General features: G+C 42.0%; 5 protein-coding genes across 7 annotated transcripts in view; 4 read left to right on the top strand and 1 right to left on the bottom strand.

Moving 5' to 3' along the window:
• Positions 1 to 12,869, top strand: part of LOC114687998 (zinc finger protein 260-like) — an 18,750-nt gene extending 5,881 nt beyond the window's left edge. The window contains 4 exon segments of the mRNA XM_028862620.2: positions 6,113 to 6,239; positions 6,448 to 6,508; positions 9,893 to 11,915; positions 11,917 to 12,869. Coding sequence (XP_028718453.1) covers positions 6,113 to 6,239; positions 6,448 to 6,508; positions 9,893 to 11,915; positions 11,917 to 12,072 — 2,367 coding nt within the window. The 3' untranslated portion in view covers positions 12,073 to 12,869.
• A 6,584-nt stretch (positions 12,870 to 19,453) lies between these two features.
• Positions 19,454 to 21,954, bottom strand: LOC114688001 (interleukin-27 subunit beta-like). Its single transcript, XM_037197985.1, has 4 exons — positions 21,950 to 21,954; positions 21,585 to 21,707; positions 19,830 to 19,977; positions 19,454 to 19,609 (listed from the first exon to the last, which is right to left on the bottom strand). The coding sequence occupies exons 1-4, from the start codon at positions 21,952 to 21,954 to the stop codon at positions 19,454 to 19,456; spliced, it is 432 nt and encodes a 143-aa protein (XP_037053880.1).
• Positions 21,955 to 30,787: 8,833 nt separating this feature from the next.
• Positions 30,788 to 47,812, top strand: LOC114687999 (zinc finger protein 345-like). 2 transcript variants are annotated; one of them, XM_037198197.1, is made up of 4 exons: positions 30,788 to 31,144; positions 41,870 to 41,996; positions 42,204 to 42,264; positions 45,562 to 47,812. In XM_037198197.1, the coding sequence occupies exons 1-4, from the start codon at positions 30,812 to 30,814 to the stop codon at positions 47,366 to 47,368; spliced, it is 2,328 nt and encodes a 775-aa protein (XP_037054092.1). In that variant the 5' UTR covers positions 30,788 to 30,811; the 3' UTR covers positions 47,369 to 47,812. The 2 variants fall into 2 exon arrangements, with proteins under 2 accessions (XP_037054092.1, XP_028718455.2); XM_028862622.2 differs by lacking the exon at positions 45,562 to 47,812 and having other exon boundaries at positions 30,798 to 31,144; positions 42,204 to 42,268.
• Positions 47,813 to 60,353: 12,541 nt separating this feature from the next.
• Positions 60,354 to 62,765, top strand: LOC114688000 (cullin-4A-like). The gene is given in 2 exon segments (XM_037198203.1): positions 60,354 to 61,297; positions 61,299 to 62,765. Coding segments are annotated over 2 exon segments (2,184 nt in total). The 5' UTR covers positions 60,354 to 60,386; the 3' UTR covers positions 62,572 to 62,765.
• A 7,390-nt stretch (positions 62,766 to 70,155) lies between these two features.
• Positions 70,156 to 71,081, top strand: part of LOC114687996 (zinc finger protein 260-like) — a 12,581-nt gene continuing 11,655 nt past the window's right edge. The window contains exon 1 of one of the 2 annotated variants that reach the window (XM_028862619.2): positions 70,156 to 70,408. In XM_028862619.2, the coding sequence (XP_028718452.2) occupies positions 70,406 to 70,408 (3 nt within the window). In that variant the 5' untranslated portion in view covers positions 70,156 to 70,405. The remainder of the gene's footprint in view (positions 70,409 to 71,081) is intronic. The other variant, XM_037198199.1, reaches the window with a different exon arrangement.

Here is a 71,081-nt window from a genome sequence, read left to right as displayed (position 1 = left end):
AACAGAAAGACTATATAAAGACAAACACGCAGGAAGTAGGTCCCTTTCAGAGAGGTCTCTTGGCTGTAGAGGCTAGCTGCAGCAGGCGGTAAGGCTCGTAGCTCTGATCTCTTGGCTTTCTTCTTTGCATTGTTTCTGTGTTTCTTATTTAATAAGACGGTTGGTTATATTTACAATTAAGGGCAGTGGGGACCCCCACACCCACTCACACCATGCCAGATTCCAGAGAACAAATGGCAGTGGCAAGCATACAAAGACACAGCAGTGGAAAGAAACATCCTGGGACTGAGGCTCTCAGGGCCTTGCATATCTGAGATTCACCCATCAGAGTTTTATATCCTGGTGGGCCGATCCCTCGAAATCAGTTGCCATCTGCTGCTCCTCTGACATGGCGACTGGCAATCCCCCAACAGAATAACAGTTTGTCTCACATCAGCTATTCCATCAACTATCTCACTGTTTTATTTTGTTGAGTCCAAAGTTCTGGAGATTGTTTGTGCCAGTCTCTAGTGAACTCAGCAGTTTGGCTTTCTTTATGAAGGGCCAATCCAGCTGCTGTAGCAGTAGCAGCCAATGCAACAATGCCCATAAGTATTGCAATTATCAGTCTAAGTATTCAATGTGTTTTTCTTTTTTTTTTTTTTTTTTTTTTTTTTTTTTTTTTTTTTTTTTTTTTTTCTTTAGCACTCCTCACAAGTCCCCCCTCCCCCTGCATAAGCGTCGCACATGTGTTCTTCTTAATATTCTTTCAGTGAGCTTCTGCACTACGGTCATCACAGGTGAGTCTTGCTATGACCTTGACGACTTCACTGGCATCCAGACTGCTGACTTTGTTCTAAGAATGTCAAAACTTTCAGAGGTTACATTAAAGACATACTAGAATTAACATAGGTATGAAGGGTACAGTGTTCACAAGTGATGCTGTAATTATTAGGGTGCCATTGTACAGGCCCCTTCAGTAGCTAATAAGTACTAGTATAGCTAATGGTATACATACTATAAAAGGATGGCTTTGATTTAGTCTAAATGACAAAGTTTCATCCTTAATGTTTAACTCTCCTTCCCACGCTTTAAGAGGATGGAAAGTACTTGCTAATTTCTTCAAGTTAGTCTGAACTGAATTGCCAAATTGTAGGAGAGGACTTGACATTCCAACTCCATGCCATTGAATAGGTTCACTAACAGTAGAGCTAATTTCTACAGTTGTATTTAAACTATATTTGTGTCATCTTAATAATGAGTGAGAATGTTTTCCTTGAGGGGAGCCATAAGGGCTCCAATCAATGACATCTGCCTGGGAGATACTAATTAGCACCCGAGGTTTCTCACCTTTCCATGGTTGCCCATGTATCCAGTCAGATTCCTTGTTGGAAACCTACATCTCTCAGAACAGTAGATTTGTGGAACTAGTAGCATTAATCTCCTGTCTTCTAAAACCAGATGCATGAAGAATATAAAACTTATTATGATAATCTTGGGTAGTATTAGGAACATAGGCCCAATATGTACATTTGGCCCTGTTACCTGTCTAGTTACCACAGATAGCAGAGCAAGGAACAGGTTTGTAGCATCCTGAGGTTTCTGAGCCAGTGGAACTACTGCCTTCTCTTTGTCACACAAAGTCTTAAGCTGTGCCCAGGTGGGAGGCTCAGCCATCCACTGCAAAGGTTTTTTGTATCCCCCCCAGAGGTATGTCATTTATCTCAGCAGCCAAAGTGTCTGAGAAATTCCTCTTGCTCATGCTGGACTTTCTCAATTTTGCCTGGATCCACAACCTTTGTTTCCTGTAAAAACATAGGTTTGACTGCATTGTAACCCTTTCCCTGGTTTTCATTTTGATGTTAAAACAGCTTTATAATACACAGGCTGACTCAGTTCAGCAGTTCCACCCCCCAGCCCCCGTCTTTCAGCAGCTGTTGTCTCTGTGTCATTAGTTTAAATAATTTAAAGTTAGTGAGGCATTGTGCAGTCTGTCTCTGGGGTTCCGTATATCCTCCTTCTGTTTAAAAAGCACCTCCTTTAGTGTGTGATTAGATTTTTTTTTTAAATTTTATTTATTTTATTCTACAATACCATTCAGTTCTACATATCATCCACGGGTTCCCCTATTCTCCCCCCTCCCACTCCCTCCTTTTACCCCAGCCACCCCCCATTTCCACGTCCTCCAGGGCAAAGCCTCCCCCGAGGACTGCGATCAACCTGGTAGACTCAGTCCAGGCAGGTCCAGTCCCCTCCTCCCAGCCTGAGCCAAGTGTCCCTGCATAAGCTCCAGGTTTCAAACAACCAACTCATGCAATGAGCACAGGACTTGGTCCCACTGCCTAGTTGCCTCCCAAACTGATCAAGCCAATCAACTGTCACACCTATTCAGAGGGCCTGATCCAGCTGGGGGCCCCCCAGCCTTTGGTTCATAGTTCATGTATTTCCATTCATTTGGCTAATTTTTTTTTTTCAATAATTGAGTAAAACCGAAATTTATTATAAGCCACAGTTGTCGTAGAGACCTCCATGCTATATATATAGCCTCCATAGTTCTATTGGGTTGTGGTCTGATTGTTCTTTATTTTATATCTAGAATCCACTTATGCGTGAGTACATACCATGACTGTCTTTCTGCATTTGGGTTACCTCACTCAGGATGATTTTTTCTAGTTCCATCCATTTGCCTGCAAATTTCATGCTTTCATTGTTTTTCTCTGCTGAGTAGTACTCCATTGTGCATATGTACCACATTTTTTCCATCCATTCTTTCGTTGACGGGCATCTAGGTTGTTTCCAGGTTCTGGCTATTACAAATAGTGCTGCTATGAACATAGCTGAGCATGTATCTTTATGGTAAGAATCAGCATTCCTTGGGTATATGCCCAAGAGTGGGATGGCTGGGTCTTGAGGTAGTTCGATTCCTAATTTTCTGAGAAACTGCCATACTGATTTCCACAGTGGTTGTACAAGTTTACATTCCCACCAACAGTGGAGGAGTGTTCCCTTTGCTCCACATCCTCTCCAACATTGACTGTCATTGGTGTTTTTGATTGTAGCCATTGTGACAGGTGTAAGGTGGTATCTCAGAGTCGTTTTGATTTGCATTTCTCTGATGATTAAGGATGTTGAGCATTTCTTTAAATATCTTTCAGCCATTTGTATTTCTTGTTTTGTGAATTCTCTGTTTAGCTCTATAGCCCATTTTTTAATTGGACTGTTCAGTATTTTGATGTCTAGTTTCTTGAGTTCTTTATATACTGTGGAGATCAATCCTCTGTCAGATGTGGGTTTGGTGAAGATCGTTTCCCATTTTGTTGGCTGTCTTTTTGTCTTATTGACTGTGTCTTTTGCCCTTGATTAGATCTTTTAACAATTGCTTGACCTGTAGCATTATATAGTAACCTTGTAATGTGTTTTATGTTGTGTCAGAAAAAAAACTTTTATTTTACTGGAAATATTATTAGGGTTTTATTTTTTTTTTTTTTTTTTTATTTTTTGAGACAGGGTTTCTCTGTGTAGTTTTTGCGCCTTTCCTGGAACTCACTTGGTAGCCCAGGCTGGCCTCGAACTCACAGAGGTCCGCCTGGCTCTGCCTTCCGAGTGCTGGGATTAAAGGCGTGTGCCGCCGCCGCCCAGCAACATATCAGTTTTAATGGGCATTATCAGTTTTAATTTGTTTTAATGTCCATTATGGCCATTGTTTCTAATAAATATGTAGTAATAGAATCAGCCTTTTTATTTTTTTTTTTTATTTTTATTTTTTATTTTTTTTTGGTTTTTCGAGACAGGGTTTCTCTGTGTACTTTGCGCCTTTCCTGGAACTCACTTGGTAGCCCAGGCTGGCTTGAACTCACAGAGATCCGCCTGCCTCTGCCTCCAAGTGCTGGGTTTAAAGGCGTGCGCCACCACCGCCGCCTAGAATCAGCCTTTTTAGAACTTAAGGTAATAGATGTTCATTGAAATCTAGAGTATGTATCAATGGTATGATGAATGAATTTGAAGTCTGTAAATTCTAATGGTATGATGAATAAATTTAAAGTCTTTACAGACTTTAAATTTACATTCTGTTAAGTGAAATACATCCATTTATCAATTTTATTATTATTATTATTATTATTTGTGTGTGTGTATACCTTTAGTATTAGTTCCTGCAGCTAATGGAATTTGACTATACAAAGAACATGTAGGACAGTTTTTTTTTTAATTTAATTTCCTTATCTTGTTGCTAGGTAATGGAAAACTGTTTTCTTTAAGCCTTGGCTATTAACTTTTTTTTAAATGAAGTTCAGAAGCTTCCAACACATTTCCTATCAGTAGTTGATCAATGTTTAAATTTCCTTTTCTAATTGTCTAGCATCCCAGTATGAGACCGAATATGAGTGATATAGGGTGGATAATTTCTGACCCAGATTGATTGTTGTAGTTGCAAGAATAGCAAAGTCAATTCTGAATTATCAGCAATAAGTTTAGCAGTTTCTATATACAATACAACCCTTTCAGCATATAGAGAATTAGTAAGTATATTAAGAGATTCATAAAGTCTAATAAAACCATCAGAATGCCATATAACTGTTTTTCTGAACTGAAGCATATGGACTTTGAATTTCTTTACTGATCTTTCCTGCTTTATACCTGGCCATTCCTAACTTATGTGTGTCAGTATAAAGTGAAGAGCCCCAGAAATAGTGCTCTTTTCACTACGCAAAGAAGATTCCATTCAGGTTTTTTTTTTTTTTGTATAAACCGAGGTCACTTACTTTTCAGACATTGTTTTTTGTTAATTTTGCCTAAGAAATTACTACAAACTCTTTGTCAATCATCATTGGTCATCCATAATTGTATACTTTCAGCATTAGAATAGGTTACTGCACTCTTAGCTGGATTCATTTCTCAGCATTTACTAAGTCTTATTACTTCTGTTATAATTAATTTAGAAACCTAATCTATACAGATTTTTAACATTTTACTCTGTTTGTGAGCTAGGAATATTCAATTTAAAAATAGTATCTTCCCTTTGCATAATGAGTCCACTAGGGGAGTGAGTGGAAGGTAAAATTACTAAAATACATCCAGTTGTGAGATCTACTGATCCACAAAGGCATTTTGTAATTTTTGTTTTACTTGGGCCATGTTTATTTTCAACTTTAGCTGTTAATTGTCTTGGAATGTTTAAATCTGAGTCACCTTGTAAAATTTGAAACACATTACATAGTACTTGAATAGGTAAAGTAATTTCAGACTGTAATTATCCTATAGGTTGAATTATCTTATAGCTCTCAGGATTTGTTCAGGAGGATACTACTCTGTATCCGTTTGAGTTATCATGGCATATTCCTGAGCCTGTAAAGTGAAGTCTAGGCCTTCACAACCACACTATCTAATTAGCTAACAACCTACCCTGTTTCAGGTTCCTGTAACAGAGTAACCTGTTCTGTTACATTTTTTTAAAATAGAATTTAACCAAGAATTTCCAGAGGGCAACTTGAAGAGCAGAGCCAAATTGCAGTAACAGACAAGAGCATGCCAAATAATATAGTTTAAAATCATAAATTTGTTCTTGAATCCACTTACTGTGAAAATTAAACATTCATTTAAACTTAGACAACCAAGAGAAGAGACATCTTATACACAATGAGTGACTGATATCTCTGGAAATTTAAACAGCATTGGCTTAGTACTTTATGCCTTATCTGCAATTTTTTTGTTTGTTTTTTCAAGACAGGGTTTCTCTCTGTAGTTTTGGTTCCTGTCCTGGATCTCACCCTGTAGATCAGGCTGGCCTCAAACTCACAGAGATGCGCCTGTCTCTGCCTCCCCAGTGCCGGGATTAAAGGCATGTGCCACCACTGCCCTGCTCAATTTTTTTTTTTTTTTTTTTTTTTTACTAGAGGTTGGGCCAGGCATTTCTCCTGCTGTGCCATACTCTGTTCTTTAGGCACTGGAATGGAAGGTGTCATTCTCTTTTGATGTTTCCTTTCAAAATGAGTTGGTGACTGCATTTAATATTTACTGACCAATGTCATTGAATGTTTTGAGCACACAGAATTATATAAATATATTCTCAATGAAGTGTATATTTGCAATTCAGTCTCATCATTTCAATTAAGAACATATATATGGGATATTTTAGGAAGCAGTGACCTATGAGGATGTGCATGTAAACTTCACTCATGAAGAGTGGGCTTTGCTGGATCCTTCCCAGAAGCATCTCTACAAAGATGTGATGATGGAAACCTACTGGAACCTCACTTGTATAGGTAAGAATGTGAGCTTTCTGTCACTTTTTAACTAAAGGGGGACAAGCTTTTTTCTTTGGATTGGTTCTCTTCTGTGATTTTGCATATGAAAGGGGGAGAATCTGGTGAATAAATCAGGCATGGTAGTAAGTTTCATGAAAGATAGTAATTTCAAGTATGCCTAATTTCCAGTAATATATCACATACATTTTCTGGTACTGTATTTTAGGTTACAAATGGGAAGACCATAATATTGAAGAACATTGTCAGAGCTGTAGAAGAAATGGAAGGTATTTTTCATGTCCAAGATTGCATATATGTATTTCTGTGATAAATATCAGATTCCCGGTTGCTGGCTTCCTCCATCACTGATGCAATAAGTCAAATAAACCAAATTAATAAATCCAGATTTAATAAACAGTGCATAGCAAAGCAAAGGACTCCAGGGGCTCTCAGGAAGGCATGAGACAGAAGAGGAGAGCACCCATGGCAGATCTGTGGGCCTGGTCTTAAATAGCCAGTAGGCATGGGCATGGTCCCAGACATCCCTGGGAGGAGGAGCCGCCAGTTGTGGGCTTTGTGGAACGGGGCTCCCTGAACTGGAGATTCCAAACTCCCAATCTTTTTGGGTCTATATGGGTGCAGGTTCAAGTCTTTCTATTTCCTGCTGGCATGGGATGATGTGGGGAGGGAGTGGGTGGGATTTGGGTGGGCCCATGCTCACCTGGAGTTCTGGGTGGAGTAACATTTGGATAGCTGCCATCCAGGTTACCTCAGGAATCTGTTCTTTTTATTCCCCCAAGACATGGTTTTTCTGCGTAGCTTTGTTATCTTACCGGGAACTCACTGTCTAGCCAGGTTGGCCTTGAATCACAGAGGTCTGCCTGCCTATGCCTCCTGAGTGCTGGGATTAAAGGTGTGTGCCACCACCTCCAGGCACAGGAATCTGTTCTTGAGGAGACAGAATGCAGGCTGCTAGGAGAAAAAAATTGATATAATCACTGGCCCTCTGAATGGGGCTACCCATTGGTAGTAGGAAGACTGCCAGAAAGAATGGAACTGAGAAGTGTCCTGGTTGTACAAAAGAGTCAAGGGTGAATGAGTGAGGCATGAGGGCAGATATGCCCTTAATTGGGACATCTTGGAAATCTAGGTTTCAATTACTGGTTAGTTGCCCACTTGTGCCTAGAGACGTGGTACCAGCAGTGAAGTCCCAGGAGTTTGAGGAGATGACATGCGAAATCTAGGGATGAAGTGTTCCAGGAGTACTGGAGCCATAGCATCTGCTGTTGCCCTGGAGGTTGGGAGAACATCCATCCTGTGAATGTGTCATAAGAGTTAAGAGATATGGATCTTTTATGACTGGGCATGTGGGTGAAATCAGCCTGTTATTATTCTCCCAGTTGGTGCCCTTGCTTGGTTTGCATCTTTGGAGCTGTTGCAGGGGCTGGTGTATGTGGAGGGCCCCTGCAGGTTTGGCCTTGGCCCAGGAAGGAAGAGTGAACCTACAGAATGTGCTCCAAAAATGAGTGGGGTCAAATTAGACTCTGGAAAGTAATAATAGTTTCCATCAGGCCAGACTTCTTTACAAAGTATCAGAACCCTTTTCCCAGGAACGTTCAGGTGTATGTAAAACTACTGGAACATTTTATATCTTGGTGTCATGGTAAAAAGCTATGGCCTTGGGTTAAGGCATGAACATTTTTAAGTCTAAATTCACTGAACAAAGGAGGTTGTGTGAGTGAAGGAGGAGGGAGTGAACATGTCTGCAGGGTTCTATGTCCTCTCTAGTGCTAACCTATGTCTAAATGCTGAAAAGATTAAAATCCACAAAATTTAAAGACCCTGAAGACTGTTTGTAATCAGTGCTCTGTCAGTTTATCAAAACTGCATTAATCAAAGCTAAAATTTTGAATGTCTTAAGTTATATTTGAAGCCAGTTTATCCTGTACCATGGAGTCTGTGAATGAGGCACACCTGTATGTATTTTTAATAGGAAACTTACTAATGAACTTCTAAGGTGCTTTTATCCTTGGAATTGGGGTTCTTTTAAATTGGCAAATCTATTAGAACCCTGGTCATCAAACACCATCAGATCTGAGAAAGATAAGTAAATGAGCAGGAGTGAGCTAGCTTTCCAGTTACCCAGGCAGTCCCAAGTCTCTCTATGGTCACTGTGGGACAAGTTTCAGAGGTAGCACTTGTTCAGATGCCAAATGCAGAGCATCTGACAGATTCTTTTTGGAGTAGAAATTTGGAGAAATTGGCCTACTTGTCTTGGCAGAGTGGGACAGTTGTTCCCCCAGTGCTCAACTTATGCATAGTCTGGATATGATCTCAGCAGTAGTTTAAGGTGTGAAGCAGCTTTTCGCTGTGTGGCTGGCTTTGTTACATTTGAGGCAAGCCTCCAGGTGGAAGTTCTTCTGTGGCGATCCATCTTCTTGGAGAAGATGCAGGATGCTTCCAGGAGTTGGCCTGTCTCTCATAAAAAGCTTTTATATTAAATGCCATATTCTCAAAACATCTCTAAGGGTGTTTGAGAATGTTAGGTGTATGTAAATTAGATAAATGTTGTTTAGTCTTAAATTTGAAGGCATACGTAAGTTAAGTCTAGAAATACAGGTTACCCAATATTAGTTAGAGCTTACCAGTGTTAGTAAGATCAAGATGATTCAGTCTGTAGTTTTTAGTGGACAGGTGGTGGTGGTGGTGGCTGTGGTGGTTGCGTAGGTGGAGACAGCTCTGGTGGGAGGGACGAAAGGAGGAGGGACCAAACAGAACAAACTGCCTGGAGACATTTATGTAGTAATTCAGTGTGTGAGAGCAGACAGGAACATAGAGAACAGACAGGAACAGGGCAGGAATTATCAAACAGATACGTATCCTAACCACAGGAATTATCAAATTGAAATATATCTTAACCCAAATTGTATTGGAGACCTAATATCTCCTTGGTGGGCCAATCCAAGTGGTTACCCTTACTAAAGATGATGGTGAAGTATCTTTAACCTCAATCAAAATGGCGGCTGGCTACATGGTTCCCCTTATTAAAGATGGCATGAAGTCTTTGACCTCTCTGTCTGACCTTAGCCAAAATTGCACCTTCCCAGATGGCTGGCTGCTTGTAATTAGAGTAGTGGCAGACCACGTGATATTCTCCAGCAGACTTTCAACTTGGAGTCACAAGCCTTATAGGTTTTAAAACATCCAATTAGCAAGACACATTCAGGACACGTAAACTTGGGCATTCAAAATCTATCAGAAACACATGTGTGGCCACACTATTCACACATTTCCACCAACACTTTTAAGGACAAGACAAGGAAACAATGCCAGAATAGATGTCACATGTTCAATCATAGCCATGTGAGAGGCATGTTGTAGGACTGTCCATCCACTTACTGCCATGCCTTCCATTTATCATATAAGGTATACACATTGATGAGGAGATTAGGTATGTCCAAGACCTTTTATAAGTAAAGCTTCCATATTAAAGCTAGTGTTCCTCATTTTCTTGTAGTGAGTGATTTAGCATAGTTTACTGAGAGGAGCACTTTATGAGTGACTTGGAGATACAGAAACATGGATCACTATTCTACATCTGTATGACACAAAAAAATTCAACTTTGGGAATGCAATGTGAAAACCCTTTATTTGTTATCTTTCTTTAGCAGGTGTGTCATCTGTCACTCTGGACACAATCCATGTGAGCATAAGGGACATGGAAAGAAACATTGTACTTCTGTCTCTCTCAGAACAACTGAAAGATATGTGGTAGTCCCCACTATGAGAAGACATGATGACTGTGATACAAGTTTACAATTAACTGCTTTTCCAGCTTCAGTGGAAATTCATCAACAAACTCTCATTGGAGAAAATGAGTACCAGGAATATGGAAATTCATCTCTCTCTTCTGGTTCACTGTGCACATGTAGTGTGGCTCACAGTATAAGAAAATGTTATGAATGCAGTCAGTGTGGTCCAACTCTGAGTTCTTCAAGTTCTCTTCAAAGATGTGAAAAACCTCATGTGTTAAGAGAAAATAATAAATGTGAGTCATCTACTAAAGGCTTTAGCCGTTACAGGCATCTTCAAACACACAAATCACCCAATAATGAAGAGAATCTCTATGAATATAATCAATGTGATAAAGCCTTTAGATGTGATTGCTCTTTAAAACACCAAAGAACTCATTTGGAAGGAAAGCCCTGTGAGTATAATCAAAGATGTAAAGGCTTTGCATGTCATAGTCCTCATCAAGTACATAGAATTCAAACTAGTGAGAAAAGGTATGAATCTCAGCAATGTGATAAAGCCTTTGAATGTCCCTTAATACATAATGGAAGTTACACTGGAGAGAAACCCTATGAATGTAATCAATGTGGTAAAGCCTTTGCAGAAGAGAGAAGCCTTCACAGTCATGAAAGATTTCATACTGAAGAGAAACCCTATAAATGTAATGAATGTGGTAAAGCCTTTAGAGTGAAGAATAGTCTTCTCAGTCATGAAAGAATTCATACTGGAGAGAAACCCTATGAATGTCATGAATGTGGTAAAGCATTTGTATATAACAGTCATCTTCTCAGTCACTTAAAAAGTCATACTGGAGAGAAACCTCATGAATGTCATGAATGTGGTAAAGCATTTGCACAGAAGCATGAACTTCACAGACATAAAATTATTCATACTGGAGAGAAACCCTATGAATGTCATCAATGTGGTAAAGCCTTTGTACAGAAGAGTGATCTTCACAGACATGAAAGAATTCATACTGGAGAGAAACCCTATGAATGTAGTCAATGTGGTCAAGCCTTTGTACAGAAGAATGTTCTTCACAGGCATGAAATAATTCATACTGGAGAGAAACCCTATGAATGTAATCAATGTGGAAAAGCCTTTGCAGAGAAGAGAAGTCTTCAGAGTCATGAAAGATTTCACACTGGAGAGAAACCCTATAAATGTAATCGATGTGGTAAAGCCTTTAGAGGGAAGAATAGTCTTCTCTGTCATGAAAGAATTCATACTGGAGAGAAACCCTATCAATGTCATGAATGTGGTAAAGCCTTTGCACGAAAGAGTTATCTTCTCAGTCATGAAAGAATTCATACTGGAGAGAAACCTTATGCATGTAATCAATGTGGTAAAGCTTTTCCATATAATAGTCGTCTTCTCACTCACTTAAAAACTCATACCGGAGAGAAACCCTATGAATGTAATGAATGTGGCAAACTCTTTGCACAGAAGAGTCATCTTCTCAGTCATGAAAGAATTCATACTGGAGAGAAACCCTATGAATGTAATCAATGTGGTAAAGCCTTTACAGAGAAGAGTCATCTTCTCAGTCATGAAAGAATTCATAATGGTGAGAAACCCTATGAATGTAATCAATGTGGTAAAGCCTTTGCACAGAAGAGTCATCTTCATAGACATGAAAGTCTTCATTCTGGAGAGAAACCCTATGAATGTAATCAGTGTGGTAAAGCCTTTGCACGGAAGAGTAGTCTTCAAAGTCATGAAAGAATTCATAATGGAGAGAAACCCTATAAATGTAATGAATGTGGTAAAGCCTTTGCAGAGAAGAGGAATTTTCACAGACATGAAATAATTCATTATGGAGAGAAACCCTATGAATGTAATCAGTGTGGTAAAGCCTTTACAGAGAAGAGAAGTCTTCATAGTCATGAAAGAATTCATACTTGGAAAGAAACTCTGTGAATGTATTGAATATGGTAAAACGTTTGCACAGAAGAATCATCTTCACAGCCATGAAAAAATTCATACTGGACAGTACCATATGGATGTAATCGATGTGGTAATTTCAGATGTGATCTGCTATGTGGGTGCTGGAAACTAAATGTCTACAAGACGCACTTGCTGTAGTCCAGCTCCATACGTGTTCAGGTTCCTAAGAGGAGATGGGGCATTAGCAAAGGCAGGAGACTGCCATGATCTTAGCGTAAATCAGCATGGCTGCTGCTTTATTGAAAAAGGACTATACCCTTTATACTGTATAACTGAATCTCAGTTTAGACTAAAGCAAGGTTAAAAACAGACTGGATGATTCCAAGATAAAAGCAGCTATCAACCTCATCACAGCATTTTTCTTGAGGCAAAATTGATTAATTCAGCAAGTATCTAAATGCCTTTGTGGATGTGAGCCCATTGTTTTCTTCCAGTGTGCTTTCATCCTTGGAACTAGGTATGCCCAGTAAATCATTAAGTTCTCTATTCTTGGTGTACTCAGGGGGATACAATGGGGATTCTTTTGTGAGAGTAGGCATAGTTATCATACTCTATGGTTCCAAGGTGGTGGGAATTTTTTCCAAGATTTTGTTTAAAGAGACTTCCTATGTATAATTCTCATCCTCCACTGTAGCTCACAAGAAAAAAAAAAAAAAACTTCCCACAGTAGAAGGGATAAGGAGACTTCATCACATATAGTGAGAATTGTTAAAATTGAAATAAAAAGATGCCGGAGAATTAAGATCTGCAATGTCAAAATGCTGGAACCTTGTCAAGTAGCAGTGGTCATTGTGCAGTCCACACTAGGTACTAAACTGCTAAACCATCTCTCATCCCTTTTTCTTTTAAGATTCAATGTATGATTTTTGTCTTTGTGAGTGTACATGAATAGTATACTTTGAAATCAGATATCAGCCTGTGTGCCTGTGTGACCCAGTTCTTACTTTCTATCTGTTGTGGTCTGAGACCACACCAGTTCCATCAGTCTTGGTTCCAAGCACCTCTACCTGCTGAACCAATCCATGATGTCCACTGAGCCCTGTAGCTAGAGTTTTCCTGCCTGCCCACAATCAGGACAAGTCTTTGTCACCCGCCAGTCCCACAGCTGCTCAGACCCAACCAAGTAAACACAGAGACTTATATTTTAAAAACTGTATGGCTGTGGCAGGCTTCTTGCTAACTATTCTTATATCTTAAAATAATCCATTGCTATAAATCTATATCTTGCCACGTGGATCGTGGCTTACCGGCATCTTCACATGCTGCTTGTCCTGGTGGCGACTGGCAGTGACTGCTTCTGCCTTACTGTTCTTTCTTTTCTCCTCTCTGTTAGTCCTGCCTATACTTCCTGCCTAGCCACTCGCCAGTGTTTTATTTATTTACCAATCATAGCAACACATTTGCCGTATAGAACATCCCAGAACAGAGCCCTGATATTTTTTGTTAATTTTCTCTAAAGAGACTGATGAAGTTCAGGCTGACCTTGAACTTAAGACCTTTCTGCTTCCACCTCTTTACTAGGATGACAAATTTCACTATCAAAACGTTTATGCAGAGGTCTCGTGTGTGCTAAGTAACCATTCTATCCAAGGAGAGCCATCTGATATGAAAGCATTGACATAACCAGTTCTTCATACACAGCCACACTGAGACCCTGCCCCAAAACCAAACCAAAACTGTTAACAAACAAAAAAATTGGTTTAAAACTGTATGTGTGTGTTTTGAGAGAAAGTGTCTCAGTTGCCTAGCTGGCCTAGAACTCACACTCTAGCACTTGAATCCTGCCCCTTGACCTTGGCTGCTTAAGTACCTTGAGAACAGGGCTGGAGTAGTGAGTGAGCAAGCCAGAGCACAGAACAGCCTAACTATGTGTCTGGAGACACACAGCTAGTAGCCAGAGGTCATGACAAGATCAGAATGTTCCTAGGATAGGGTTGGAATCCAGAATCTTCCTTGACATGGAATGCTACCAGTTCAGCATGGAAGGATGGAACAAGGCCCAGGATCTAATATCTTGGGGTTTGAAATGTCCTGAGAATCTTGTGGAGATACTTTATTTGTGCAACCCAATAAAGCTTATCTGAAAATCAGAGGAAAAAGTCAGTCACTATATTAAACCAAGAAGCCGAGCAATGGTAGCACAACCTCTAATCGTAGCATGCAAGAGGCGGAGATTAATCCGGATCTCTGTGAGTTCAAGGCCACACTGAGAACATAGCCAAGCATGGCTGCACATGTCTTTAAATTCCAACACTGGTTAACCATAGAGGTCTGGAGGTTTGTACAGACAGACAGGAAGTGATGTAGCTGGGTAGAGAGAGGAAGTGAGATGGCAGGCACAGAAAAGATATGTGTGTGTAAACAGGCTGAGGATTTCTAGTGGTAAGAACATGGCTAGCTTCTTTCTGCTTCCCTGATCTGTCAGTTTTTCACCTAATATCTGGCTCTGTTTTTTTTTTTTTTTTGAAGACTAATTAGACATTTGTCTTACAATTGGTGCCCAATGTTCATGGCATGAATTCACTAATAAGCTGCTTATGCCCTTGAAGGCCCCCCTGGCTCCATACTTAGCTACACAAAGCTGAGTCTCCTTGGTTTCTTCTTTCCTGGTTGGTGGTGGCCTCTCTCTGGATACCTGTCTCCAATTGCTAAAAGACTAAGCTGACTTGAAACTCCTTTTAATGTCTACTGTTCTATGCACTCAGCAAATTTGGTGAGTCAATTAAAATATCCTAAAGGGAGAAATTAATTAAAAGAGAAATTTTTTCCACATTAAAAAAAATGGGAAACATATTTACAATACGGAGAATTTGGTCTCTGACAACACATTAGGAATTCTGAAAATGGAACAATTTACAAGAGGATAATTAATGTTCATGGGATTTATATAATGTCAATTATGAATAGTATTTGTTTGGTCATTTTTATTTTAGCATTAAAAAGGTTGGTTAATTTGAGTGCCAAGATAATAGTTTTAGAAAAACTTGTTTAAACAAATCATAGAGATATTCAGATTAAGACAGAAGAATTTAAAGGTGAACCTATCTCAACATTGAATTATACAGTTACAGAGAAACAGCCTGTTTTCAAATAATTAATCTTAATCTATCCAGTACCCTTGCAGGAACTGCCAAATGCTCAAGGCTGTGTATGAGCTAACTGGACTCCAGTGGAAATGTTAGATTTGAGGAGATTTAAAGAAGCTATAGTCTCATTGTATGCATTCTCCACTTTTAAAGCAGATGTTAAACTCTTGGCCTACTTGTAATAGAATTATTTCCTCAGGACTACAAAGATTTGGTTACAGCTGTCCTAGAGGCTGGGCCCCATTTACAATGGAGCACCTGGTGGAAAGAGGAGGCTAAGACAGTAGAACAATGATGTAGGGCTAGTAGTTTTGAAATTTCCCAAGATCAACTTCTTAGAGAAGTTGATTAATGGAATTTTCCAAAGTTCCAGCTGTGAGAAAATTCCTCCCAGAGTCCTGGGGAAGATGCTGTGTTGGGTGTGGGGAATCTGAGGGAAAGGAATCTATGTACACTACACTCTTTTGTCTGTTTACTTTATGACAAAATTATCTATACAGCTTCAGTTCTGTCCTGAGTCTCAGTTCCTTTATGTAACTACCTTTTCTGTCCCCTCATAACCCTGGTAATAATAAGCACTTATGGTTTTGGTTTCATCTTTGTCCTCTATTCCTTCAACCTCCATCTATTTTTCCTGGGTCCTTACCCCAGGCCCTGATGAAGACTACAAGAGATATGCTTTACCCTCTACAGAATCTCTGTTCCTCTCTTCTGTGTGCCTGTGGAATTCTGCTCCAGTCCTTACTGTACCCAGTTATACAGAAAACCTTATTGTCTTCAATCTGGCTGCCATGCCCCTAAGCCTGAAGGAAGGGCATGGTCTGAGCTTCATTTGCACAAGAAACAAAGCTATACATCTAGGAGCCATGTCGCTACCGAATGGACATTTTACCTTAGTTCAGGAGCTTCAGGCACCTAGCAGGTAGTCTGGTAGCCATGCTGTTCCTTGCTTGTCTTTTAATGCTTTGTTTTGGGCTGGCCCTATCTTTGGATGTGGCTCAAAGGAAATATTTGCAAAAGGCAGATACCCAATTCAAATGCTCAAAAAGGGAGTCAGGTTGTGCCTATGTGACTTTATCCAAGTACTTTGAGTATATATGCCTGAAACAGAGGTTTACACACACAGGTTCGAGAATTATGAGCACTAGGAATTCATAGCAAGACACAGCTGAATATTGAAGCTGTATAACACTAAATATTCCTTGATAAATGACTTCCCATTTGACAGACCATGGGGTGGTCAAAGTATAGTTAATCATATACAGCTGGACTCCCTATATCATTTCCTTGTGGCTCACCACAGTGATTATACTGATAAGAAAAAGTCAATCTTGGGGTCTGGAGAGATGATGACTCAGAGGTTAAGAGCACTGGCTACTCTTCTAAAGGTTCTGAGTGTAATTCCCAGCAACCACATGGTGGCTCACAACCACCTGTAATGAGAGCTGGCGCCCTCTTCTGGCCTGCAGGCACACTTGCAGGCAGAGCACTGTATACATAATAAATATTAAAAAAAAGACAATCTTTATATGATGACCACACCCTAATTTTATGCTGAATGGCAGCCCTGAGTGCTTGGGACAGACTTGAAGAAGCAGGAAAGAATATTGAGTCATTTACGAGAGTTATACAGGGCCCAAAAGAACCCTTCACAGATTTCTTACAAAGGCTGTCTTCAGCCATAAATAGAATGATACCAAATTGAGAAGCTAGAGAGATAATAATTGAATCTCTGGCTTTTGAAAATGCCAGTGCAGCATGCAAAAGGATAATTAGACCATTAAAGGCAAGATCAGTACCCTTCGAATAAAGGATCAGAGATACAAATTTTATTGAATCTCGTGATGATAATACTTGATAGGAGAGGTGATTTCCTGAGGGCTGAAGAATAATGTCAGATGCTTTAATTATGGTAAGCAAGGTCACCTAAAAAGGGACTGGAAACAGGGCATTCCTAGAAATGTTTCTTCAAGAACAGTGTCAGCAGAACGCCCCTCCCTTCTGGATTATGCAGAAGGTGTTGTAAAGGCAAACAGTGGACTAATAAATGTAGTTCAACAAGGGACACACAAGGTCATCCTTTTCCTTTGCCACTGGGAAACTTCCTGATGGGCCTCTTGACGGGCCTCTTGCAGGCTCACATGGCAAATTCATTTCAGTCCTTTCCTGCCATTGTAGAAGAAAACCCCTCCCAGAGCAATGAAATAACCAAATGCTTATTGTAAAAAACCATAGTGCTTGGGGTGATAGAACAGCTACAGCAGAGAGAACAAAAAGAATCAGGAAAAACCATAAAGTGAATTTTTTTGGGAAACTTCTATAAATGAACAAAGACAAAAAAATAAAAATATGAATAAATGATGTTCTTATTGAGGGTCTTGTAGACACAGGTGTGGGTGTAACAATAATTGCACCAGAATTGCCGGGCGGTGGTGGCGCACGCCTTTAATCCCAGCACCCGGGAGGCAGAGGCAGGCGGATCTCTGTGAGTTCGAGGCCAGCCTGGGCTACCAAGTGAGTTCCAGAAAAGACTCAAAGCTACACAGAGAAACCCTGTCTCGAAAAACCAAAAAAAAAAAAAAAAAAAAAAAAAAAAAATTGCACCAGAATCTTGGTATCCAGATTGGCCTCTTCTGGAGGTAAATGTTCAGCTTTTAGGGATTGGAACATTATCTCAAGTGAAACAGAGCATAAGATGAGTCACATGTATAGGGCCAGAAGGACAGACAGAAAAATTAAAGGTATATGTGGCTAACATAGCTATGAATTTATATGGCTGTGATTTATTACAACAGTGGAATACCCAGATAAACATTCTTCCAGTCTCAGAAACAAACCACAAACTAACACGTTTCTGAGAAAAATATTAGAAGATATTATAAAGAACAGTACCAGCCATCTAGATTGTACAAGAACAGGGCACAACAGCTGCTGATCTTTCAAAGACACTATCAGCCCTGCCTTTAAATTGGTTAACAGACTAGTCTGTATGGGTTCAGCAATGGCCTTTAACAACAGCCCCTCACCTGGGGAACCTAGGCAGGGGCTCCTTGAGCCACGCCCCCAACTCTCCTCCTGTTCTTATTCATTTTCAGACAGGGTCTCCAGGCTGGTCTTTAGCTTCCCACCATTCTTTTCCCCTGTCCTCATTTGGACAAGGCTGTTCTATATCCAGTTTGGCTCTTAGTAGGGGAAACAGTTTTTGTGTGTTAGTGTGCGTGTGTGTCCATGTGTCCGTGTCCGTGTGTGTCCGTGTCCGTGTGTGTCCGTGTGTGTCCGTGTGTCCGTGTGTGTGTGTGTGTGTGTGTGTGTGTGTGTGTGTGTGACCCCGCATTCACCTACTGATAACTCTCCTCTTTTTTTTCTTTGGCATGGCGGGTGAGGGGAACCCGGGCCTTACACCTTGCTTTATCCCCTCTCTCCCACCGCGTGCTCCCTGATCTTTCCACCTTTAGATATTGTACCACATGTGATTCCTTCTGGGTCTTCCCAGGCTCCTGAACCTTGAGCCACATCAACTGCTTTTCATCATAAAGGTCTTGTTTGGGGGTCGTGGGCACTCCAACACAGACAACCCACCATGTCTCTCACTCAGCGGACTAGATGGACAAAGGGCTGGAGAGGTGGCTCAGTGCTCAAGAGCCCAGGGGCCGCCAACCCAGCCGCCACACCACACGCCTGTAACTCCGGTTCAGGGCTCTGTCGCCCTCTGCTGGCTGCCGTGGACACTGTAATACCATGACAGGCACATCTTTGAAAATAAAATGAAAATATTTAAATTTCAAAAAAGACAATAATAATTCTTGTCTGGTGGTGGTGGCGTTAAGTCTTTAATCCCAGCCCTCAGGAGGCAGAGACAGGAGAGAATGTCTGTTAGTTCAAAGCCAGCTTGGTTTAGGACAGCCAGTCACACACAAGTCCTATCTCGAACTCTTCCCTCCACCCATCCCCCACACCCTCCGTCCAATAATGATAATTTTGTTTTGTTTTTTTCCAGACAGGGTTTCTCTGTGTACCCTTGGCTGCCCTGGAACTTGCTCTGTAGGCCAGACTGGCCTCAGATTCATAGAGATCCACCTGCCTCTACATCCCGAGTGCTCTCCCAAGTAGTTGGATTAAAGGTGTGCACCCCCACTACCAGGCTAATGATTCTTATTTAATTAAAATTTCTATTCAAATTACATTTGCAGTTCTCTAAGTTCGGCATAGATGGAAGGAAAAATACCATCCCCGCAGGTTTGGAAATTGAGGTCCATAGAGGCCAACCATCCCAGCAAGTGCAGACTGGACTCGAACCCAGGCCAGCCAAACCCAGTCACTTTGAAGTAGACAACATCAGGGTCTGCGATCATGGATCCAGTCCCTCTTCAGTCATTCATTCACTTATTCATTAAATCATTTATGCATTTATGCATTCTGGGGAGTCCTCTCCGCTTGCCCGGGGAGGCTCCAGTCACTTGGTTTCCCATAGTCCATGAAGCCCTGGGATGACACCTGGACAAAGTACTTGGCATGGGGCTGCGCAGCCCTCAGGGTGAAGGTCGTGGCTTCAATGGTTCCCACCTGCAGGGAGAGAGGAGGTGGTGGTGGGTAGGACCAACATGCACTGGGAGCTAGGGAGCCCGTTTGCTGGGTAAAGTGCCTGCAGTGAGTTCAAAAACCCAGCACTCATGCAAGGCAGTTGCAGAGTCACGTGACATCAGCGCTCCCACAGAGAGGCTGGAGGTGGAGACCTGAGGATGCTCAAGGAATCCTGTCTCACCCTCTCCTAGCCCCCTCTCACCTGGCGGAAGTGAGAGGCTCCATGGCGCCGGTAGCGGATATGGTACTTGAGAGAGAAGATGCCAGGGAAAGGCCAGGAGGCAGCGGGGTGCCAGAACATCTGCAGCCGCTGTCCCGCAGGCACACGCCTTCCAGGGGATCGGACTTGACTGTGCAGAACAGAGAGCCTGGTGAGGAGCAGCTCATTTGGTTCATTCATCAGGCACTGATTCCCACCTTCATTTATTCATACATTCGCTTGCCTTCAGACACCATTCATGCATTTGCTCTGTTTTTTTTTTTTTTACTCATCCATTCATACCATCAGTTCATTCCTTTGCTTGTTCATTCAACCATTCACTAATTCCTTAACTTAGTCCCCAGCCCACTTACACATTTATGTATTGTTTGGTTCACATGCAGATCTATTCACTGATTCATTAACTCCTTAATTGTAATGGATTCATTTATTGAATCCATTAGTTTCTTCACTTATCCATTTGTACACTCATTCATTCATGCATTTACTGCACCATTAAGTCATTCAGGTATTCATTTTCTCACTCATTAGGTCTTTCACTCATTCATTGTATCATTCATGCAGTCATTCATTCACTCATTCATTAAGTCATTCATGCATTCATTATGCACTCATGTCAGTCATGCATTCATTCATTCACCCATCTGCTCAAGGAGCAAGCATTTGTTGAATTGCCATCATCACTGCTGACAGAAGTCATGACAGACAAAGAGAAAATTTCAGAGTGAAAGTCCCCGAATGGGCTGAAGGGCTTTTCTGAGACACCATTCTGATAGCACAAGACTGTGCTGGAGGACATTGGTGCATCCTCAGAGAGTTTTACATTTCTCTGTCTGCCTCTAGAACACTGCTTCATACCAACACAAGGTCTACACCATAAGCCATCTCCCTACCCCTCGCTGGCCCTCATCACCCACTATTCTCCTTCTGTCTTTGGATCCCCCTGTCCTGGAGACCATGCTTTTTGGTTCGTGTCTGGGTTGCTCACTGAGCACTGTGTCCTCAAGGTCCCTCCTCACTTCTTCAGGGCTGAGTGGTGTCCCCAGTGTAGACAGATGGACATTGTGTGTCCATCCATCCACAGGAAGACCCACGGCACAGGCTGCCCCCTTCTGGATGCTGTGAATAAGGTTGCCAAGGATTTGTAGGGCTGAACATTTTTATTTCTGTTGAGCAGACACCTGGGAGTGGAGATCATGTGGAGACTCCATGTTTAACCCTTTGAGGGTTGTGTATTCTTTCACTGAACTTCACTGCTCTCTCTCTTCCTCTCTCCTTATTGACAGGGTCTTGGTGTTCTTTACCCCCGAATTATCTCAAACTCGCTCTGTAGACCAGGATGGCTTTGAACTCTGAGAGATCTACCTACCTTTGGGATTAAAGCCCTGTGTGCCACCTCAACATTAGTCCTCTCTTAACCATGATTGTCACTCATGTTTAATAATATACTTTTTTTGGGGGGGAGGGGGACTTCATTGAGGAGCTGACTTGCCATCAGAGACCTAAGAAGGTCAAGGAAGGAAGCCATGTAACACCTCAGGCAGGCTGGAGCCTGGGGTGTGGAGAAGTAACAGGAGGCAAGTAAGGCTGGAAGAGAGCCTGAGGAGGGAGCCTGCAGGGAATGTCAAGACTGGGGGGCCCGCCGTGGTGGAGGGTGGGCACTGTAAGGGGTGGGAAGGACAGACAATCACTGATCTGCTCAGCCACAAATCCCAGGAGACTCCTGCTGGGGTGCACCGCTGCGACATTAACACGTAGGGCACCATGGAGAACAGGTGCACGTGGGGGATGGTGCACCGAGTGGCCTGGGAGTTCGGCTGTAGGCAGGACTGGATCTGCTCCTGGGCGGCCACACCTAGCCTGCGAGGGAAGCACCGTGGGGGTCACCAAGGGCACTGGGTGTCCACGCGGGCCCAGTCCACCCACAGCTGACCATGGGACCTGAACACAAACAGGGGACACCGCGTGTGTGGATTCTGAAGAACTCCCTCGATTACCGACACCCCACACTCGTTCTGTTATTTTGGAGACAGGCCCCTGTGGGTCTCAGGCTGCCTCCGACCCTGAGTGGAGCGTGACAATGGAATTTCTTGGTTCCCCACTTCATCCTGGCCCCTCTCCATTCTCTGACCTGCAAGTGGCCATGAATGATATGGTGCAGTTGGAAGCCCCCAGCAATCCAGGAGCAGTCCACAGCCACGGGGTACCGAGAAGCACGGCATCGGACCCTGGGCTGGCTCAGAGCAGCTATGGCGGGAGAGACAGGAGCATGAGCTTCCAGGAGCCTAGCAGGTCTCTGTCATGCATGGAAGCGTGAGCTCCCGCGTCTACTACAACCCCCCCACCCCAGGGCCTCAACTGATCCATTTCCTAGATAAGAAAAGTTTTTTTTCTTCCTCTTTCTTTTTTAAAATGTTTTTAAGGAGGATCTCATGTAGCTGGGCTGACCTTCAACTCACTGTGTAATTGCGGATGACCTTGAACTCCTAAGCTTCCTAACTCAAACTCCTGAGGGCTGCATGACAGATGTGCACCATCATACCCAGCATCGCCTCGCATTTCTGATCCACAGTTGAGTCACAAAGGTGAAACTTGGGGATTGCTGAGAGTCAACTGTCTATCTCCACAAACCTCTAAGCTCAAAGGTACCTCTGCCTGGATAAATGAGGCTTTGCCCCTCTGGGTCTCAGTTTCCCCATCCCTATCGCAGAATGGGAACAGGTCCCACCGGTATAGGTAGGTGTGAGATCCCACCCAACTCCAGATATGACCTGAGACTGAAAGGAAAGGGCTGGTCCCAAGGCCCAGGTGCCCCGTCCCGTCCCCAGAGTGCCCACCTACCTGTCCCTGCATTGCCCAGGGAGCAACTTGCCCAGAGGGTGAGTGACAGGAGGAGCCGCTGGGACATGCCTGTGCTCTGTTCTCTAGGGTTGAGGACAGGGGCAAAGCACTAGGAAGCTCAAAGGGAGCCTGGCCCTGGGTGAGGACCTGCCCAGCGGGGCTCCGTCGTCCAGAAGACAGCTGGGATGGTGAAGGGAGCCCCGGCTCTGTCAGCAGCTGCCTGGTGTGTGAGTGTGGAAGGCCTTGAGGTGGGGGCAGAGGGAGGGCCCCAAAAGGGAGAAGTCACTGGGTGGTCTTACTTCCGGCTGATGGGGAAGCCCCAGGGAGGTGGGTGAGGCAGAGGACAGATGTGGGAGAGGAGGGGAGCAAGAAAGAGAGAGACAGAGAAAGAGGGACAGAAAGAGACAGGGGACACTGGCCCAGAGACTGGTCCCAGTGCAGGGTGGTGGCCCTGTTACCACCCACATCTCCCCAAAACTGTGTCAGGGCCCAGATAACAGAGCAACTGCCACCCAGGTGTCCCCAGCCTCAGGGGCACTCTGAACTGTGCAGGACACCTGCTCAGAACACCCAAGGGAACCCCCGGGACAGACTGGAGTCCTGGGAAACTCCAGGCCACACCCCTCTCTTCAGCACCAGGAGAGCCCAGAGCCTCCTGGGGATTCGGGGGATTTGCCCAGAAATGGGGAGAGACAGGAGCAGGGGCCCTGCCAGGAAAGAAGACAAATGGAAAGTCAGGCATGATATGGCAATCTGTCCTCCCAGCACGTGGGAAGTGGAGACAGGGACATCTGTGACTCTAACTCCAGCCTGAGAGACACAAGAGACCTTCATCTCAAAAGAAAAAACAGAAAATGACATTAGGGCATAGGGTCCTGAATTTAATTTACACACACACACACACACACACACACACACACACACACACACAGCCAAACAACAACAACAACAACAACAACAAAATGAAACAAAACAAAACCCACCAAGATGAACTAAGTATTGAAATGATGAAGAACAAGAGAATCCAGCCTGGACTTACTTATTCACTTTTTTCTTTTAAACTCTGGTAGGAACAGAGCCAAGGACCTCAAGTTCACCACACTAGCTTCTACCCGCTAACTGGGGTTTTCTGTGAAGGGGCTTTAATCCTGAGCCACAACTCAATTCCCTGGTTTCTTTCTTTCTTATTTTTTTTTCTTTTTGGTTTTTTGAGACAGGGTTTCTCTGTGTAGCACTGGCTGTCTTGAAACTCACTCTGTAGACCAGGCTGGCCTCAAACTCACAGAGATCTGCCTGACTCTGACCCCTGAGTGCTGGGATTAAAGGCACACGCCAGCACCCCCAGCTCCCTGGTTTCTTTAAATATTGTACTGAACTCATGTTTATTGTCATAACTGAGTTTTGGGTACAGAAGCACAAGTTACCTTCTGAGCCTACCTGCCCCATCGCTGCCCTCACGCACTGGTCCACACTGGTTATGTGCTGCGGGCCGTAGAAATATATCATAAGAACTCAGCTGGTTATGGCAAAGTCACTAGCTGGAGGGATCAGGGAATTCCTCCAGAAGAAGCCAAATCCAAGGAGTTTTTGGTGTTACTTGGCTTGTTATATATCAGCTGTATTCTGTTATGAAAATCATGTGTGCCTTCATAGCTTTCCCAATTGACTTTTCCCTAAGAAGGGCTAACAGTGTAGACTGATCACTCTCTGGACATACACATTCCAGGTATTTGGAGAACAGCCTTGGGAAAAGCTTTCTCTGGAATCAGATTATCTCCCTTGGCCACTTTCAAGGACTACAGGAAACACCACCCAGGTGGGCGCCCATTGTTAGTCCCAGGTGGACTAACAATGATAACAGCCCACATGCAAGTCTTCTGACTTAAGGTAAATTCCACAAGGGGACACCGCCTAGGCCAGGTAGACATTAAGTAATAGCTTTACACAATTTAGCTCAGACCCCTCCTTTCTTACAGCCTTACTAACTTTATAGACCTCTAACTACTTACCTAACCACTTCTAGGAATATTTAGATAAACTTCTGTGCTAACAGCTATGCTCAGCCAGAACTCCCAGTTCAAGTCTCCTGTAATTATCATTATTGGTAGCATCTGGCCAGGTCCATCACCGGATGGAGGAAAGTACCTTATCAGAGATACCTCTGTACTCTCTAGAACAGACTTAAGCATCCAGGCTACCTGTTTGAGAAGGCCTGGCGGATGTGCCAATTAAGCCTTACTTCCTCTTTTCCCACACCTTACCTCCAGTTCCAGATCTCCCTTTAACTATCACCAGAGGCATCTAGCTGTACACAGGTTGCCTAGAGACTGAGCACACTTTCCCCCACCCTGCAGAAAAACGGCAGACAGCTTGGACAGATAGGAGCCACAGGAAAAAAGAAGACACTTTTATTTTCTCCCATTGACCTAGCAACTTATAGATTTTTAACATCCTTTACCAAACACATTTAAGGTTATAGTTGTGCACGTAAGACCCCTCTTCTTAGACATTACCCATATTTAGCCTTTAGTTGATTCATTAGTCACTTCCCCTTTGGATCAAAAATGGTAATTAACAACTAGTGCCCTTCTTTGTAATTCTTATCAACCCTCCATTTGATCCTGATAGTGGACAATCACTGTCTGAGGAAGTTCAGGCTGAGTGTCCTGGGTGGAGGGGAGGGTTGTGATTTTGGGGAGATATATAACTGTAAAGCAGAGGACAGACAAGAAAAGAAGAGAGAAGAGAATTGAAGAGAATGGAAGAACTAGATGGGTAAGAACTTGAGAGGAACGAACTGAGATGGGGAAGAACTAGATTGAAGGGCTAAAAGAGAGGACTAGAGGAACGAGATGGAAGATGAAGAAGAGCCAGATGGGAAGAACAAGATGAGGAAGAGCCAGATGAGAGAGAAGGAGACGGGAGAGAAGCTGATAGGGGAAAGAACTAGATAGATGAGAACCTAGAAGGGACAGAACTAGATGAAGGAATTAAGATAGAACCTAGAGGGGACAGTAGATAAATATAGAGAGAAATCAGGCAAGAAAGGAGCTAGACATGAGAACAGAACTGAAGCTGTGTATAAAGGATGTTATACCAGAGGAATTAAAGCAAGTGGACTATAGAACTTGGTGTGCTGAGATTATATTTCCTGATAATAGTCCTCGCCATTAGTAGTTCTCTCTCCTGAGCCCCTGGGATGTATAATATTAAGGCTGGTCCCTCTAATATTATACAAGAGTTATGGTTCCTCTTATACTCCTGGGTGGATTGTAGTGATGTCGGTGGCATATCAGAAGCTGTACCATGTCAGGTGTTGCAGAGTGATGGGAATCAGAGTCCCAGAGTGTGGAGGGCAATGTGTGCTGGGGTCAGCTGGGCACCATCGGTAAGTGTACCAGCTGGTTTCATGTCAACTTGACACAAGCTAGAGTCATCAGAGAGGAAGGAGCCTCAGCTGAGGAAAATGCTTCCATGAGATCTGGCTGTAAGGCATTCTCTCAATTAGTGATCAGTTAGGGAGGGTCCAGTCCACTGTGGGTGGTGCCTTCCTTGGGTAATGTGTTTGGGGTCTATAAGAAAGCAGGCTGAGCAAGCCATGGGGAGCAAGCCAGTAAGCAGCACCCTCCATGACCTCTGCATCAGCACTTGCTTCCTGGGTCCTGCCCTGTGGGAGTTCCTGTTCTGACTTCCTGCAGTGGTCGAGTATGATCTGGAAGTGTAAGCCAATTTATCCCTATTCTCCCCAAATTGCTTTTTGGTCATGGTGTTTTGTTGCAGCAATAGAAAGCCTAACTAGGATGAGTTAGGACCGGGATTGTGGGGTATTGCCATGACAAACCTGCCAGTGTTTTTGGGAGAATTGTGGCAAGACTTTGGAACTAAGAGCTCGGTAGGATGTTCTGTGGGAGCTTGGGAGACAAGAATATTGAGAGCAGTAGAGAGGTTGGAGGCCTGGCAGTGATGTTTCAGAGAGGAGGACAAAGACTCTATAGGGTCATTTGTTATTTTGAATTAAGATCCTGTGGTTCTGTTGTGGCCAGATCGTGACCCCCAGAGAGACCACCAAAGACGAGCATGCTGGAATGCAAAAGCAAGGTTTAATTCTGGATATCCAAAAGCAATACAAGCCTAGGCAGGGACTTCGTCCAATACATCCAACGCAGTGGAGGCTGGAGGAAGCGCCCACCTGTCTGCAAGCTCAGTTTTTAAAGGGAAAAGTCACAAGGTTACAACATTTAGGGGTGCTAGTACGGGTACAATTCTGATTGGCTCGCTTCTAGGGACTTCTAGAAATTACTTCTAAGGGAGTGGTTGCCCACCACCATTTCTCATTGCCTGCCCTCAGTTGGGGGCATTTCTGTGGCCAGTTACCCTGGAAACCAGGGAGAGGACATTCCATAGTCTGGCAGGCATTACCTCGTGACTATCTTGTGACTCTGAACTTCTACACTTCCTGGTTTCTGGGATCTGAACTGACTGGTTTCAGTAACTAATGGCCTATTCCCAAAAGGAGAAATCTTAGGCCTTAATTTTAGGGTGAAAGCATTTTGGTCTTATTTCTAAGATGGCTCCTTTTGGTCTCACATTTCCCCCTTCTCATGTGCCTAATGGAACCCAATCATGGGTTTTGGACAGTTAGCTCCTAAGTATCCCTCTCTAATAATGGCCATGTATAGTTAGCCATCTTGTCTCTATGCCAGGGAGTTTTCTTTTGACCCAGCATTTCAGCCTTTTCTGAACAGGGAACATGGGTGACGTATTCTCTTCTGGAACTGCTTCGAGCTGGCATTGGGGTGCTGCTGTCAGGGGCCCCAAAAGTCTGAAAAGCTAGTCAAAGACTGGGCAAGGGGGAATTGGTCAGAAGCATGTAGCTGCCTGACCCCATAGGGACAGGGAAGAACCATGTTAGCTGGGCTGGTCCACATAAGCTTTTAGCAAGTCTGGAGCTCACAGTCGTCTAGAGCGCACAGTCGTCTGGAGCAGTGGAGTCAGCGACTGAAACCTGGAGGTGACTGCCAGCTGAGTAGAAATCTGTTGAGACAAATTTAAACTAGGAACAGAAGTTAAAATTTATGAACTTATTTGGAACCCTTAGGTCCATACCCTTAGTAATGGGAAAATCAGTAGTCCCAAGATCTGGAGAGAGGAAAAATACCATCTTTAGGAATATTTATCTGGGGTCCTTTTGACCTCTGTGAAGCGGGTCTAGGTTTTTATGACTCTTTTGATCCTTTGAGGCCTACTTACAAAATGACATAAAAGTTTTAGATACATTAGTATTACCAATCTGCACTGAAATCCATAATGTGACATCTTGGGGATGAATAAGAAAGGAGGTATTGTGGCTTTAAAAGTGATGTATTTATGTGTCAGATTGACAAGGGGTCAATTGTACTGGCTGGCTTTGTATGTCAACTTGACACAAGCTAGAGTCATCAGAGAGGAAGGAGCCTTAGTGAGGAAATGGTGAGGAATCGCCTCCATGAGATCCAGCTATAAGGCATTTTCTCAATTAGTGATCAATGGGGGAGGGTCCAGTCAACTGTGAATGATGCCATCCCTGAACTGCTGGCCCTCATTCTATAAGAAAGCAGGCTGAACAAGCCAGTAAGCAGCATCCTCCATGGCCTCTCCATCAGCTCCTGCATCCAGGATTCTGCACTGTGTGAGTTCCTCTTCTGACTTCCTCTAACGTGGGAGTATGATCTGGAAGTATAAACCAAATAAACCCTTTTCTCCCTAAATTGCTTTTTGGTCATAGTGTTTTGTTGCAGCAATAGAACCCCAACTAAGACAGCAAGGTCCCTGGCTGGGCCCCCAGTACATGATATGTGCTGTACATAACCTGGGGCCTGGGAAGGTTGTCCCTGAGGCTTTCGCCTGCAGAAGAGAAGAATGGAGACTGAACGGCTGAGCTGTGTCCTCAGTGGCCCTGAGCCTGCATCTGTTGCATCTGCAGGATATGCCTAAGAATGCACTGCATTTCCTCATCCCTGAGGTAAGATGGTATGGGACACAGCCAGAGCTGAGAGAATGAGAGAAAAGAGAGAAGCAAGGAGGGAGGAAGAGAAGGAGACACCTAGAGCTGGTCAGCCAGCCACCAGCCTGCCAGCCACCAGCCAGCCAGCCACCAGCCTGCCAGCCACCGAGGAAGAGTGAAAAGAGGGCATACAGAATGAAAGGTAAAAAGCTCTGACAGCTTAAGTTATAAGAGCGAGTAGGAGAAGCATAAAATAAGGCAGAGCATTCATAACTAATAAGTCTCTTAATGTCATTATGTGGGTGCTAGTTGGTTGCTCAAAAGAAAGCCTGCTACACCTCTTGTGTTCCCAACATGCAGCCATTCTATAATCAGCATTAGCATGTGATTCTACCTGTTATTTTCCAAGTTGAGGTACAAATGAGTAGTCTTGGGAAACTAGATTATGTGATGCAGAAATCCTATCATATCCAGATTGAACATTATTGAGGACTAAGGGGGTCCAGTCCCTCAATAGTTCCCTCCCAGATTCCTGAAATAATCTACAACCAGCTGATAATTAATCACTGAAGAAAAGAAATGAATCTATGTACATGAAACTCCTTAGTCCACACACTTGATTATTCTGTGTCAGTTCTCTCTCTACAAGCTTCTGTTTGCCTTTAGCTCCTTTCTTGCCTGATTTCTCTCTATATTCATCTATTGCTCCCTCGAAGTTCTATCTTAATTCTCTGCTCTCAATTCTGCCTCATCTAGGTCCTTTTCCTCTCGTTCTTACCCAGCTAGTACTTCCCCATCTGACTCTTCCTCATCTTCCATCTCATCCATATGTTCTCTCTTTCAAAATCCCCCTTATCCCTCTCTGTTCTGTCTCTCAGTTCTCCACATCCCCCTAATTCTCCCAGGAATCCAGTTATAAATCCAAGCCATAGCAATCCCCTGGTCGAACAAGGTCACCAGGCTTGAATTCTATGGGGACATCAAGGCAGGTAAGAATTTCTCCTCAGGCAGGGACCACCGCAAGGCTTTTCTTTTTACAACCCAAAAATGGGAGTTGTGTAGAAAGAGTAGGAGGTCAAAACTGAGTGCTTAATGACCTGGTTTAGTAGTATTGCAACAAAGGGGATCTAGTGCTTGCTCTATGTTCTCACATTCCTAAAAGTGGTTAGATAAGAAGTTAGGGGGTCTATTAGTAGGGTTGTATAAGAAAGGAGGGTCTCACCTTAAATTATACAAGAAATAAAGCTATCTGCCTGACCTAAGAGACAGGTGTACTTTCATTCAGTCTTGGATGCTTGATAGGTGTTTTATTTAAATACACTGTTAGGAGTCCTTTGGAAGCACACAAGAAAATTTTTTTAGGAACTGGCTAGTGTACTGCTCCATAACTTTCTATCTTCTCATTCCAGGTCGTCACCCTGAACACCTCCTCATCGGTGCTCCTAATTGCTGGTGTTTCAAGTCACAAGCTGGTTTAACCTTTTGATGTCCAGTCCTGTCTCCACCTCCCAAGTGCTGGCATGGTATGTCAGTGCCACCATAGAAAGCTGGGCAAGTGTTAGTGTTTGGATAGCAAGGTGCAGCTGAGAGAGGTGTGAGCAGTCCTAGGTGTGATTCATTGCAATTGCTGGTGCCTGGTGAATATCAGTCAGGTGGTTTGTATTTGAACTGGGTGGACTGGGTACCATTTCAGCGGTGAGGGAGGGGATCACTCCACTGCACATTGTTTAATGACCTTCATATGCTAGAGAGACCCTGTGGGCAGATGGAGAATTGTCTACTGAGTGAGGGACAAGTTCATGGACGACTCTGCAGTCCAGGTGCAAGTTTTTGCTTCAATGCCAATCTCTGCAGGTCTGGGACAGTTGGGAACTACAGAGCTGCATCTTTTTTTTTTTTTTCTTTTTTAAAGCTCGTCAAGCAGCAGTTCCTCCCCAACAGCTGCTCAGGATCTCGACTACAGGGTATTATTATTTTTTAAAAAAATAGATTTATTTATTTAATACGTATTCAACATTCTGCCTTCATGTATGCCTGCACGCCAGGTGAGGGCACCAGATCTCATTATAGATGGCTGTGAGCCATTACGTGGTTGCTGGTAATTGAACTCAGAACCTCTGGAAGAGCCGTCAGTGCTAAAATGTGTAGCCCACAATGGCCTCGAACTCGTGATCCTACTGCCTCCGCCTCCTTCAGCAAATCCTACTGGCAAGCGCCACTACCATGGGCGAACTGCATCTTTTCACTGCACTCTGTCTCTAAGGGAGCTGCCCCTGTCACTCAGGCATCACTAGCCAATCACAGCCTCCAGATGGACTTCCAGTCAGAATGTGGGCGGGTATTTCCGACCCCCTTGGTGAAGGCTCCCGGGGCTCCGCGACTGAGGAAGGGAGACCCTCGTGTTCCGTGTGCTGCGCTGTTACCGGCTGCCGGGAGCTGGGAGGGGAGCGGGGCGAGCTGGGAATCCGCCATGGTGAGCGAGGGGCCGCCGTCCCATGCGGGGAGGAGCCGCGGGAGCCGGTGTGGGGTCCTCCTAGGCTGTGGGAAACAGCCGCCCAACACAGTGAGGTCACACAAGGGCCATGCCACTTCCGGGAGCTGGGCGGGAACCAGCGGATCAAGTAATTATGTGGCGCCCCCCGGGTGCGCAGGCGCAGATCGTGGGAGGCGGGAAACCTGGGGTGGAAACATCCTTGTTGCCAAAGTTATGGTGCAGGACGCTTGTATGCGCTGTTTTTACTGTCTCCAGGGAAGGCAGATTTGCTAACTCTCAGAGCCCTGGTGTCTCTAGTGTCTTCTAGAAGTTCTGCACTTGGCACTGAACATTCAGGTGTAGATAGATCTGTCCGCAGTAATTCTGTGCAGGGTGTGAATTTTGTGCCATTAACACTTTTGCGTGTAGATGACAGGGTGGTCCAGTCACGTGTGTCAGTAAGGCCATTCTTACTGGGTTTCCTGGCCTCCTGTGTCACAATTAACTCCATATTAATTGTGTTTTCATTTCTAAGTTTGTCCCCCTGTTCTGATGATCTCTTAATTCTTTCCCAGACAGTCTAGTCTTCATTGCAGCTGAATGATAAGTTTTAAATTCAGATGGTGTCAGAGTGTGTGCTGTTTATTTACCTAATCTTATGTTGATCATTTTTTCATTCATGATGACCTTTTCATTCATGATTGTCAATTTTCTGTTGTTGGTATGAAAAATTGTTGGACTTTTTACTTCACTGTTGCTGAAATAACATTGAGGCTTCCTGTCTGCAATCCTGGAATTTCTTTACTTTTATTTAGTTCCTTGATTCTTTTTATTACAAATTTATAGCTTTGCCTACAGATATTAGTCACATTTCAAAGTATTTCTGGCTGTTTTATCCATGGTGACATAAAAGTGATATGTGGATATGGTTTTATTTGTTTATTTAATTTTTCAAGATAGGGTTTCTCTGTGTAGCCTTGGTTGTCTTAGAACTTTGTGTAGACTGGGCTGGTCTCGAACCTAGAGATCCACCTGCCTCTGCCTCTGGGATTAATGGTGTGTGCCACTGCTCCTAGCAAGGGTATGTGTTTTTAATTAGTGCTGTTTATTTATTTTATTCTATGTGTGTGACTGTTTTGCTTGCATAAATGTATGTTCATTGTGTGTGTGTTTGGTGCCCACAGAAGGCAGTAGGGGGCATCAGATCCTCTGCAAGGGGATTTAGTGATGATTGTGTGCCACCAGATTAGTGCTGGGACCAAACCCAGGAGTTCTACAAGACAGTAAGTGGTGGTAACTGCTGAACCATCTCTCCAGTCCTAAACTTGACAGATTTTCAAAACTTTGTGTGTGTGCATGCACAAGTATATGCTGAAAAGCAAGCGTTAAGAAAGTTGAGGTTTGCTTAATAATCTGTCTTGGGGGCTGTATGATGACTCAGTAGGTATGCTGGTTAACTTTGGTCAGCTTGACACAAGGTAGAGTCACACTGTTCTGTAGGGACACCTATGGGATATTTGCTTGATTAGTGGTTAATGTAATAGGGTCCAACCCACTGTGGTTGGTGCTACCCTGGGCAGGTGGTCCTGAGTTCTGTAAGGAATCAAACTGAGCAAACCATGTTAGCAGGAGGGCAGTAATCAGCACATCTCCAGGTTGTGATCATATTTGGAGTGCATAAGCCTATTGTATATACAAGTTGGGAAATCTGTTCCTGGTTAGCTCCTCTTTGTTAGGTAGAGCTGGAAGCTTTCTATTTCTATGGAGATTTTTTTTCAATTAATCTCTTAAGTGTGTGGTATGATTTCTCATTGGGAAGGCACGTTAATTCCAAAACAGTTACACCTTCCAGCTTTCAGAACAATATTTTTTTTTAAACATTTATTTACTTATTTATTATGTATACAGTGTTCTGCCTGCATATGTCCCTGCAGGCCAGAAGAGGGCACCAGATCTCATTACAGATGGTTGTGAGCCACCATGTGGTTGCTGGGAATTGAACTCAGGACCTCTGGAAGAGCAGCCAGTGCTCTTAACCCCTGAGCCATCTCTCCAGCCCCCAGAACAATATTTTAAGATAAGGTTTGTTCTGTTGACTCTCTTTGGCTTGGTCCCGGTGTTTAGGCCCACAGGGCAATGACGCTGCTGTCCTCGGGACTCAGCCTCCTCAATTCTTGATTAAAGGTTTGCAGTAGCAAACACTTTTTTTTTCTTTTTCTTTTTTTTTCCTCAGACAGAGTTTCTGTATGTAGCCTGGGCTGTTCTGGAACTCACACTGTAGACCAGGCTGGCCTCAAACTCACAGAGATTCAGTTGCCTGTGTCTCCTGAGTGCTGAGATTAAAGGCGTGTGCCACCACCACCCTGTAAGTAGCACACACTTCTCAAACTACCCACTGGAGTCATGGAATGGGCTGTCCATTGCACTAACAGGGATAGGATTTGTGTGTGGAGCATGGCTTCTCCATTAAGACCAGAATAGAAGGAAGAGTTTATTGTGTATACCACAGGGGAAAATAGACTAGGCCATAGCTAGATTGGAGATTGTTTAAGTCAGTGAGCTGCAGGTGTCTCTGTTATCAAAAAGGACATGATTGGGCAGGTGAGTGCCTTTCTGTGTACTTTCCCAGTATGTATTAATTCATACCACATGAATGAAGGAAAACCAAATTGGTGGGTGTACATTTTGGGGAGGTTAGCCTGAGCCACTGAAATTTCTGATTGGACAACTCTCTCATGGTGGTAACTGCAAATCTGTTTGTCTCACTTCAGTCAGGTGAGAGCATTGAGACACTGGGCATTTGGCTGTGGCTTGTGTGTAGCATACAGTACTCAGCAGCTAACATTTCACACAGGGCAGGGTCATACAGTCTCCTATAATGTGGACTTGAGTTCTGTTCAAGATGATGAGTAAAGATCTATTTGCATTCTTCTTCTTCTTTAAAGATTTATTTATTTATTATGTATATAGTGTTCTGTTTGCATGTATCCCTGTAGTCCAGAAGAGGGAGCCAGATCTTATTACAGATGGTTGTGAATCACCATATGGGTGCTGGGAATTGAACTCAGGACCTCTGGAAGAATAGCCAGTGTTCTTAATCACTGAGCCATCTCTCCAGCCCTTTTTGTATTCTTCTACATGCAGACATCCAGTTTGACCAGTACCATTTGTTGAACATGCTGTTTTCCAGTGTGTATTTCTGGCTTCTTTATCAAAACCCAGGTGTCCATAGGAGTGTGGGTTCATGCCTGGGTCTTCAATTTTATTTCATTGAGGGATGTGGCTGTTTTTATGCCAGTATCATGTGGTTTTTATCACTATACCTCTGTAGTGCAGCATACAGTGTAGAATGGTGAAACCTCCAGCAGTTCTTTTATTGTTCAGAATTGCTTTAGCTATGTTGGGTGTTTTATTTTTCTATCTGAAGTTGAGGATTATCCTTTTGAGTTTGTAAACATTGTGTTGGGATATTGATGGGGATTGCTTTGAGTGTGCAGATTGCTTTTGGTAGGATTGCCATTTTTAGTATGTTAATGCTATCAATCTATGAGTGTGGGTGATCTTTGCATCTTCTCATATCTTCTTCAGTTTCTTTCTTCAAAGGCTTGAAGTTTTATCATAAAAGCCTTTCACTTGCTTGGTTTGAGTTACCCCAAGACATTTTATATAATTTGAAGCAGTTTTGAAAGGTGTCCTTTCCCCGTTTTCTTTCTTAGTTCCTTTGTCATTTGTATATATGAGAGCTGTTTATTTTTGTGAGAAAATTCTATATCCAACTACTTTTCTGAAAGTGTTTATCAGCCATAGTATTTCCTCTGTGGAATTTTTTTTGGCCCACTTACATACACTATGACATCATCTATAAATAAATATACTTTGACTTCTTCCTTCCCAATTTGTATCCCCTAGATCTCCTTCAGTTGTATTACTGCTTTAACTAAGACTTCCAGATCTATATTGAATAGATATGGTGAGAGTCGACAGCCTTGTCTTGTTCCTGATTTTAGGTGATTCACTTTGAGTTTCTCTCCATTTAATTTGATGATGGCTATAGGCTTGCTGGAAATTGCCTTTATTCTGTTTAGGTATGTTCCTTGTATCCCTTATCACTGCAGGACTTTTATTATGAAGTTGGATTTTTTATTTTTTTTTTTTTCGAGACAGGGTTTCTCTGTGTAGCTTTGCGCCTTTTCCTGGAACTCACAGAGATTCGCCTGCCTCTGCCTCCCGAGTGCTGGGATTAAAGGTGTGCGCCACCACCGCCCGGCTAAAGTTGGATTTTTGTCAAAGGCCTTTTCTAATGAGATGATCCTGACTCAATTGTTTTCTCTTAATCATTAACCTAAGCCATAGTCTGTATGCTCCTCAATAGAAACTCGTGTTCTATCAGTGTGACACTTCCTTGTTTCATTTTTTTTATCCTCTACAGCCTCTGCTGTATCAGAGGCAGAGGCAGCATTTTATCCTATCTTTACCTGTGTTAATTTTTCCACTAAACTGACCTCCATCACAATCCCTTACAATATTTATTAAAGACCCTCAATCATCAAAATCCCATTTAAACTAACACTATTGTTGTATAAAATCATTGCTTCAGTTAAACAGTACAGCTTAGGAGGAAGTCATCTTCATAATACTCCACAGGTAAAAATGCCCAGTACAACAGGATCTTTCCAAGAGATGATCATACTACATTAAGGCAGTGGGGACCCCCACACCCACTCACACCATGCCAGATTCCAGAGAACAATGGCAGTGGCAGCATACAAAGACACAGCAGCGGAAAGAAACATCCTCGGGCTGAGGCTCTCAGGGCCTTGCATATCTGAGATTCACCCATCAGAGTTTTATATCCTGGGGGGCCGATCCCTCGAAATCAGTTGCCATCTGTTGCTCCTCTGACATGGCGACTGGCAATCCCCCAACAGAATAACAGTTTGTCTCACATCAGCTATTCCATCAACTATCTCACTGTTTTATTTTGTTGAGTCCAAAGTTCTGGAGATTGCTTGTGCCAGTCTCTAATGAACTCAGCAGTTTGGCTTTCTTTATGAAGGGCCAGTCCAGCTGCTGTAGCAGTGGCAGCCAGTGCAGCAATGCCCATAACTACTGCAATAATCAGTCTAAGCATTCAATGTGTTCTTCTTAATATTCTTTCAGTGAGCTTCTGCACTATGGTCATCACAGGTGAGTCTTGCCATGTCCTTGACGACTTCACTGGCATCCAGACTGCTGGCCTTGCTCTAAGAATGTAGAAACTTTCTGAGGTTACATTAGAGATATACTAGAATTAACACAGGTATGAAGGGTACAGTGTTCACAAGTGATGTTGTAATTATTAGGGTGCCATTGTACAAGCCCCTTCAGTAGCTAATAAGGTAATGGTACACATACTATAAAAGGATGGCTTTGATTTAGTCTAAATGACAAAGTTTCATCCTTAATGTTTAACTCTCCTTCCCACCCTTTAAGAGGGTGGAAGGTACTTGCTAATTCCTTCAAGTTAGTGAACTGAATTGCCAAATTGTAGGAGAGGACTTGACATTCCAACTCCATGCGATTGAACAGGTTCATTAACAGCAGAGCTAATTTCTACAGTTGTATTTGAACTATATTTGTGTCATCTTAATAATGAGTGAGAATGTTTTCCTTGAGGGGAGCCATAAGGGCTCCAATCAATGACATCTGCATGGGAGATACTAATTAGCACCTGAGATTTTTTACCTTTACATGGTTGCCCATGTATCCAGTCAGATTCCTTGTTGGAAACCTACATCTCTCAAACAATAGATTTGTGGAACAAGAGTAGCATTAATCTCCTGTCTTCTAAAACCAGATGCATGAAGAATATAAAACTTATTATGATAATCTTGGGTAGTATTAGGAACATAGGCCCAATATGTATAGTTGGCCCTGTTACCTGTCTAGTTACCACAGATAGCAGAGCAAGGAACAGGTTTGTAGCACCCTGAGGCTTCTGAGCCAGTGGAACTACTGCCTTCTCTTTGTCACACAAATTCTTAAGCTGTGCCCAGGTGGGAGGCTCAGCCATCCACTGCAAAGGTTTTTTGTACCCGGCCCCCCCAGAGGTATGTCATTCATCTCAGCAGCCAAAGTGTCTGAGAAATTCCTCTTGCTCATGCTGGACTTTCTCAATTTTGCCTGGATCCACAACCTTTTGTCTCCTGAAAAAACATAGGTTTGACCCCATTGTAACCCTTTCCCTGGCTTTCATTTTGATGTTAAAACATCTTTATAATACACAGGCTGACTCAGTTCAGCAGTCCCTCCCTTAGTCCTCCCCCAGCCCCAGTCTTTCAGCAGCTGTCGTCTCTGTGTCATTAGTTTAAATAATTTAAAGTTAATGAGGCATTGTGCAGTCTATCTTGGGGGGTCCGTATATCCTCCTTCTGTTTAAAAAGCATCTCCTTTAGTGTGTGATTAGATCTTTTAACAATTGATGGACCTGCCGGATTATATAGTAACCTTGTAATGTGTTTTATGTTGTGTCAGGAGAAAAATTGTTTTATTTTACTGGAAACATAAATTGGGCATTATCAGTTTTAATTTGTTTAATATGTCCATTACTGCCATTTTTTCTAATAAATGTGTAATTATAGAATCAGCCTTTTTAGGACTTAAGGTAATAGAAGCCCATTGAAATCTAGAGTATCAATTGTATGATGAATAAATTTGAAGTTTGTAAATTTTGTTAAGTGAAATACATCCATTTGTCAATTTTATTATTTTTATTATTATTTGTGTGTGTGTATACCTCAAGGATTAGTTCCTGCAGGTAATGGAATTTGATTATACAAAGAACATGTAGGATAGTTTTTTTTCTTTTAAATTAATTTCCTTATCTTGTTGCTAGGTAATTGAAATTGTTTTTTTTTAAGCCTTGGCTATTAACGTTTTTTTTAAATGAAGTTCAGAAGCTTCCAACACATTTCCTATCAGTAGTTGATCAATGTTTAAATTTCCTTTTCTAATTGTCTAGCAACCCAGTGTGAGACCTAATATGAGTGATATATGGTGGATAATTTCTCACCAGGATTGATTGTTGTAGTTTCAAGAATAGCAAAGTCAATTCTGAATTATCAGCAGTAAGTTTAGCAGTTTCTATATACAATACAACCCTTTCAGCATATAGAGAATTAGTAAGTATATTAAGAGATTTATAAAGTCTAATAAAACTATCAGAATGGCATAGTTTTTCATGATTTCTGAACTGAACTTTGAATTTCTTTACTGATCTTTCCTGCTTTATACCTGGCCATTCCTAACTTATGTGTGTCAGTATAAAGTGAAGAGCCCCAGAAATAGTGCTCTTTTCACTACGCAAAGATTCCATTCATTTTTTTTAAAAAGATTTATTTATTATGTATACAGCATATATGACTGCAGGCCAGAAGAGGGCACCAGATCCCATTACAGATGGTTGTGAGCCACCATGTGGTTGCTGGGAATTGAATTTAGGTCCTCTGGAAGAGCAGTCCGTGCTCTTAACCTCTGAGCCATCTCTCCAGCCCCTCAATTTTTTTTATAAACTGAGGTCACTTACTTTTTGGACATTTATTGTTAATTTTGCCCAAGAAATTACTACAAACTCATTGTCAATCATCATTAGTCACCCATAATTGTATAATTTCAGCACTAGAATAGGGTACTGCATACTCAGCTGGATTCATTTCTCAGAATTTATGAAGTCTTATTATTTCCCTTATAATTAATTTACAAACCTTTTCTATACAGGTTTTTAACATTTTACTCTGATTGTGAGCTAGGAAGATTCATTTAAAAATAGTATCTTCCCTTGTATAATAAGTCCACTAGGGGAGTGAGTGGAAGGTAAAATTACTAAAATACATTCAGTTGTGAGATCTACTCGATCCACAAAGGCATTTTGTAATTTTTGTTTTACTTGGGCCATTTTTATTTTCAGCTTTAGCTGTTAATTGTGTTATCTAAGTCACCTTGTAAAATTTGAAACAAATTACATAATTCTTGAATAGATAAAGTAATTTCAGGCTGTAAAGATCCCATAGGTTGATTTATCTTATAGTTCTCAGGATGTCTGCAGGAGGATACTGCTATGTATTTGTTTGAGTTATCACGGCATATTCCTGAGCCTGTACAGTTAAGTCTAGGCCTTCACAACCACACTATCTAATAAGCTAACAACCTGCTCTGTTTCAGGATGTAACGTGTTCTGTACTTTTTTTTTTTTTTTTTTTTTTTTTTTTTTTTTTTTTTATAGAATTTAACCAAGAATTTTCAGAGAGCAATTTAAAGAGCAGAGCCAAATCTGCATAACAGACAAGAGCATACCCAATAATATAGTTTAAAATCATGAATTTGTTCTTTGAGTTCACTTACTGTGAAAATTAAACATTCATTTAAACATTAGACAATCAAGAGAAGAGAACTTCTTACACACAATGAGTGACTGATATCTCTGCAAATTTAAACAGCATTGGCTTAGGACTTAGTACTTAGTGCTGGGTTTTTAAGGTGTGTTCCACCACCTCCCTGCTCAATATTTTTTAAAGATTATTTATTTATTATGTATACAGTGTTCTGTTTGCATGTATTCCTGCAGGCCAGAAGAGGGAGCCAGATCTCATTACAGATGGTTGTGAGCTACCATGTGGGTGCTGGGAATTGAACTCAGGACCTCTGAAAGAACAGCCAGTGTTCTTAACCTCTGAGCCATGTCTCCAGCACCTCAATTGTTGTTGTTTTTTTTTTTCCCTAGAAGTTGGGTTTGTTTTAATTTTTTCTTTCTCCCATGAAGGGGCCATTGATAATGAGTTATTCTCACTATTATAGAAAAATAAAAAACATTTTCGATCAAGGGACCCTTAGTATTGAGTAATTTCCCATCTGAGGCAAAAACAAAACATATTTAAAGCAAAACTAAGCAAACAAACAACAAGAAACTTGTCAGCTCTGGTGGTGCTCTGGCTGCAGCAGGGAAGCCTCCTCCTTTGTCCTTTGTGATTCGGATCTGCAGCTGTGCTCTTCACTGGCTCTTTATCAGAAGGAGCCTTTTCACCTCCTCTGTTTTTACTGGGAAGCGGCTTTTTTAAAAAAATTTTTTGTTTATGGGACCTTTTAATTTTTAGGCCTTGATTCAATATTCCCCTCCCCCTTTTAAATTTTCTTCCCTCTTCTCTTGGGAAGGTTTCCTTTTTATTTTCTTTCTTTACCCTTTCTTTACTGTGAAGTGTGGTGATATTGTGTTCCCCAAAATATTGTGTACCCTAATAAACTTATCTGGGGTCAGAGAACAGAACAGCCACCAAATAGACATAGAGGCCAGAAAATGGTGGCACACACGCCTTTAATCCTATCACTTGGGAGGTAGAGATCCATCCGGATCTATCTGAGTTCAAAGCCCTTAGGAGGAAGCTTTTGGAGGAATTTAGTCTCACCACATTCCTTTGTTTTTTTGAAAGTGAGCAGCCCCCTTCCTTCTCATTTATGCACACCATACCTGCATTAGAGACTCCCTCTTTTTTTTTTTTTTTTTTTTTTGGTTTTGGTTTTGGTTTTTTGAGACAGGGTTTCTCTGTGACAGTCCTGGCTGTCCTGGAATTCACTTTGCAGACCAGACTGACCTCAACTCAGAGATCTGCCTGCCTCTGCCTCCTGAGTGCTGGGACTACAGGCGTGTGCTACCAAGCCCGACTCTGTTCTTAACTAATGTAAAGTAAAGGAGAAGCAATTGCTTTTTCTTGCCAATCCATATTTCTTGCCTGATTATTTTTATGTTTATATTTTTGGCAAATTGAATCAGGTTTTGGTACATGTCAGGCATTTGCAACTGTGCTGAACTTTACCCATGTCATGACTTTTGAACTTTGGCATTAGTGTCATTTTTCAGAGCAAAAATGCATTCATTCATGAAATTAATAGTGATCTCCTAAATCACTGGATTGTCTATGTGTAATATCGTCCCTACCTTTGTGTATATTTTTACACTTTTGTATTGTTTTCAAATGTGTGGTCTTATCTGTTGACCCATCTGTATATACTACCACCCTTTTTGTGTTTGTTTTACTGGTTTAGGATCAGTATTTACTTTACTAATGTTCTTGAGAACTCATTGATCTGTCAGACAGCAACTTAATAAAAATGCATTGCTTCCTGGGAATTATTAGCCTTACAGTTCAATAGACAAATATAGAACTGGTGTGAATGTTTAACTCTAGGGAGAAATTTGAGTGAGGCCGGAGTGCTTTCTGTTTTTTAGTTTGAGACAGGGTCTCACTATGTACCTTTGGCTGTCCTGACACTCTCTAGATAACCAGGCAGGCTTGGAAATCTCAGGGTTTCACCTGTCTCTGCCTCCCATGGTTTGGGATTTGAGATGTGCACCACCATACCCTTATTGTCTATCCTTTCTTGACATAATAACTTTGATAAAATTCTGCTGATGTATACTAAATAGTGTTACTTAGGTTGCATGTCTCTCTGTATACATTACTAGACACTTCTCCTGATGTGCCGTATTCTATTGTTTAGGCACTGGAATGAAAGGTGTCATTCTCTTTTTATGTTTCTTTTCAAAATGAGTTGGTGACTGCATTTGATATTTACTGACCAATGTCATTGACTGTTTTGAGCACACAAAATTATATAAATATATTCTCAATGAAGTGTATATTTGCAATTCAGTCTTATCATTTCAATTAAGAACATATATATGGGATATTTTAGGATGCTGTGACCTATGAGGATGTGCATGTGAACTTCACTCATGAAGAGTGGGCTTTGCTGGATCCTTCCCAGAAGAGTCTCTACAAAGATGTGATGCTGGAAACCTACTGGAACCTCACTTGTATAGGTAAGAATGTGAGCTTTCTGTCACTTTTTAACTTAAGGGGACAAGCTTTTTTCTTTGGATTGGTGATCTTCTATGATTTTGCATATGAAAGGAGGAGAATCTGGTGAATAAATCAGGCATGGTAGTAAGTTTCATGAAAGATAGTAATTTCAAGTGTGCCTAATTTCCAGTAATATATCACATACATTTTCTGGTACTGTATTTTAGGTTACAAGTGGGAAGACCATAATATTGAAGAACATTGTCAGTGCTGTAGAAGAAATGGAAGGTAATTTTCATGTGCAAGCTTGTATATATGTATTTCTGTGATAAATATCAGATCCCTGGTTGCTGGCTTCCTCCATCACTGATGCAGTATGTCAAATCAAACCAAATTACTAAATCCAGATTTAATAAACAGAGCATAGCAAATCAGTGCACTTTTTGGGGCTCTCAGGAAGTCAGGAGACAGAACAGGAGAGCACCCATGGCAGATCTATGGGCCAGGTCTTAAATAGCCAGTAGGCATGGGCATGGTCCCAGACATCTCTGGGGGGAGGAGCTGCCAGTAGTGGGCTTTCCAGAATGGGACCCCCTGAGCTGGAGATTGGAAACTCACAACGTTTTTGGGTGTATATGGGTGCAGGTTAAAGTCTATCTATTTCCTGTTTGCATGGAATGATGTGGGGAGGTTGGAGTTGGGATTATGGGTGGAGCAGCATTTGAATAGCTGCCATCCAGGAGACCTCAGGAATCTGTTTTTTTTCCCCATTTTTCCAGACATGGTTTCTCTTTGTAGCTTTGCTTTGAATTCACAGAGATCCGCCTGCCTCTGCCTTCTGTGTGCTGGGATTAAAGGTGTGTGCCACCACCTCCAGGCACAGGAATCTGTTCTTGAGGAGACAGAATCCAGGGTACTAGGAGAAAAAAAATAGATTATTATCACTGGTCCTCTGAATGGGGCTACCCATTGGTAGTAGGAAGACTGCCAGAAAGAATGGAACTGAGAAGTGTCCTGGTTGTACAAAAGGGTGAATGAGTGAGACATGAGCGCAGATATGCCCTTAATTGGGACATCTTGGAAATCTAGGTTTTAGTTGCTGGTTAGGTGCCCACTTGTGCCTAGAGAGGTGGTACCAGCAGTGAAGTGCCAGGAGCTTGGGGAAATGGCATGCCAAATCTAGGGATGATGTGTTCCAGGAGTGCTGGATCCATAGCATCTGCTGTTTCCCTGGAATTTGCGAGAACATTCATCCTGTGAATGTGTCATAAGACTTAAGAGATATGGAGCTTTTTATAAGTGGGCATGTGGGTGAAATCAACCTGTTATTATTCTCTCAGTTGGTGCCCTTGCTTGGTTTGCATCTTCAGAGCTGTTGCAGTGGCTGGTGTATGTGGAGGGCCCCTGCTGGTTTGGCCTTGGCCCAGGAAGGAAGAGTGAACCTACAGAATATGCTCAAAATGGGTGGGGTCAAATTAGACTCTGGAAAGTAATAATAGTTTCCATCAGGCCAGACTTCTTTACAAAGTATCAGAACCCTTTTCCCAGGAACGTTCAGGTGTATGTAAAACTACTGGAACATTTTATATCTTGGTGTCATGGTAAAAAGCTATGGCCTTGGGTTAAAAGGCATGAATATTTTCAAGTCTAAATTCACTGAACAAAGGAGGTTGTGTGAGTGAAGGAGGAGGGAGTGAACATGTCTGCAGGGTTCTAGATCCTCTCTAATGCTAACCTAGCTCTAAAAGCTGGAGCAGTAAAATCCACAGAAATTTAAGGACCCCTGAAAACTGTTTGTAATCAATGCTTTATGAGTTTGTCAAAACTGCATTCATCAAAGCTAAAACTTTGAACCTCCGAAGTTATATCTGAAACCATTTCCTGTACCATGGAGTTTGTGAATGAAGCACAGCTGTCTGTATTTTAATAGGAAACTTACTAATGAACTACCAATGTGCTTGTAGCCTTGGGATTGGGGGTGCTGTTAAAGTGGCAAATCTATTAGAACCCTAGTCATCAACACCATCAGATCTGAGAAGGATACACAAATGAGCAGGAGTGAGCCAGCTTTCCAGTTACCCAGGCAGTCCCAAGTTTCTCCATAGTCACTGGAGAATAAGTCCCAGAGTAGCATTTCTTTAGATTCCAAGCGCAGAGGCACTGAGAGATTTTTTGTGGAGTAGAAATTTGGGTAGATCAGCCTACCTGTCTTGGCAGAGTGGGACAGTTGTTCCCCCATTGCTCCACTTATTCATAGTCTGGATATGATCTCAGGAGCAGTTTAAGGTGTAAAGCAGCTTTTCACTGTGTGGCTGGCTTTGTTACATTTGAGGCAAGCTTCCAGGTGGAATATCTTCTGTGGCCATCCATCTTCTTGGAGAAGATGCAGGATGCTTCCAGGAGTTGGCATGTCTCTCATAAAAAGCTTTTATATTAAGTGCCATATTCTCAGATCTCTAAGGATGTTTGAGAATGTTAGGTGTATCTAAATTAGACAAATGTTGTTTAGGCTTAAATTTGAAGGCATATGTAAGTTAAGTCTGGACATACAGTTTACCCAATTAGTTACAGCTTACCAGTGTTAGTAAGAGCAAGAAGATTCAGGCTGTAGTTTTTAGTGGACAGGTGGTGATGAGGTTGGTGGACATGGTGGTGTTGGTGATGGCAGTGGTGGTGGTGTTGGTGGAGGCAGCTCTGGTGGGAGGGATGAAAGGAGGAAGGACCAAACAGAACAAACTGCCTGAAAACATTTATAGTTCAGGGTGTGAGAGCAGACAGGAACAGAGAGAACAGACAGGAACAGGACAGGAATTATCAAACAGAAATATATCTTAACCCAAATTCTATTGGAGACCTAATGTCTCCTTGGTGGGCCCAGTCCAAGAGGTTACCTTTACTAAAGATGGTGGTGAAGTATCTTTAACCTTAATCAAAATGGTGGCTGGCTGCATGGTCACTCTTCGTAAAGATGGCTGTGAAGTCATTGACCACTCTCTCTGACCTTAGCCAAAATGGCGCCTGTCCAGGTGGCTGGCTGCCTGTAATTAGAGTAGTGGCAGACCACGTGATGTTCTCCAGCACAGTTTCAATCTGGAGTCACAAGCCTTATAGGTTTCAAAACATCCAATTAGCAAGACACATTCAGGACACATAAACTTGGGCATTCAAAATCTATCAGAAACACATGTGTGGCCACACCATTCATACATTTCCACCAACACCTTTAAGGACAAGACAAGCAAACCATGACACAATAGATGTCACAGTTTAATCACAGCCATGTGAGAGGCATGTTGTAGGACTGTCCATGCACTTCCTGCCATGCCTTCCATTTATCGTATAAGGTATACACATTGATGAGAAGACTGGGTGTGTCCAAGACCTTTTATAAGCAAAGCTTCCATATTAAAGGTAGTGTTCCTCATTTTCTTGTAGTGAGTGATTTAGCATAGTTTACTGAGAGGAGCACTGTTTGATTGACTTGGAGATTTTGAAGCATGAATCTCTATTCTACATCTGTATGACACATAAAACATTCCTTTATGGAAATGCAATATGAAAACCTCTGTTATCTTCCTTTAGCAGGTGTGTCATCTGTCACTCTGGACACAATCCATGTGCACATAAATGTTGTGGAAAGAAGCATTGTACTTCTGTCTCTCTCAGAACAACTGGAAGATATGTGGTAGTCCCCACTATGAGAAGACATGATGACTGTGATACAAGTTTACAATTAACTGGTTTTCCAACTTCAGTGGGAATTCATCAACAAGCTCTCATTGGAGAAAATGAGTACCAGGAATATGGAAATTCATCTCTCTCTTCTGGTTCACTGTGCACATGTAGTGTGACCCACAGTATAAGAAAATGTTATAAATGCAATCAGTGTGGTCTAACTCTGAGTTCTTCACGTTCTCTTCAAAGACGTGAAAAACCTCATGTGTTAAGAAAAAATAATAAATGTGAGTCATCTACTAAAGGCTTTAGCCGTTACAGACATCTTCAAACACACCAAACACCCAATAATGAAAAGAATCTCTATGAATATAATCAATGTGATTTAGTCTTTAGATGTGATTGCTCTTTAAAACACCAAAGAACTCATTTGGAAGGAAAGCCCTGTGAGTATAATCAAAGATATAAAGGCTTTGCTTGTCACAGTCTTCATCAAATACACAGAATTCAAACTAGGGAGAAAAGGTATGAATCTCAGCAATGTGATAAATCCTTTGCATATCCCATAATACATAATAGAAGTTACACTGGAGAGAAACCCTATGAATGTAATCAATGTGGTAAAGCCTTTCCAGAGAAGAGAAGCCTTCACAGTCATGAAAGATTTCATACTGAAGAGAAAGCCTATAAATGTAATGAATGTGGTAAAGCCTTTAGAGGGAAGAATAGTCTTCTCAGTCATGAAAGAATTCATAAAGAAAAGAAACCCTATGAATGTCATGAATGTGGTAAAGCATTTGCATATAATAGTCAGCTTCTCAGTCACTTAAAACGTCATACTGGAGAGAAATCTCATGAATGTAATCAATGTGGGAAAGCATTTGCACAGATGCGTGATCTTCACAGACATGAAAGAATTCATACTGGAGAGAAACCCTATCAATGTCATGAATGTGGTAAAGCCTTTGCACGAAAGAGGTATCTTCTCAGTCATGAAAGAATTCATACTGGACAAAAACCTTATGCATGTAATCAATGTGGTAAAGCCTTTCCATATAATAGTCGTCTTCTCACTCACTTAAAAACTCATACCGGAGAGAAACCCTATGAATGTAATGAATGTGGCAAACCCTTTGCACAGAAGAGTCATCTTCTTGGTCATGAAAGAATTCATTCTATAGAGAAACCTTATGCATGTAATCACTGTGGTAAAGCCTTTCCATATAATAGTCGCCTTCTCACTCACTTAAAAACTCATACCGGAGAGAAACCCTATGAATGTAATGAATGTGGCAAATCCTTTGCACAGAAGAGTCATCTTCTCAGTCATGAAAGAATTCATACTGGAGAGAAACCCTATGAATGTAATCAATGTGGTAAAGCCTTTGCAGAGAAGAGTCATCTTCTCAGTCATGAAAGAATTCATAATGGTGAGAAACCCTATGAATGTAATCAATGTGGTAAAGCCTTTGCACAGAAGAGTCATCTTCATAGACATGAAAGTCTTCATACTGGAGAGAAACCCTATGAATGTAATCAATGTGGTAAAGCCTTTGCACGGAAGAGTAGTCTTCAAAGACATGAAAGAATTCATAAAGGAGAGAAACCCTATGAATGTATTCAATGTGGTAAAGCCTTTGCAGAGAAGAGAAATCTTCAAAGACATGAAATAATTCATAGTGGAGAGAAACCCCATGAATGTAATCAATCTGTTTAAGCCTTTGCAGAGAAGAGTCATCTTCACAGTCACGAAAGAATTCATAATGGTGAGAAGTCCTATAAATGTAATCAATGTGGTAAAGCCTTTTCACAGATGAGTCATCTTTACAGTCATGAAAGAATTCATAATGGTAAGGAACATTATGAATGTAATCAATGTGGTAAAGTCTTTGCACAGAAGAATCATCTTCATAGACATGAAAGTCTTCATACTGGAGAGAAACCCTATGAATGTAATCAATGTGGTAAAGCCTTGCAGAGAAGAAAAATCTTTGCAGACATGAAATAATTGATAGTGGGGAGAAACCCTATGAATGTAATCATTGTGGTAAAACCTTTGCACAAAAGAGTCATTGTTGATGTAAACAACCGTCTTATTAAATAAGAAACACAGAACAAATGCAAAGAAGAAAGCCAAGAGGTCAGAGCTAAGACCTAAAACCTTACCCTTCCTCCTATGGTGGTCCTACCTCTCTGAACCAGAGCTACTTCCAGTGTGAAAGTCTTTATATAGACTTTCAGTTCTGCCTTCTCATTGGTTGTAAACCCAACCACATGACTGCCTCGTCAATGCCTGTGTGTATAGACCTCCAGGTCTTCTATGGTTGGTATTGAGATTAAAGGCGTGTGTATCCAATGCTGGCTGTGTCCCTGAACACACAGAGTCTTACCTAGCTCTGCCTACCAAGTGCTGGGATTCCGAGTGTACGCCACCTATGACTTGCTAATAGCTCTGACCCCCGGGCAACTTCATTTATTAACATACAAATAACATTTTAATGCAAATAAAATATCACCATATTTCCCCTTTTCTATTTTAATAAAAAGAAAAAAGGAAAAAAGCTTATAACTAATGTAAGAAAAAAAACTATATACAAAAGTACAATAACTATATACAATATATACAAGTAATAAATACCTAAACAATGTCTAGTTCATTTGTATTTGACAAATTCAGAAAAAATAATTCCATTATCTATCCTATTGTATCTAATTCACTTTCTATCCTAATTAATCTTCAACTATACCTAACTAATCTTCAACTCCCTCAGAGACCCAAGAAGGAAATAATATTAGCTAACAAAAATAAAAACAGAAAGTACATGCAAGCAACTTCCAAAAAATTGTGATTTGACAGAAACAGCCAGCTGCTTGGACATTCATCTGTTTCTCCGCAGTGTTGGGGCATCATCTTCAGCCTATAGGCTTAGCATATCTGACAGACTTATTTGTGAAGTAGGATGTACACATGGTCCACAGTTCAACCTCACATTGGGTGAGAGCAGTCTATATACCAGAAACACCTGGATTTCACTAGTGTCATGTCATGATTCAGGATTTTGAATTCTGGAAATTATTGATTTTTTTTGAATTAATCTGTCCATTCTTCTTGGCTATGTGTGTGTGTGGCTTCATCTCAGCATCCTGTTCTCCACATCCCTCTATTAAATGCCATTCTACTATTGAGAAGAGTGAACTTAATTACTCTTCAAGAATAGCTGTTTCAGCTGCTGTTCCATTGCACATCAGAAGCCATCGGCCCACTGCCTGTTCATCTGCCTTCGAAGAAAAGGGCACTGTACCTTTTCCAGATTGCGAAGTCCACTTTAGGGATGGTGCCATATTGTCCTGGCCTCAGAAGATGCCTTTTGATAAAGCCATAACCACACTTGTTTTCGCAAGAATTAGTAGTCCTTTTTTTCATGTCCTGTCTGTGCTGTTTGTCAGCAGTTAATTCGAGGATCCTTTGTTGTCCAGTGGCTAACTTTTGCCACAGTGAAAGTTAACTCCAATTGCAGTTTTTTTTTTAATGAAGTAGATTGGTACTGCCAGGAGTCGACATGTCTCATAGTCATAACAAAAAGAAAATTTTTCTAAGTTATTAAAACATTTTAAATGTCATATTCTGTAGATCTCTGAAAGGTTTGAAGATGACCTGTCTATCTCAAATATATCTGCTCAATCTTGAAAACATACCTAATATGACTACAAGTTCTATTATAATGTCTAACTACTAACTTTCATTTTTTTATATCCTAGTAGTTGATACTAACAACATTCAAGAATCAGAAAATTGTATTACATTGTTAAATGAATGGTATAAGTACAATTAGAAATATACATATAGCATTTTCTAACAATATCAATTTCAATATATATAATTTGTATACAATATAAAACAATCCAATCCAATGTAAAGTATTTACATTTTTCTTTTCTTTCTTTTTTTTAAAGCAACCTTAAATCTAATCTCCTTTCCTTAGCCCTTTTCCTAACCCTTGACAACTTGTAACCAACCCCCCTAATCAATGAAAATTATCCCAGACCCAAAACCCATGAAAAGGCCAAGAAATCCACCCGCCCCACACCACCTTTTTGGGATGTGGGCGTCATATTCTTGAAATTGTTTCCTGCTTGGTATGGGCTAAGGTATCTTTATCCTGAAAAGAAAAATTTTAGGTTAATTTTCAAATTCTAAGAAAGGTAAATATATCCTTCGTTATCCAGTGTGTGTGTAATGCCAAAGTTCAGGGTTTATCTCAAATCCTTATTCAAGTAGTCTTTGAGACTCGATCATCTCAGGTAGCCCTCTCAAAATTGCTGTGAGCACTTTGTAGTTCAAAGCTGATCTGTAGATGATGTTTGCTAGCTTAGTGATATTATTATTGTCCACGTGGAATTGTTGTTGTGGGGCCCAATCTTCTTCCTGGAGTCTTCAGTTGATATTAGGCCTGGCCGTGAATTCCTGCACAAAACTGATAAGAGACTCGAACACAAAGACATATATATGGAGCTAACTGAAGCCTTTTTTCTTATTAGAATTAGTTAGTACTCTATATGACCATTCATATCTTAACAGTTTAAAATGTGTGTGTGTGTGTGTGTGTGTGTGTGTATTTATATATATGAAATATATATTTCATACTTTGAGAAAAGTTTAAGGAATCAGAATAGAATCAAAGAGTTGAGATTAGTAATAGAATAGTCTCTTAATTAATTTGGCTTTTCTCCTGTTCCATAGCAGAAGATGGCTCTTTTCTTCTGGCATGATACGGGGAGTTTGCATTTTCCTTTTAACAACATGCTTGAGTTTAAAGGAGAGAGCCATTCTCCAACTCCAAATCAGCTTTAAATTTTAATTGAACTGGGACTATTAGAAGACCAGTAGTGTTAAATCTTTAGAGAAAAGCAGAAACAAACATTTAGGAAGACATAAAATTTTTTAGATGACATACCCATACGCCATTTCACTCTGTTTCCTGGGATAGATGATTTGTCCCTCTTCTTCAGTTGTCTCATTTGTCCAGTGTTCTTCAAATTCCTTAACCTTCATTCTCCTAAAAGACAGAAACAAAAACCTTTCCCCAAGGTTTTTTGGGGCCATTCCTTTTGACAAGTTATTATCTGATTAAATGAAAAGGCATGTGTTACTGGTATAAGTTAGTTAAATTCGATGTTCATGCTAGCTGATGAACTATCACCTCCTCTAATTAAGAGGTCTCTCTTGTTCAAATCGAACCTTTATCAATTTTGATGGTACCCACAGCTTATCTTCTCCTGTAGAAACAAAAGCAAAACCTCGTCCCCTATGTAACACATATCCTGGTTTCCATTCTGAGGTCAGCACATCCTTAAAGTATATAGGCTGATTTAATTCTGTAGTCTTTTCTATTATCCAATGTCTCTCTGTAGCTGTTGTTCCTTTCTCATTGGCATTGAGAAAATTCAAAGTTAATAGAGCATTATGCAGTCATTTCTGGGGTTTTTTGTTACCCCTTTCTGTTTATTTAGCATATCTTTTAGAGTTCTGTTTGATCTTTCTATAACTGCTTGACCTGTAGGATTATGTGGTATACCTGTAATATGGTTTATATTGTAATAAGCAAAAAACTGTTTCATTTTAACAGAGATATATGATGGAGCATTGTCAGTTTTAGTTTGTGCAGGTATAACCATGATGGCCATAACTTCTAGCAAATGAGTGATTACAGAATCAGCTTTTTCAGAACTCAAAGCAGTTGCCCATTGAAATCCTGAATAAGTATCGATGGTGTGGTGTACATATTTCAATTTTCCAAATTCTGCATAGTGAAACACGCCCATCTGCCAGATTTCATTTCTCTGAGTACCCCATGGGCTATATCCTGCTGGTAATGGTGTTTGATTGTAGAAGGAACAAGTAGGACATTTCTTTACTATTTCTTTGGCTTGTTGCCAGGTTATAGAAAAAATCCTTTTTTAAACCTTTACTATTGACATGATGTGTTTTTTATGAAATTCTGAGGCCTCCAGCACATTTCCTATCAATAATTTATCAATCTCATCATTGCCTTGTGCTAGAGAGCCTGGCAGACCAGTATGGGATCGGATATGAGTTATATATAAAGGATGACTCCTTTTCCTGATTGTATCTTGAAAATGAATGAATAGTGAAGTATCAGGGATAAATTATGTGGTCTCAATATGTAATACTACTCTTTCAGCATACTTAGAGTCAGTTACTACGTTGAGAGGTTCTGAAAAATCCATTAATACCAACAGAATAGCATACAATTCTGATTTTTGAACTGAATTATAAGGACTTTGAACCACTTTACTTAAATTTTTGGATTTGTAACCTGCCTTTCCTTGTTTGTTGGCATCTGTATAAAATGTGCAAACTCCAGATATGGGTTTTTCCGGTATAATTTGAGGCAAGATCCAATCAGCTCTCTTTATAAGATCAATTCTATCGCTTTTGGGATATTTGCTCTTAATTTCTCCCAAAAAATTACTGCAAGCTTTTTGCCAAGGTTCACTTTCAATCCATAATTTTTCAATGTCCTCTTTAGTTAAAGGTATGACAATTTCTGCTGGGTCTATACCTGCTTGTAGCTAGCGTTTTCCTGCATTGCCCACAGTCAGGACAAATCTCTGTCACCTGCCAGTCCCACAGGCACTGAGACCCAACCAAGTAAACACAGAGACTTATATTGGTTACAAACTGTATGGCCATGGCAGGCTTCTTGCTATCTGTTCTTATAGCTTAAATTAATCCATTTCCATAAATCTATACCTTGCCATGTGGCTCGTGGCTTACCAGCATCTTCACATGCTGCTTGTCTTGGTGGCGGCTGGCAGTGACTCCTTCTGCCTTTCTGTTCTTTCTTTTCTCCTCTATGTTAGTCCTGCCTATACTTCCTGCCTAGCCACTGGCCAATCAGTGTTTTATTTATTGACCAATCAGAGTAATTTGACATACAGACCATCCCACAGCACCTGCTAATTGACAAAGTCTCAATTTTCCTTTCCAAATCAAGTCAGAGATTTTTTTCCACACAAGTTTTTAATTTTTTTACTTGGTTTATTTGGTAAAAATATCCATTCTAATATAATATCTTCCCTCTGCATTAATATTCCTGTTGGAGAATGCCTAGAAGGTAAAAAACCAAAATGCAATACAGCTTTGGATCAATACGATCTACGTGCCCTTCATGTACTTTTTTTTCTACCAAGCCAATTCTTTCTCAGCTTCAGGTGATAATTCTCTTGGACTATTTATATCCTTGTCACCTTCTAAGGTTTTGAACAAATTATTCAGTTCATCATTTTTTACCCCAACAATAGTTCTTAGATGCAAAATGTCTCCAAATAATCTTTGAAAGTCATTAAGAGTCTGTAGTCTATCTCTCCTAATTTGCACCTTTTGGGGTCTAATTTTTTGTAGCTCTATTTTATATCCTAAATAATTAATAGAATCTCCTCTTTGTATCTTTTCAGGAGCAATTTGTAATCCCCAGCAAGGCAAAATTTTCTTTACTTCTTCAAACATTCTTTCTAAAGTATCTGCATTTGAGTCAGCTAATAAAATATCATTCATATAATTCTAAATTATAGATTTAGGAAATTTTTTTACGTACCACTTCTAATGGCTTTTGTACAAAATATTGGCACAGAGTTGGGCTATTCAACATTTCCTGTTGGAGGACCCTCTATTGAAATCTTTTAACCTGTTGAGAATTATTATAAGTAGGCACTGTGAAAGCAAATCTTTCTCTGTCTTTTTCTTGTAAGGGTAGTGATAAGAAACAGTCTTTTAAATAAATAACTATGAGAAGCCATCTTTTTGGTAACAGAGTAGGCACAGGAATTCCAGATTGTAGAGAGCCCATTGGCTGAATTACTTTGTTAATTGTTCTAAGGTCTGTAACAAATACAGGAGAATTCCAAGGGCTGGTTGATTCTTCAATATGCTGAGCATTTAACTGTTCTACCAGCTCTTCTAAAGTCCGGAGTTTATCTGTTTACAGGTTTAACAGGTTTTTCTAAGACTGTTATCCTGGCACTTAAATTGACTGTCTTTTTAAATAGTAAAATGAGGATAAGCAAAGTAATAAACTGCATAATTCGATCAATATTAATCTCATATAGTTGTTCCATTGTCAGAGTGCCTAAAATTTCAAACAAAGCCCAATTTTCTTCCAATGTACACATAAGGCCCATTTTTTTAATGGAGAAAAAAATTTCTCTTTTAAATAGATATCTTAATTGACTTACCAAGTCTACGTAGAATAGTAGAAATCTGAGGGAATTTCAAAACAGCCACCTGGGGTCTGAGGTGTGAATCCAGAGAGAGAGAGAGAGACTGGGAGAGGGAGAGGGAGAGGGAGAGGGAGAGGGAGAGGGAGAGGGAGAGAGAGAGAGAGAGAGAGAGAGAGAGAGAGAGAGAGAGAGAGAGAGCATAGCCACAAGTTCTGACTAAAAGCTTACATCCAGCCATGTTTTTCCTGCTTGAGCCGAGTCAAGCCTGGGCTCCGGCTTTCTAAAGCCCCAACCACTTGCATTGGCTTTACAGGCAGGGGCCCTGTTCAGCAGGGCAGGCCTGAGTTGTTTGTAGCACCGGCATTAAGCAAGTAGCTCCAGCTGTGGGTCAGTCAGACCTAGGCCTGAGCTAGGGAGCCAGGCCGCTCAGGCTGGAAACCGGAACTGCCACCAAGCCAAGTGGTTTTTAATGGATTCTCGTCACGTTGGGTGCCAAATGTAGATGTAACCAACCGTTTTATTAAATAAGAAACACAGAACCAATGCAAAGAAGAAAGCCAAGAGGTCAGAGGTAAGAGCTAAAACCTTACCCTTCCTACTGCGGTGGTCCTACCTCTCTGAAAGAGAGCTACTTCCTGTGTTAAAGTCTTTATATGGACTTTATGTTCTGCCTTCTCATTGGTTGTAAACCCAACCACATGAACACCTTGTCACTGCCTGTCTGTATAGACCTCCAGGTCTTCTATGGTTGGTTTTGAGATTAAAGGCACGTGTATCCAATGCTGGCTGTGTCCCTGAACACAGAGACTTACCTAGCTCTGCCTACTACGTGCTGGGATTACAAGTGTACGCCACCACCATCTGGCTTTCCTATGGCTTGCTAATAGCTCTGACCCCCGGGCAACGTTATTTATTAACATACAAATAACATTTGAATACAAATAAAATATCACCATAAGTCATCTTCTCAGTCATGAAATAATTCATAATGGAGAGAAACCCTATGAATGTAATGAATGTGTTTAAGCCTTTATAGAGAAGAGAAATCTTCACAGACATGAAATAATTCATACTGGAGAGAAAGCCTATAAATGTAATGAATGTGGTAAAACCTTTGCACAGAAGAGTCATCTTCTCAGTCATGAAAGTCTTCATACTATAGAGAAACCGTATGAATGTGATCAATGTGGTAAAGCCTTTGCACAGAAGAGTCATCTTCTCAGTCATGAAATTATTCATACTGGAGAGAAAAGCTATGAATGTAATCAATGTGGTAAAGCCTTTGCAGAGAAGAGAAATGTTCATGGACATGAAAGAATTCATACTGGAGAGAAACCCTGTGAATGTAATGAATGTAGTAAAGCCTTTGCAGTGAAGAGAAACCTTCAGAGACATGAAATAATCCATGCTGGAGAGCAACCTTATGAATGTATTGAATGTGGTAAAAACCTTTGCACAGGAGAGTCATCTTCACAGTCATGAAAAAATTCATACTGGACAGTACCATATGGATGTAATCATGTGGCAATTTCAGATGTGATCTTCCATGTGGCCTGGAAACTGAATGTCTACAAGTCATACCTACTGGAGTCCAGCTCCATAGGGGTTCAGTTCCCTAAGAGGAGATGGGGCATTAGCAAAGGAAGGAGACTGCCATGATCTTAGTGTGAATTGGCATGGCTGCTGCTTTATTGAAAAAGGACTATACCTTTTATACTGTATAACTGAATCTCAGTTTAGACTAAAGCAAGGTTAAAAACAGGCTTGATTCTAGGATAAAAGCAGCTATCAACCTCATCACAGCATTTTTCTTGAGGTAAAAGTGATAAATTCAGCAAGTATCTAAATACCTTTGTGGATGTGAGTCCATTGTTTCCTTCCAGTGTGCTTTCATCCTTGGAACTAGAACTAGGTATGCCCAGTTAGTAAATCATTAAGTTCTCTATTCTGTATTCAGGGGCATACAATGGGGATTCCTGTTTGAGAGTAGGCATAGTTATCATGCTATATGGTTCTATGGTGGTGGGGATTGTTTCCAAGAATTTTGTTTAAATAGACTGCTTATGTATACATTCTCATCTTCCATTGTAGTTCACAAAATTTTCCCACAGTAAAAGAGATAAGGAGACCTCATCACATATAGTGAGAATTATTAAAATTGAAATAAAAAGATGCCAGAGAATTAAGATCTGCAATGTGAAAATTCTGGACCTTTGCCAAGTAGCAATGGTCATGTGCAGGCCACAGTAGGAACTAAACTGCTAAACCATCTCTCATACCTTTTTCTTTTAATTTTCAATTTATCATTTTGGTCTTTGTGAGTGCACATGAATAGTATACTTTCAAATCAGATATCAGCCTGTGTGACCCAGTTCTTACTTTCTACCAGTTGGGTTCTGAGACTACACCAGGTCCATCAGTTTTGGTTCCAAGCACCTTTACCTGTTGAGCCATGTCCACTGAGCCCTGATATTTTTTGTTAATTTTTTTTAAAAGAGGTTGATGAAGTTCAGGCTGACCTTGAACTTAAGACCTTTCTGCTTCCACCTCATTACTAGGATGACAGGTTTCACTACCATGCCATTTATGCAGTGGTGTTGTGTGTGCTAAGCAACCATTCTATCCAAGGAGAGCCATCTGATATGAAAGCATCGATGTAGCCAGTTCTTCATACACTGAGGGCCACACTGAGACCCTGCCCCAAACCAAACCAAAACTGCGAACAAACACAACATTTTTTTCCTCATAATTTAAATCATTTATTTACATCTTTACAAGTTGCATTTATATCTTAATTCATTTTCTGAGACCCTCAAAGTTTATAAGCTTTCATATCCTCAGACATCAATATATGTTAAAACATTCTCAGTACCTCAAAACTTGCATAGACTTTCATGTCTTCAGACCTTTATATATCTTAGAACATTTTTTTTTTTTTTAAAAAAAAATAAGCTAACAAGCTGGATATAACGTAGTGAAAGGATCTGGTAGCCTGATGCTGCTGAGTTGACAAAGTTATAACTAGCCTAACCATCAGTACTATCAGAGATCTGAGAAGGATATATTTGAGTGCAGACCAAGTAGCTTCTGATTCTATAAATGACAAGGACCAGTTCATACCCAGGTCTCCATGGCATTGGAGGCACAAGTATCAGAATAGCATCATTTTTCTTCAGCCATCGGTTATATAAGGAAGAGTGTTTCCTGTGATAGAAGGACACGGGGAAGAATGATCTTACTTTGTCTAGGCAACTGGGGTGCAATCAATGCTCCAGTGTCCTGCTGCTTGTCTACAGTTTGGGCTGGGTCTTGGCAGTAGTTGCTGCATTAGGGCATCTTGCCCTGTGGTCAGCATTGCCATAGTCCAAGTGGAGAGGTTGTGGTGCCCCATATATAATCTTCTTTGAAGACCTTGGGTCACTTCTAGGATATGGGTGTCTGTCTGATATAATAAGCTTTTTTTTATTTTTTCCTTTTATTTTATTTTACAATACCATTCAGTTCTACATATCAGCCATGGGTTCCCCTGTTCTCCCCCCTCCCATGCCCTCCTTTTACCCCCAGCACACCCCCCATTCCCACCTCCTCCAGGACAAAGCCTCCCCCGAGGACTGTGATCAACCTGGTAGACTCAGTCCAGGCAGGTCCAGTCCCCTCCTCCCAGATTGAGCCAAGTGTCCCTGCATAAGCTCCAGGTTTCAAACAGCCAACTCATGCAATGAGCACAGGACTCGGTCCCACTGCCTTGTTGCCTCCCAAACAGATCAATCCAATCAACTGTCTCACCTATTCAGAGGGCCTGATCCAGCTGGGGGCCCCTCAGCCTTTGGTTCATAGTTCATGTGTTTCCATCTGTTTGGCTATTTTTTTTTCAATAATTGAGTAAAACCGAAATTTATTATAAGCCACAGTGGTCCTAGGGACCTCCATGCTATATATATATAGCCTCCATGGTTCTATGGGTTGTGGTCTGATAGTTCTTTATTTTATATCTAGAATCCACTTATGAGTGAGTACATACCATGACTGTCTTTCTGGGTTTGGGTTATCTCACTCAGGATGATTTTTTTCTAGTTCCAGCTATTTGCCTGCAAATTTCATGCTTTCATTGTTTTTCTCTGCTGAGTAGTACTCCATTGTGTATATGTATCACATTTCTTTCATTTTCATATTCTTCTGTTGATGGGCATCTAGGTTGTTTCCAGGTTCTGGCTATTACAAATAGTGCTGCTATTATGGTATGAATCAGCATTCCTTGGGTATATGCCCAAGAGTGGGATGTCTGGGTCTTGAGGTAGTTCAATTCCTAATTTTCTGAGAAACCGCCATACTGATTTCCACAGTGGTTGTACAAGTTTACATTCCCACCAACAGTGGAGGAATGTTCCCTTTGCTCCACATCCTCTTTAACATTGACTGTCATTGGTGTTTTTGATTGTAGCCATTCTGACAGGTGTAAGGTGGTATCTCAGATTCTTTTTGATTCACATTTCTCTGATAATTAAGGATGTTGAGCATTTCTTTAAATGTCTTTCAGCCATTTGTGATTCTTGTTTTGTGAATTCTCTGTTTAGCTCTTTAGCCCATTTTTTAATTGGACTGTTCAGTATTTTGATGTCTAGTTTCTTGAGTTCTTTATATACTGTGGAGATCAATCCTCTGTCAGATGTGGGGTTGGTGAAGATCTTTTCCATTCTGTAGGCTGTCTTTTTGTCTTATTGACCATGTCTTTTGCCCTGCAAAAGCTTCTCAGTTTCAAGAGGTCCCATTTATTAATTGTTGTGCTCAGTGTCTGTGCTGTTGGTGTTATATTTAGGAAGTGATCTCTGGTGCCAATGTGTTCAAGAGTACTTCCTACTTTCTCTTCTAATAAGTTTAGTGTAACTGGATTTATGTTGAGGTCTTCTTCATACGCTGAGGACTACACTGAGACCCTGCCCCAAAACCAAACCAAAACTGCGAACAAACTCAACATTAAAAAAAAAAACTGTGTTTTGAGACAGAGTCTGTCTCAGTTGTCTACGCTGGCCTAGAACTCACACTGTAGCCCTTGATTCCTGCCTCTTGACCTTGGCTGCTTAAGTACCTGGAGAACAGGGCTGGACTAGTGAGTGAGCAAGCCAGAGCACAGAATGGCCTAACTATGTGTCTGGACACACACAGCTAGTATCCAAAGGTACATGACAAGATCAGACTGTTTCTAGGATAGGGTTGGAATCCAGAATCTTCCTTGACATGGAATGCTACCAGTTTAGCATGGAAGGAAGGAATGAGGCCCATGATCTAATATCTTGGGGTTTGAAATGTCCTGAGAATCTTGTGGAGATACTTTATTTGTGCAACCCAATAAAGCTTATCTGAAAATCAGAGGAAAAAGTCAGTCACTATATTAAACCAAGAGGTCAGGCAATGGTAGCACATGCCTCTAATTTTAGCATTCAGGAGGCAGAGATTTATCTGGATCTGTATGAGTTCAAGGCCACACATGTAGCTAGAGTTTTCCTGCCTTGCCCACAGTCAGGACAAATCTTTGTCACCCGCCAGTCCCACAGCCGCTCAGACCCAACCAAGTAAACACAGAGACTTATATTGCATACAAACTGTATGGCCGTGGCAGGCTTCTTGCTAACTGTTCTTATAGCTTAAATTAATCCATTTCTATAAATCTATACCTTGCCATGTGGCTGGTGGCTTACCAGTGTCTTCACATGCTGCTGGTCATGGCGGCGGCTGCAGTGTCTCTCTCCTCAGCCTTCCGCTTCCCAGAATTCTCCTCTCTCCTTGTCCCACCTACTTCCTGCCTGGCCACTGGCCAATCAGTGTTTTATTTATTGACCAATCAGAGCAATTTGACATACAGACCGTCCCACAGCACACACAGGAAACAGATCCAAGCATGGCTGCACGTGCCATTACATTCCAACACTAGTTAACCATAGAGGCCTGGAGGTTTATACAGACAGACAGGAAGTGATGTAGCTGGGTAGAGAGAGGAAGTGAGATGGCAGGCACAGAAAGGATATATGTGTGTGTATACAGGAAGTAGAGCTCTCTCTTTGGCTGAGGATTTCTAGTGGTAAGAACATGGCTAGTTTCTTTCTGCTTCCCTGATCTCTTAGTTTTTGACCCCCAAAATGGCTATTTTTTTTAAATAAGAGTATTTAGCCATTTGTCTTACAATTGGTGCCTAATGTTTGTGGCACGAATTCACTAATAAGCTGCTTATGCCCTTGAAGTCCCCCTGGCTCCATACTTAGCTACAAACAGCCGAGTCTCCTTGACTTATTCTCTCCTGGTGGGTGGTGGCCTCTCTCTGGATACCCATCTCCAATTACTACAAGACTAAATAAGCTGACTTGAAACTTGCTCAGACGTCTACTGTTCTATGCACTCAGCAAATTTGGTGAGTCAATTAAAATATCCTAAAGGGAGAAATTAGTTAAAAGAGAAATTTTTTCCACATTAAAAAAAAAAAAGGGAGCGTCTCGGCTCTCATGGGCCGCACCAACGGCCTCACCAAGCCCGCGATGTTGACCGGTGGCCCCGCCAAGCCCGGGGGCGCGGGTGGCTCCAGGAAGCTGGTCATCAAGAACTTCCGAGACAGGCCTCGGCTGCCTGACAACTACACTCAGGACACGTGGCGGAAGCTTCACGAAGCGGTCAAGGCCATCCAGAGCAGCACATCCATCAGGTACAACCTGGAGGAGCTGTACCAGGCTGTGGAAAACCTTTGTTCTCACAAAGTCTCCCCGACGCTCTACAAGCAGCTGCACCAGGTCTGTGAAGACCACGTCCACGCCCAGATCCTTCCGTTCAGAGAAGACTCGCTAGACAGCGTTCTATTTCTAAAGAAGATTAACACATGCTGGCAAGATCACTGCAGACAAATGATCATGATCAGAAGCATCTTCCTGTTCCTGGACCGCACCTATGTCCTCCAGAACTCCATGCTGCCCTCTATCTGGGACATGAGCCTAGAGCTGTTTAGGAACCATATCATCAGTGACAGGATGGTGCAGAGTAAGACCATTGATGGGATCCTGCTGCTCATTGGGCGTGAGAGAAGCGGTGAGGCTGTGGACAGGAGCCTGCTTCGGAGTCTGTTAAGCATGCTCTCAGATCTCCAGGTGTATAAAGACTCGTTTGAACTGAAGTTCTTGGAAGAGACTAACTGTCTGTACGCTGCAGAAGGCCAGAGGCTGATGCAAGACAGGGAGGTTCCAGAGTATCTGAACCATGTGAGTAAACGTCTAGAAGAGGAAGCAGACCGAGTGATCACTTACTTAGACCACAGCACACAGAAACCCTTGATTGCCTGTGTGGAGAAGCAGCTCTTAGGAGAGCATTTGACAGCAATTCTGCAGAAAGGGCTGGACCACCTGCTGGAAGAGAACAGGGTGCCTGACGCAGATGTACCAGCTGTTCAGCCGGGTGAAAGGGGGGCAGCACGCTCTGCTGCAGCACTGGAGTGAATACATCAAGACCTTCGGGACAACCATTGTCATCAATCCCGAGAAGGATAAAGACATGGTCCAAGACCTGCTGGACTTCAAGGACAAAGTAGACCACGTGGTGGAGGTGTGCTTCCAGAGGAATGAGCGCTTTATCAACCTGATGAAGGAATCCTTTGAGATGTTCATCAACAAGAGACCAAACAAGCCTGCAGAGCTCATTGCCAAACACGTGGATTCAAAGTTACGAGCCGGCAACAAAGAAGCCACAGATGAAGAGCTGGAGAGGATCCTGGACAAGATCATGATACTGTTTCGTTTCATCCATGGTAAAGATGTCTTTGAAGCATTTTATAAGAAAGATTTAGCCAAGAGGCTGCTCGTGGGCAAGAGCGCGTTGGTGGATGTGGAGAAGTCCATGCTGTCGAAGCTCAAGCACGAATGTGGCGCTGCCTTCACCAGCAAGCCGGAGGGCATGTTCAAGGACATGGAGCTCTCCAAGGACATCATGGTTCACTTCAAGCAACATATGCAGAACCAAAGTGCACCAGGCCCCATTGACCTCACAGTGAACATTCTCACCATGGGCTACTGGCCCACATACACGCCCATGGAAGTGCACCTCCCTCCCGAGATGGTCAGACTTCAGGAAGTATTCAAGACTTTCTACCTGGGCAAGCACAGCGGCCGGAAGCTCCAGTGGCAGACAACACTGGGACATGCTGTGTTGAAGGCGGAGTTTAAGGAGGGCAAGAAGGAGTTCCAGGTGTCCCTCTTCCAGACGCTGGTGCTGCTCATGTTCAACGAGGGGGACGGGTTCAGCTTTGAAGAAATAAAAATGGCCACTGGCATAGAGGACAATGAGTTGAGAAGAACTCTGCAGTCGCTGGCCTGTGGGAAAGCACGCGTTCTGATTAAAAGTCCCAAAGGGAAGGAGGTGGAAGACGGAGATAAGTTCATTTTCAATGGAGACTTCAAACACAAGTTGTTCAGAATAAAGATCAATCAAATCCAGATGAAGGAGACCGTCGAAGAGCAGGTCAGCACCACAGAGAGAGTGTTCCAGGACAGACAGTACCAGATCGACGCTGCCATAGTCAGAATAATGAAAATGAGGAAGACTCTTGGTCATAACCTTCTAGTCTCTGAATTGTACACTCAGCTGAAGTTTCCAGTCAAGCCTGGAGATTTGAAAAAGAGGATTGAATCACTTATAGACAGAACATAGATGTCTGTAACCAATAATGTAGCAGTTCTGCACTTTGACACAAGGTGTAACTAGACCATTTTTAAATGTCAGTTGAAAATTATTTTTTTTAAAAAAAAAAGAAGAAAAAAAAAGGGAAACATATTTACAATGGGGGAATTTGGTCTCTGACAACACATTAGGTAGTCTGAAAATAGAACAGTTTACAAGAGGATAATTAATGTTGATGGGTTTTATATAATGTCAATTATAAATATTATTTGTTGGGTCATTTTCATTTTAGCATTAAAAAGGTTGGTTAATTTGAGTGCCAAGATAAAAGTTTTAGAAAAACTTCTTAAAACAAATCATATAGAAAATCAGATTCATTAGCCGGGCGGTGGTGGCGCACGCCTTTAATCCCAGCACCCGGGAGGCAGAGGCAGGTGGATCTCTGTGAGTTCGAGGCCAGCCTGGGCTACCAAGTGAGTTTCAGGAAAGGCGCAAAGCTACACAGAGAAACCCTGTCTCGAAAAACCAAAAAAAAAAAAAAAAAAAAAAAAAAAAAGAAAATCAGATTCAGACAGAAGAATTTAAAGGTGAACCTATCTCAACATTGAATTATACAGTTACAGAGAAATAGCCTGTCTTCAAACATTTAACCTTATTCTATCCAGTACCCTTACAGGAACTGCCAAATGCTCAAGGCTGTGTATGAGTTAACTGGACTCCAGGGGAAATGTTAGATTTGAGGAGATTTAAAGAAGCTATAGTCTCATATTGTATGCATTCTCCACTTTTAAAGCAGATGCTAAACTCTTGGCCTACTTGTAATAGAATTATTCCCTCAGGACTAGAAAGATTTGGTTACAGCTATCATAGAGGCTGGGCCACAGTTACAATGGAGTACCTGGTGGAAAGAGGAGGCTAAGACTATAGAACAATCATGTAGGGCTAGTGGTTTTGAAATTTCCCAAGATCAACTTCTTGGAGAAGGTGATTAATGGAATTTTCCCAACTTCTAGCTGTGAGAAAATTCCTCCCAGAGTCCTGGGGATGATGCTGTGTTGGGTGTGGGGAATCTGAGGGAAAGGAATCTATGTACACTACACTCTTTTGTCTGTTTACTTTATGACAAACTGTATCTATAAAGCTTCAGTTCTGTCCTGAGTGTCGGTTCCTTTATGTACCTACCTTTTCTGTTCCCTCATAACCCTGCTAATAACTAAGCCCTTATGCTTTTGGTTTCATCTTCGTCCTCTGTTCCTTCAACCTCCATCTATCCTTCCTGGGTCCTTACACCAGGCCCTGATAAACTCTACAAGAGATCTGCTTTACCCTCTACAGAATCTCTATTCCTCTCTTCTGTGTGTGCCCGTGGAATTCTGCTTCAGTCCTTACTGCACCTGCTTATGCAAAAAGCCTTATTGTCCTCAATCTGGCTGCCATGCCTCTAGGCCTGAAGGAAGGGGATGGTCTGAGCTTCATTTGCACAAGAAACAAAGCTATATATCTAGGAGCCAGGTTGCCACTGAATGGACATTTTACCTTAGTTCAGGGGCTTTAGGCACCTAGCAGGTGATCTGGTAGCCATGCTCTTCATTGCTTGTCTTTTAATGTTTTGTTTGAGGCTCGCCCTATATTTGGATGTGGCTCAATGGAAATATTTGCAAAAGGCAGATACCCAATTCAAATGCTAAAAAAATGAGTCAGGAGCTCAGACAGAAAGTTGTGCCTATGTGACTTTATCCAAGTACTTTGAGTATATATGCCTGAGATGGAGGTTCACACACATAGTTTCGAGAATTTGAGCACAAAGAATTCATAGCAAGACTCAGCTGAATATTGAAGCTGTATAACACTAAATATTCCTTGATAAATGACTTCCCATTTGACAGACCATGGGGTGGTCAAAGTATAGCTAATCATATACAGCTGGACTCCCTTTATCATTTCCTTGTGGCTCACCACAGTGATTATACTGATAATAAGAAGTCAATCTTTATATGATGACCACACCCTAATTTTATGCTGAATAGCAGCCCTGAGTGCTTGGGACAGACTTGAAACAGGAAAGAAAACTTAGTCATTTACGAGAGTTATACAGGGCCCAAAAGAAACCTTCACAGATTTCTTATAAAGGCTGTCTTCAGCAGTAAATAGAATGATACCTAATTCAGAAGCTAGAGAGATAATAATTGAATCTCTGGCTTTTGAAAATGCCAATGCAGCATGTAAAAGGGTAATTAGGCCATTAAAGACATGATCAGTTCCCTTGGAATAATGGATCAGAGATACAATTAATATTGAATCTCATGATGATGATATTTGGATAGGAGAGGTGATTTCCTGAGGACTGAAGAAAAATGTCAGATGCTTTAATTATGGTAAGCAAGGTCACCTAAAAAGGGACTGTAAACAGGGCATTCCTAGAAATGTTTCTTCAAAGAACAATGGTAGCAGAATGCCTCTCCCTTCTGGATTATGCAGAAGGTGTGGTAAATGCAAACAGTGAACTAATGATGTAGATCAATAAGGGACAGAGAAGTCATCCTTTGCCTTTGCCATTGGGAAACTCCCTGATGGGCCTCTTGATGGGCCTTTCACAGGCCAAAATGGCAAATTTAGTTCAGTCCTTTCCTGCCATTGTAGAAGAAAACCCCTCCCAGAGCAATGAAATAACCAAATGCTTATTGTAAAAACTATAGTGCTTGGGGTGATAGAACAGCTACAGCAGAGAGAACAAAAATTTCAAGAAAAACCATAAAGTGAATTTTTTCGCAAACTTCTATAAATGAACAAAGACCAAAAATTAAAAATATGAATAAATGATGTTCTTATTGAGGGTCTTGTAGACACAGTTGTGGATGTAACAATAATTGCACCAGAATCCTGGTATCCAGATTGGCCTCTTCTGGAGGTAAATGTTTAGCTGTTAGGGATTGGAACATTATCTCAAGTGAAACAGAGCATAAGATGAGTCACATGTATAGGGCTAGAAGGACAGATAGGAAAATTAAAGGCATATGTGGCTAACATAGCTATGCATTTATAGTGCTGTGATTTATTACAACAGTGGAATACCCCGATTAACATTTTTCCAATCTCAGAAACAAACCACAAACCAACACCCTCTGCCCCATAATGATAATGATTTTGTTTGTTTTGTTTTTTCCAGACAGATTTTTCTCTGTGTACCCTTGGTTGTCCTGGAACTCACTCTGTAGGCCAGACTGACCTCAAATTCATAGAGATCCACCTGCCTCTGCCTCCTGAGTTCTCTCAAGTACTTGGATTAAAGGTGTGCACCCCACTACCAGATTAATGATTCTCATTTAATTAAAATTTCTATTCAAATCACATTTGCAGTTCTCAAAGTCTGTCACAGATGGAAGGAAAAATACGGTCCCCACAGGTTTGGAAATTGAGGTCCAGAGAGGTCAAGTCAGTTGTTCAATGCTGCCAACCATCCCAGCAAGTGCAGTCAGGACTTGAACCCAGGCCAGGCCATTCAGTCACTTTGAAGTAGATGACATCAGGGTCTGCCATCAAGCATCCAGTCCCTTTTCAGGAATTCTGGGGAGTCCTCTCCTTTTGCCCAGGGAGGGTCTAGTCACTTAATTTCCCATACTCCATGAGGTCCTTTGCTGACACCTGGACGAAGTACTTGGCATGGGGCTGAGTGGCCCTCAGGTGAAGGTCATGGCTTCAATGGGTCCCACCTGTGGGTAGAGAGGAGGTGGTGGTGGGTAGAATCATGGTGTACTGGGAGCTAGGTAGCCCGTTTGCTGGGTAAAGTGCCTGCTGTGAGTTCAAAACCCCAGCACTCATGCCAGACAGGTGCAGAGTCACATGACATCAGAGCTCCCACAGAGAGGTGGGAAGTGGAGACCTGAGGATGCCCAGGGGAATCCTGTCTCACCCTCTTCTAGGCCCCTCTCACCTGGCAGAAGTGGGAGGCTCCATGGTGCCAGATGCGGTACTTGAGAGAGAACATGTGTTGCATGAATTTTAAAGTGTCTTATTAATAAAAACAAACCTGATAGCAGGTATTGTGGTGAATGCCAGAAGATCAGAGAAGCAGAACAAGCTACAGCCACCTCACCTTGCCAACTTCTCAGCTGATCCTGTTTCCTCAGACTGGAAGCCTCTGAGTCCTTATCCAAATGGATCTCAGCTGAACTGCTTCTCGAAAGCCTGAAAGCTTAACCATCTAAAAGCTTCTAGTTTCAGGTCTTCATGCCTTGTATACCTTTCTGATTCCTGCCCTCACTTCCTGGGATTAAAGGCTCACTTCCTGGGATTAATGGTGTGAGTCAACATGCCTGGCTATTTCCAGTTTGGCCTTGAACTCATAGAAATCCAGGCGGATCTCTGCCTCTGAAATGCTAGGATTAAAGGCATGTGTGCCACCATTTTCTGGCCTCTATATCTAGTGGCTGTTCTGTTCTCTGACCCCAGATAAGTTTATTAGGGTACACAATATTTTGGGGAACACAATACCACCACAAAGATGTCTGAAAAAGGCCAGGAGGCAGGGGGCTGCAGGAGCACCTGCAGACTCTGTCCTGTTGTGTGCCTTCCCAGGGCATGTGCAGGAGGGGCTGTGGTAGGGAGATCAGGCTTGACTGCAGGTAGCAAGAAGTGGGGTCAGGAGTGACTCAGCTGGTTCATCCATCACACACTGATTCCCGCCTTCATTCATTCAAACATTTGCTTGCCTTTGGACATCATTCATGCATTTGCTGTGTTTATTTACTCATCCATTCATATCATCAGTTCATTCTGAGCTGTGTTTTCAGTGGCCCTGAGCCTGCATCTGCTGCATCTGCAGGATCTGGCTGAGAATGCACTACACGTCCTCATCCCTGAGGTAAGATGGTATGGGACACAGGCAGAGCTGAGAGAATGAGAGCAGAGAGAGAAGGGAGAAAGAGAAGGAGATGCTTAGGGCCAGTCAGCCTGCCACCAGCCTGCCAGCCACCAGCCTGCCAGCCACCGAGGAAGAGTGAAAAGAGGGCATACAGAATGAAAAGTAAGAAGCTCCGACAGCTTAAGTTAAGTTATAAAAGTGAGTAGGACAAGCATAAAATAAGGCTGAGCATTCATAACTAGTAAGTCTTTTGATGTCATGATGTGTAAGCTGGTTGGTGGCCCAAAAGAAAGCCTGCTACACCTCTGTGCTTCCAACATGCAGCCATTCTAAAATCAGCATTAGCATGTGACTCCACCTGTTGTTTTCCACATTCAGGTACAAATGAATAGTCTCGGGAAACTAGATTATGTGATTCAGAAATCCTATCATATGCCAGATTGAACATTATTGAGGACTATCGAGGTCCAGCCCCTCAATAGTCCCCTCCCAATTCCTGAAAGAATCTACAACCAGCTGATAATTAATCGTTGATGAAAAGAAATGAATCTATGTACATGAAACTCCTTAGTCCATACACTTGATTATTCTGTGTTAGTTCTCTCTCTACAAGCTTCTGTTTGCTTTTAGCTCCTTTCTTGCCAGATTTCTCTTTATATTCATCTATTGCTCCCTCGAAGTTCTATCTTAATTCTCTCATCTTAATTCTGCCTCGTTAGGTTCTTTTCATCTCATTCTTACCCAGCTAGTACTTCCCCATCTGACTCTTCCTCATCTTCCATCTCATCCACACGTTCCCTCTGTCAAAATCCTCCTTATCCCTCTCATTTTTCTGTCTCTCAGTTCTCCACATCCCCCCCTAAGTATCCCAGGAATCCAGTTATAAACCCAAGCCACAGCAATACCCTGGTCAAGCAAGGTCACCAGGCTTGAATTCTATGGGGTCATCACGGCAGGTAAAAAATTTCTCAGGCAGTGACCACCAGGCTTTCTTTTACAACCCAAAATGGGAGTGGTAAAAGAGGAGGTCAACTGAGTGCTAATGACCAGTTAGTGTATGAGAAAAAGGGGATCTGTGTGCTCAGTCTACATTCCTAGAAGTGGTTAGGTAAGAAGTTAGGGGTCTATTAGTAAGGTTGTATAAGAAAGGAGGGTCTCACCCTAAATTGTACAAGAAATAAAGTTATCTGCCTGACCTAAGAGACCGGTGTAGTTTCATTCAGCCTTGGATGCTTGATAGGTGTTTTAGTTAAATACACTTTTAGGAGTTCTTTGGAAACACAGACAAAAATCATTTTAGGAACCGGCGAATATATATATATAAGCTAAAATATCACCAAGACTTCTTAAGCCAAGACTTGACCTTTGGAGAAGTCCTTGACTTTTCCAAGTAGTAGCTTTTGTGATAGTAGCTGAATTCCATTACGTTTTCCTGCGGCTTGCAGCAGAACATGCCATTCAAGTGTTAGTGTGGCTTGCATGAAACTTCAGTGGAAGGCCTGCAGGCAGGACACAGGATAAAACTCCCCACAAAAGCAAGTTTCCATTTTCATATGTGTTTTTGCTTGTTGAGGTGGGCCCTTTGGGAGTCAATCCAATCCAAGGTTTTTCTAGATTTTTGATGAAATCATCCAAGGGACCCTAGTTCCGTGTGTTGGCCTAAGGGCAGACATGGCGAAGTCTGTTTTGGTATTTGAGCCACTGTTGTCAAGGAATCAAGGGTTCCAGATTCTTTAGCCTGAGGGGGTGTGGCTATCAGTCCCTAGGCCTCCAGGTGCTCAACCTGAGGTCGCCTGTGTTCTTCCTGCCCCGCCCCCTCTCAAATGGTGTGTAAGAACTGTACTAATAAACTTGCTTAGCATGAGCCATCAGTTTATGCAATATGTACTGCTCCATAATTTCCTATCTTCTCATTCCAGGTCATCACCCTGAACACCTCCTCATCGGGCCCCCTAATTGCTGGTGTTTCAGGTCACAAGCTGGTTTAAATTTTTGATGTTTTTCCTGTCTCCACCTCCCAAGTCCTGGCATGATACGTCAGTGGCACCATAGAAAGCTGGGAAAGTGTTAGTGTTTGGATGGCAAGGTGCAGCTGAGAGAGGTGTGAGCAGTCCTAGGTGTGCCTCATTGCAATTGCTGGTGCCTGGTGAATATCAGTCAGGTGGTTTGTATTTGAACTGGGTGGACTGGGTACCATTTCAGCGGTGAGGGAGGGGATCACTCCACTGCACATTGTTTAATGATCTTCATATGCTAGAGAGACCCTGTGGGCAGATGGAGAATTGTCTACTGAGTGAGGGACAAGTTCATGGACGACTCTGCAGTCCAGGTGCAAGTTTTTGCTTCAATGCCAATCTCTGCAGGTCTGGGACAGTTGGGAACTACAGAGCTGCATCTTTTTTTTTTTTTTTTTAAAGCTCGTCAAGCAGCAGTTCCTCCCCAACAGCTGCTCAGGATCTCAACTACAGGGTATTTTTTTTTTTTTTTTTAAAGAGATTTACTTATTTATTATGTATACAACATTTTGCCTCCATGTATGCCTGCACGCCAGGAGAGGGCACCAGATCTCATTATAGATGGCTGTGAGCCATCACATAGTTGTTGGGAATTGAACTCAGGACTTCTGGAAGAACAGTCAGTTGTCTTAACCTCTGAGCCATCTTTCCAGCCCTAAAATGTGTAGCCCAAGCTGGCCTCGAATTCGTGATCCTTCTGCCTCCGCCTCCTTCAGCAAATCCTACTGGCCAGCGCCATCACAATGGGCGTTTGCATCTTATCACTGCACTCTCTCTAAGGGAGCTGCCCCTGTCACTCAGGCATCACTAGCCAATCACGGCCTCCAGATGGACTTCCAGTCAGAATGTGGGCGGGTACTTCCGATCCCACTTGGTGAAGGCTCCCGGGGCTCCGCGACTGAGGAAGGGAGACCCTCGTGTTCCGTGTGCTGCGCTGTGACCGGCTGCCGGGAGCTGGGAGGGGAGCGGGGCGAGCTGGGAATTCGCCATGGTGAGCGAGGGGCCGCCGTCTCCATGCGGGGAGGAGCTGCGGGAGCCGGTGTGGGGTCCTCCTAGGCTGTGGGAAACAGCCGCCCAACACAGTGAGGTCACACAAGGGCCATGCCACTTCCGGGAGCTGGGCGGGAACCGGCGGACCAAGTAATTATGTGGCGCCCCGGGTGCGCATGCGCAGAGTGTGGGAGGCGGGAAACCTAGTGTGGAAACATCCTTTTTGTCAACGTTATGGTGCAGGGCGCGTGTATGCGCTTTTTTTTCTTTTCTTCTTCTTCTTCTTCCTTCTTCTTCTTCTTCTTCTTCTTCTTCTTCTTCTTCTTCTTCTTCTTCTTCTTCTTCTTCTTCTTCTTCTTCTCCTCCTCCTCCTCCTCCTCCTCCTCCTCCTCCTCCTCCTCCTCCTCCTCCTCCTCCTCCTCCTCCTCCTCCTCCTCTTCTTCTTCTTCTTCTTTTTTTTTTTACTGTCTCCAGGGAAGGCAGGCTTTTTTTGAGACAGCATTTTTCTGTGTAGACCAGGCTGGCCTCAGAATCACAGATCCTCCTGCTTCTGCCTCCCAAGTTCTGGGTTTAAAGGTGTGTGCCGCCATCACCGCGCAGTTCAGTACAGTTTTATTGCAGTTGCATTGAAAGTTTCAAGTCAGATGGTCATTCTGTGTACTATTTTATTCAGT

Source organism: Peromyscus leucopus, chromosome 22, assembly GCF_004664715.2.
Source record: "Peromyscus leucopus breed LL Stock chromosome 22, UCI_PerLeu_2.1, whole genome shotgun sequence".
Taxonomy (NCBI): Eukaryota; Metazoa; Chordata; class Mammalia; order Rodentia; family Cricetidae; genus Peromyscus; species Peromyscus leucopus.
Note: the sequence above shows the minus strand (reverse complement) of the source record. Positions and strands in the feature narration are given on the sequence as shown.

Bases quoted from the DNA above. Each gene is read 5' to 3' on its own strand.
- LOC114688001 (XM_037197985.1), bottom strand. The intron at 19,978-21,584 runs GTGCACCCCAGC...TGTTCTGCACAG, and splicing joins TACGTGTTAATGTCGCAGCG to TCAAGTCCGATCCCCTGGAA. The intron at 19,610-19,829 runs GTGAGAGGGGGC...CTCTCCCTGCAG, and splicing joins GAGCCTCTCACTTCCGCCAG to GTGGGAACCATTGAAGCCAC.
- LOC114687999 (XM_037198197.1), top strand. From the start codon at position 30,812: ATGTGTAGCCCACAATGGCCTCGAACTCGTGATCCTACTGCCTCCGCC. The intron at 31,145-41,869 runs GTGAGCGAGGGG...GGGATATTTTAG, and splicing joins CGAGCTGGGAATCCGCCATG to GATGCTGTGACCTATGAGGA. The intron at 42,265-45,561 runs GTAATTTTCATG...TTCCTTTAGCAG, and splicing joins TGCTGTAGAAGAAATGGAAG to GTGTGTCATCTGTCACTCTG.